The sequence below is a fragment of the Lacerta agilis genome, chromosome 2 (assembly GCF_009819535.1).
Source record: "Lacerta agilis isolate rLacAgi1 chromosome 2, rLacAgi1.pri, whole genome shotgun sequence".
NCBI lineage: Eukaryota > Metazoa > Chordata > Lepidosauria > Squamata > Lacertidae > Lacerta > Lacerta agilis.
The window spans coordinates 47850182-47911129 of NC_046313.1; the positions used below are offsets into that span (position 1 = coordinate 47850182).

The 60948-nt window shown below is 41.7% G+C and overlaps 1 protein-coding gene across 1 annotated transcript; it reads left to right on the forward strand.

Annotated features, from left to right (window-relative positions):
- The first annotated feature begins 26042 nt into the window (after positions 1-26042).
- On the forward strand, positions 26043-60137 carry UBTD2 (ubiquitin domain containing 2). The gene is made up of 3 exons (XM_033139939.1): positions 26043-26246; positions 49773-50009; positions 59735-60137. Exons 1-3 carry the CDS (start codon positions 26177-26179, stop codon positions 60130-60132), a joined length of 705 nt encoding a protein of 234 aa, XP_032995830.1. The 5' UTR covers positions 26043-26176; the 3' UTR covers positions 60133-60137.
- Positions 60138-60948: the final 811 nt, after the last annotated feature.

Here is a 60948-nt window from a genome sequence, read left to right on the forward strand (position 1 = left end):
GCTCCCTAGATTTAGAGGCTCAAGTTGCCCTGCCTTTGCATGAAGCCTTGGGTTTGCAATTTTGGGAGAGGGGAGGTTGCCTGCTGGGGAGCAGGCAGGCTGGCAAGGTCCTCTAGATTTAGAGACCCTATGCTTTAGCCTACTTAGCCTATACAATGGTACCTCGGGTTAAGAACTTAACTCATTCTGGAGGTCCAACCTGAAACTGTTCTTAACCTGAGGTACCACTTTAGCTAATGGGGCCTCCCGCTGCTGCCGCCGCGCTGCCACCACATGATTTCTGTTCTCATCCTGAAGCAAAGTTCTTAACCCGAGGTACTATTTCTGGGTTAGCGGAGTCCGTAACCTCGGTAACCTGAAGCGTCTGTAACCCGAGGTACCACTGTACATAAATCCGGCACTGCAGCTGGGGCTGATGGTAGTCTAGTGTCCAACATGTGGAGAACCACTGTTTCCCCATCTCTGTCATAAATAAAGCAGTATAGAGCTGCACCCAATAAGTACTAATAAATGTATAGACATGTGTGAAAACTTTGTCGGGTTTTCCCTTAGGGGTTCTCTGGTCTTCAGAAAACATCTAGTGAGCTTTTCCCTCAAGGAGTTTACAGCCCTTCTGAGATCTGCTTAATTAAGCAGCCTTGCTTGCCTTTTAATCCCTCAACCATCAGGCATGCAAGTAGCCCCTTCTTTTATTCAGTTAACCCTTTCCCTCTTTGCCTCACTACTAGGGTGGCTAGCCCTGAATTGGGGCCTTTTTCTTTCTTTCCACACTGTGTCCTAACGTTGTGTCAAAGCTTACTCATAGCCTATCGTTTTATTCTCTTCTTTCTCTGCTCCTTTTTCTCCTTTTTTTTTTTACTCCTTCCCTGCTCCCTCCTCCTCTAAATGTGCCACCCAATGTGCCTTTCTCCTCTGGCTGGTCGTGCATCTCTCCTCTGATGGGCCTGCCTTGCCCAGCTTCTTCCGTTCTGTTTCGCTCACTTCCATGGGTCTGACCATTGAGCTGACAACACGGGTGGGAAACTGCTGCACCAGCCACTCCTGATAATGTGAATTTGAAAAACACAACTGTGCAGTTTAGGAATGGAGCCTTTCCCTTAGCAATGCTATGGTGAGACATCTTGGGAATTGCCAGATGTAAACTTACCTCATGGATATCGCCACAAACCCATTTGGAGAGAGCTTTTAATTTATTTATTTTCTTTTGCCAAGAACCCACTCCCATTCCAAATACTTCAACCAACTTACTAGTTAGGAAGGGGAAAGAAGCTGTACAGAGAGTTCGCTCTTCCCATGCCAGGAAGTCAGGACTTCTATGTCATCACGAGGAGACACTTTCTCTCCAGGTACCATTTGCTGACACCGGAAGGAAAGGGTCACACAGGTATTTACACAGCAGATGTGGCTGTATGTAAGAGAGAGAGGGCGAGCTGCTGGAATCTATTAGTTAAACAAATAAGGAAAGGCTGATTAAAAAAAGAAAAGCAAAGTGCATCTGAGGATGCTTAATTCACTCAGCTCACAGCAAAGGTGCTGGAGGCCTTATCTAGGCTGCTGCATTTAGCTTCCTGTTGCTTCAGGGCCATGTTGGTGTGCGTCTCCCCACTTCACCTTATCTTACACAACATAATGAGCATGACAATAGCTTCTATCATCCCTGGACAGATCAAATGACAGAAGTTCAATTTTTTGCAATTATGTCAGCCTCTGGTGGCTGCAGCCTTAAGAGGAAATGCCCCCTTATATTCCAATAAGTCAACTATAAGTGACAGAAGCGTCAATCCCAAGGTGGAACTGATGTTAAGGCACAATCATAGAAGCTGTTTGCTCCCAGTGAAACTGGAAGGAATGAGGCACATACACTCCAACAGTTTCCCTGGATCCTAAGTGCGTCTCATTTTCTATCTATTGCATCTGTGTTCTATAATAATAAAAAAGGCAATGAAACGCTGTGGCAGCTTAAAGGCTGACTTCAAAGGAAGTGGGTGGCAATTGTTTTCCAAGGAAGGCCTCATGGCAGACCGAAGGCATCCAACAGGAACGTATGAAGAGGCTGGATAAAATTACAGGGTTACTTCAGCTCTGACATTCTGTACTTGGTCATAACAAAAGTTACAGCCTGCTTTTTATATTCTTTGATTTACCTGTCAAGAATATAAAAGCATAAATCCATTCAACAAAATCTTATAAAACCAAACAATGCAGAAAGCAATGCTTGGAGATGTGTAAGTCAGAAAAAAGATGCATGTGTAAGTCAGAAAAAAGGCTCCTTAAAACCAAAAAAAATTCAACCTCTTTCTGAATAGTTCTGATGTCAGGCTCTGGCAGGCTACTTTTGGGTGGCGAAGTGTTTAGCTGACAAGGCTACAGTCCCTTACTGTGCTCAGAACACATTTTGGAAGGGCAGAAAACTTAATCACTCAATTACTCGTTAAGCTTTATTGCTTTGTCTCCCCTCTTTTATTGATGCAGGCAGCAAATCACTAAGTGCTGCTCATGCAAACTAAAGTACCCTGAACTGCTCCAGGGAAATTTCCCAGTTACTCTAATCATGCAGTCAGTGCCACTTTGGAACAGCTTGAACAAAGGACCTCACAGCCCTTTAAAACATACACATTCTGGAAATCCTTTGCTCCAGCCAATGCTTGGCCATTCTATCTTGGCCAACAGTGAACAAATGTTGTTGTTGTTGTTCAGTCATTCAGTCGTGTCCAACTCTTCGTGACCCCATGGACCAGAGCACGCCAGGCACCCCTGTCCTCCACTGCCTCCCGCAGTTTGGCCAAACTCATGCCAGTCGCTTCGAGAACACTGTCCAACCATCTCATCCTCTGTCGTCCCCTTCTCCTTGTGCCCTCCATCTTTCCCAACATCAGGGTCTTTTCCAGGGAGTCTTCTCTTCTCATGAGGTGGCCAAAGTGAACAAATACATAAGCCAAATGCACAAACAAACTATACCAAAGACCTTATCCTCACAACACTGGCACAAAAACTCTACACATACACCAAACAAAAGAATGAAAGATCACAACCCCCTTCTTTCCCCCTCTTCCTGATTCTTTTTTCCCCCTCCCAACCTCACAGTGTCTATGATAGCAGTGCCTCACACCGAATGTAACTGACCTGTAGAAGGTAAATGTAAAAGGACCCCTGAGCATTAGGTCCAGTCGTGTCCGACTCTGGGGTTGCGGCGCTCATCTCTCTTTACTGGCCGAGGGGAAGGGCGTACAGCTTCCGGGTCATGTGGCCAGCATGACTAAGCCGCTTCAGGCGAACCAGAGCAGCACATGGAAATGCCGTTTACCTTCCCACCGGAGCGGTACCTATTTATCTACTTGCACTTTTGATGTGCTTTCGAACTGCTAGGTGGGCAGGAGCTGGGACCGAGCAACGGGAGCTCACCCTGTCACAGGGATTTGAACTGCCAACCTTCTGATCAGCAAGCCCTAGGCTCTGTGGTTTAACCCACAGCGCCACCCGCGTCCCGATCTGTAGAAAGCACTCCATTAATTGAAAACCAACATTCTATGTACCCTTGCTAATTATGAAAATCATTTAATAAAAACATTAAATAAAAAATACAAGCCTTAGCAATCATTTCTTTTGCAGCATTTTACGCTATGTTTACTGATTCTCCCATACAATGGACAATAAATAAATTGTATCAGTTTTTGCACCCCCATTTTATGCAAGACACTAACTAGATTGCCTTGCAGTACAGAGTATTGTGCCAAGATTAGGAACGGGAACCCAGAACTTGCAGGACAATCCTATATATGTCGACTCAGCATGTAAGTCCCACTGAATTCCATTTGGATGTTTATACGTTGCTTGTATCATGTGCAGGTAAATAGATACCAGACTGCGTTCTGAATTGTGTTTTCTCATTATGCCTACTAGGACTCTTTCTTGAGTAGATGCAGCCAGGATGTTCCCAGACAATCGTTTCCATGAGCTATGGTTAGATGAAAATTGTAAATAAGAAGATGATGATGATGATTTTTGCATGCATACCTGACCTCAGATAAGAAGAGTTTTGACTCAAGGCAACTCTCATATTTCATCATGCAGAGATGAGGAACCTGCAGCCCTTCAGATGTTCTTGCATTCCAATACAGGGTTGTCATATTTCAAGAAGTAAAAATGCGGACATGCCCAAAATTGTTGGACTTTTTTTATACAACCCCCAAAGTTACTGAGCTTTCTTTTACGGAAACGCCAAAAAATGTGATTTCTCAGTTTACTTGCCAAAGATCCAGGACAAACCTCGGACGTCATTTCTGCCTAGGAGTCACTTCCACCTTTGAAATCCTGGTAACATCTGGTAAATACCAGACGTATGACAGCCCTAAATTCCTGTCAACCCCCAAAAGGTAATTATGGGGTAGAACTACCTAAACAGTATAGAAATGTATTCATGCATGCAACTACAGTGGCAAGAATGTTATTTGCCCCAAAATGGGGGGAAAAGAAGTCCTGACGAAAGAAGAATGGATACAAAAACTCAAGGACTATGCAAAAATGGCAAAACATAACAGGAAAAAATAAGAAATCAAGACAATAAACCTTTTATAAAAGAATGGAAATTGTTTATTGAATATGTACAAATAAATTGTAAACAGATAAGGACATTGGCAGGATTATTTTAATAACCTGCAGTTTCAGAAGAGTTAACAATTCAAGTAGATGAATAAAAGAATAAGCTAAGGTAATTTAAAATATGCAGGAAATGATAAAAAAATAAATTCAAGGAACCGCAGAAAGAGAAGGAAGAAAGCCGAGTTTTGAAATGTTAAAATTACTGTAAAACTATTGAAATGTATATACCGGTAACTGAAAATCATAAATTAAAAATTAAAAATAAATTCCCATCAACCCTAGCCTGCATGGCCTATGGCCAGGGGTGATGGGAATCACAGTCCAGCAGTCTCTGGAGGGCCATAGGAAAGCCAGTCTGAGTTTACACCCATAATTGATTAGCAGAGCAATATGGGACACAGTGCTTAATGCATGGGGTAACCATTCCTTTCTTGCTAAATGTTAATATGGTATCCTCCTCATGCACAGCGTTCAATGTATTCCTTTCTTTCTTAACACATTTTGGAACTAGGGTTGTTTTCCTTTCAGCCTGCAGGCAGCCCCTCCTTTAAGACTTTTAAATGAAAATCTGAAAGTGACCTGATGTGCAGCCTGCTGGTTGCTGTTTGATCCACAGTGTTTGTCTAATCCATGGGGAAGATAATAATACTTTGATTCAAGTTCATCTCCTTGCCCTTCCAGCAGAGCGGCGGTTTGTTTGGAGTCAATGGATTCCTTTATCCCTGCCGGCCTTGTTTATTTGGTTGCACTCTGTGTTTACTCAGAGGATGCGTCCAGGGGGACTGCCTATTAGCTTTGGCAGACGATATGCCTGCTGCAGTCTTGGTGGGTACTTGGTACATTCTGCTACCCTGCAATGAGGAAGTGATGAAGTCTCCACAATTCCCAGCCACTGGAAAGAAAATCTGGTAGATCAGCCGGTGCTTTGGAAACTGATTGTCCTGATCTGATCACACTCCTTGATCTGCATGCAAATAAGGTCTCGTTATAGTTTAGTGGGTCAAAAGCATCTTTGGTGCAAGCCAGCACTGGTGGCTAATTGAGCCCATCCTTGCTCTGTGAATACATATATATTACTCTTAATGTGATTAAGCTCTCCGTTTCAGGACTGTGAGCATTTGCCGACAGGATGGGAAGTAGGCATTTATTTCCCTAGCTAAATAAAACTGCTCTGCCTTATGAATGCCAAGCAAGCAGGGAACAAATTTAAACACTGCAATGCTTCTTAAAGCACCCTTTAAAACAGTGCCTTTTTTGTTGTCGAAAAATACACTGATGGCACATTATAGCTTGAAACTGTGGCTTCACTGGGTGCTTTAGGACAAAATGTCCAATGCATTTAACGAGCAATGAATTGAGCATTAGGGTGGCTGCACCGAGAGAAAGAAAATACGTTCCCATGTGGTAATGGCTAGGCTGCTTATAGACCTTACCTAAGCAATTGCAATATCCCACACCCCTTTAATTTCACTGGCATATTAAGGGTCTCCAACAGGGATGTCCTGCTCTTCTTTAAAAGAGGGTTTTCCAGACAGAGACAGAGAAAGAATGCACTCCAGGGCTGTCCCACTAACTCTAAAGGCTTATTCAGAGGCTTATTCAGTCGAAGCATTTTTTAATATGCAGCAACTTATAAAAACTTTGTGAAGAGGAGGACAATGATAACCAGATGGATAGGTGTCTATTAGGATTCCTGTGGCAAGTCCCCCCCCCACACACACACATAGTTTGGGGGTTGGTTTTTGCATCTGAGATCAGGTTTGATCTGACCTGGGATTATATGGACCAGTTCCAAAATGGTCCCAAACCAAACCGAGGACCTTGCACAACCCTAAATGTAAACTGTAATTAAACACACTGGGGTTTTTGCGGGGGTGTGGAGGGTGTGGAGGCTCTCACCTGTGTCTCCATCTCCCCACCCACCCAGCTGCATATTTAATCAGAGTTCTAAACCCTAATTAAACACGCAGTCAGTGGTGATGGGAGGGTAAAGGCTAGGTGGGAGTGTCTGCCTGCATCTCCTTATTCTCCCCTCCTCTCCACTGACTATGTTTATTTAGGGTTTGAAACCCTGGTTAAATAATGCATTCACCTGATCACAACCACTCTTTTTGACAGCCCTGGATTGCTCCCGGTGGACGCAACCCAGGGCTAAATGGGTCTGCCTTAACCCACTCCAGGCAAATCCTAGATGAACCAGAATCTGCCCAGTTTGGTTTGGGATCTGGGATTTGTCCAAAGCCACTGCACAACCCTAGTAGCAAGTTCTGCATCTTGTTCAAGCCTAGAAACCAAGCACATCATAAAGACACCTAAGAGTTGGATTAGTCATAAGATTCTTAGACAACCTATGCTAAGTGCCACCTCTAGCAGCAAGATTCAGTGGAAACCTTACGTTCCTTCTTGACATCCGACTTATTTGTGTGTGTGTCACCGGTATATATATATCTCCTTCAGGGCAGATTAGCCTTTTGTCATATACAAACACCTGTTCTAAATGTCTGGTTTCATGCTCCTTTACTCATATTTTACAAGTCACAGATTCCCAATTAAATGTCTGTAAAATTAGCTATTCTGAAGCCTTTAAAGCAGCACAAGAATGGGATCTGTTTATTTTAGTTGCAAACAATTGGTCTTTTCCATAATTGTTGGCAAAATCTCATAAATTTCCTTTTGTAGATGGAAACTCAGAAAGTTAGCTAAAAGAGCTTGTTTGGTTTTGTTGGTGGGTGAAGTCAAACCATTAGAGAGTTACAGTGCCTGCTGTGGCTGTAGAAACTGATACGAAAGAGACATGTTTAGTTGAAGCTGGAGCAGATAGAGGCTTCTGGTTGTGCCGATGCGGGTATACCATGGCGTTCTTCTTTCTTCTTTCTGTGCTCCTCCCAGTGGTCATTCTTCCTCTGCTCACTGCTGTGGATACACGACCTGACTGTCTACCGGCACTGCGGTTGTAGGCAACGGATTCCCACACAGCGGGGTTAATGTTGGCAGCCTCCATGTCACATCTGCCTACATCTTTGTAGCACAGAGTTGGTCTGCCAGTTTGGTGTAGTGGTTAGGAGCGGCAGACTCGTAATCTGGGGAACCGGGTTCGTGTCTGCACTCCTCCACATGCAGCTGCTGGGTGATCTTGGGCTAGTCACACTTCTTTGAAGTCTCTCAGCCCCACTCACCTCACAGAGTGTTTGTTGTGGGGGAGGAAGGGAAAGGAGAATGTTAGCCGCTTTGAGACTCCTTCGGGTAGTGAAAAGCGGGATATCAAATCCAAACTCTTCTTCTTCTTCTTCTTCTGCCAATGGGCCTAGTGCTGCCTGCAGAGCATGTCCTCAGGGATCCTACCATCTTCCGTTCAGTGGACATGATCAAGCCAGTAATAAAGACATGGTGCATATTTCAAGATGCTATATCATTGTTTCAGTCTGTAACAGATATAGGCTACCCATTGCTAAGACAATTCTTAGTCATGATGCTTCAGGTTCCAGCTTTAGTTGCTAAATCATTGACAATGTATTGTATTTTACAAATCCTTTAACAACTCCTACTCCCAGTTTCTTAAAGGGTAAGATCAATTATCTGTCTAAGCTACTAGTTCAGTAGTGATGAATGCTTAACACTGGGGATATTCTTTTCCAGCTGCTCATCTCTCCCCAATGGTTGACTAGCATCCTCCCAAGAATGGCATGGCATGTGCAGCTGAAAGCAGTGCTTAAGCTTCCATTGACCCAGCAGCTCACCAGGGCTCTGCCAGTGCAGCCCCACCAGTTGTAATCACAAAATGCAGCCTCGGAGGAGTGAAATTGCTAACATCCTCCCCCATTTCAGGTAACCAATGCTGCATAGGCTAGCAATAAGTGAAGTAAACATACAGTTGTCATACACATAGTATACCCCTGTAGTACCCGTTCCACCTTTGGAACTCCCTGCAACCGGATTGGTCTCGTGTTTGACCTCCTTGCACCTCTGGTTACCTCCCTCCCATGGGACTAGAGCCCTAGCTCTGTTCCTGTCTGAGGAAACAGTGTTGGCCCTTGCGGCCTTTGGGTGCAGTTTCACGTACTTTGAGGACAAACCCTGTACCCCTTGCAAGATCTCAGGTTCTGAAACCTGTTTCGAGCTACTAGCCACAGCTACATTTACAACAGCTGATTTAGCAAACTCATGAGCATATTTGGTGGGTCTCCAACCCTTCAGTGTTCTGGTACAAACTGTTAGGAAATTCCGTTCCACCTTAAGTTGCAGACATGGAATTGTTGTGTGTCACATGTCTGTTTACACACCAGCACAGATTGCTGGGAACTTCCATTTGTGTATAGCTTTTGCTTTTGCTTTTGCCTCTCTCTCTGAGGAGACAAAGGAGAGCTGACATATTTTTCTCTGCTATGCTCAACAAGCCTCTCTCGTGCCACTTCTGTTGTGCAGTAGTTTCTGCTAATATAGCGTGCTCAGGCTTCAGATAAGTCTGAGTCGCTGATCTTATGTTGTGACAGAGACTATCGACCAGCGGTTCAGCTGGAAGGGCGTGATCCAGCTGGGGGCTAGCCAACTGGCCTTCCGACTCCCTCTGGATGCTGACACAATCCCTAGCATCTTCAGCTAAGAGCAGCAGCAGGTAGCAGGCTGCTGGGCTAGATGGACAAATAGTCAGAGCTGGTCTAAGCCAGATTTGAGTGTTTCTGTGGGTAGGCGCATCCCACAAGCCACTCAAACCACATGAGTGGGATTTTTGTAAGCCACCTTCATGAGATGGAACCAATGACAGGGGCAGTGTCTCTCGCACCTCTTGCTGTGGTTCAGCCTGTACTGAGAGAATGCTACTAGTTTCAGGGCTTCAAGTTCATGTATTCATTAATCACTGTAGTTAGTGATCAGTGGTGTGGTGTATCCAGGGTCACTGGGGGTTGAAGATCCATTACTATTTCTGCAGCAGGGTCTCTGCAGGGTCCCTGTTTCCCACATCCTAGAGCTACCCCATCAGCATGAAAGGGGAGCTTTGTAGCCACCGTGTGCTCCAAAGCTCAGCATTTAGGAACACGGAAAGTACAAGGTGCTTCAGTTTCAAGTGAATGTTGTGCTAGTTTTGTTAAATACAATGGAGCTTCTCAGAAAACACAACCTAGTCATTCCAAAAGGAGATATTGTAGCACTGCAAATCATTTTCCCATGTACAGGCACAGAAAATAGTAGGTCTAGCTGAAAGCAACACATCCTGGGGACCAACTTGAATAAAATATGGGGGAGGACAGGCAAGTCCCCGCCCTGAATAATCAATCACATGATGTGGCATGCACAGACCATTTGAATGGCAATACCCATCAACACTGGGGGGGGGGCTTGGCACCCTCAAATATTTTCTTGGGGGTGCGGCCAAAGGGACCTCCGCCCCAAGAGTTGGTTCCTACGCAAAACATGGAGATTTGCACAGATTGTTGCAATGCATCCCTCATCATCATTATTACTGTATAATGATCACGTTAATCTTAGAAGGTTGCATATTCTTAGGAGGGGTGTGGTTGTGAGGGGACATTCCATATATATATATCGGTGTGTGTATGTGTATATATATGTATATGTGTGTGTATATATATATTTGTCAGATTATATTACAAGTGCTATTCCAATCCTGCTACCATTTTTAAGTGTTTGCAATGCTCCTTCATAAATTCTACAAAATTAATCCATTATTTTTAAAATTTATTGTCCTCTTGGTGTCTAATCTTCCCGGTCTATTTCACCATTTCAGCATAATCCATCAGTTTCAAAATCCATTCTTCTTTCAATAGGGTTCTTTCTTCCTTCCATCCCTGGGCATACAACATTCTTACCGCTGTCGTCACATACATAAATAGGACCTTCTCCTTCGGTAATTCTTCTCCTATTATACCTAATAGAAAAGCCTCTGGGTTTTTAAACAAAAGTTATTTTAAACATTTTTAAAACTCATTATAAATGATTTCCCAGAAGGCTTTTGCTAATTTACAGGTCCACCACATATGATAAAATGTACCTTCATTATCCTTGCATTTCCAACATATCTTGGACATTTTCTTATACATTTTCACAAGTCTTGTAGGAGTTCAATACCATCGCTAGTGAGGGGGCATTCTTGTGACTATCATGAAAGGTCCCTGTGCTTCTGAATTTGCCGCTACACGACTGGTAGTGATACAAGCTAACATTTTTATTTTCTCTTTTCCATAGGAATTTAAGGAAGAATTCTATGGCCCTTTTCTGCTCATGAGCTCTTCCATGGTGTCCTGCTCTTCGCATGAGGAGGAGTGTTTGTTTAGCCAGCAACTCTTGCACACAAGAAACTGGCAGGCAGTTCCAAGCTGTTTCAAGAGGACTTAACTTATTTAAAAGAAAACAATAACAAAACAGCCTCTCCCTCGCCAGAAACACATGCTAAAGTATTCTCCTGTGTCAAATTGTTGACAGAACCCGTGCCATAAGGTGAGTCACTCTGCAGTGGAACTGAAATAAACAGACTTCACGGCTCTGCCCACAAAAGGATTGCAAATCACACAAAACAGCCCTGAGCCAGGTAGAAAGATGCAATTTATTGCCTCCATCTTTCCCTGCATCCTTAGAAAGGGATACGAATAAGTAGATGAGCATCTGTGTTTTTGAGCGGTCTTCTTATCATGAGAACAGTTCTGTATTTTGTGAATCCGCTTTTGTTTTCCCTCCGTACTTCCTTTCAGAGGGCAGTGGTTCACAGGAAGCCTGCATCCACTTTTAGTTGACATGGTGAATTTTTTTTTTTTTTTTTTTTGGCCACTTATTCTATCCCATGGGTAGGCAAACTAAGGCCTGGGGGCCAGATCCGGCCCAATCACCTTCTAAATCCGGCCTGCAGACAGTCCGGGAATCAGCGTGTTTTTAAATGAGTAGAATGTGTCCTTTTATTTAAAATGCATCTCTGGGTTATTTGTGGGGCCTGCCTGGTGTTTTTACAAGAGTAGAATGTGTGCTTTTATTTAAAATGCATCTCTGGGTTATTTGTGGGGCATAGGAATTCGTTCATTATTTTTTTCAAAATATAGTCCGGCCGCCCACAAGGTCTGAGGAACAGTGGACCAGCCCACAGCTGAAAAAGTTTGCTGACCCCTGTTCTGTGTCTTCTGAACTGACTGTATCATTTGTGTACCGGCAAACCATTGGCAGCTCCAGGGCCTGGGCAAAAAGATTGGCTAGGAACATAGGAAGCTGCCATATACTGAGCCAGAACATTGCCTACTAGTCTTGATGGCTATGCTCTGCCTCCACAGGCTGTAATGCTTTTGAACTGGTGTTGCTGGAAGCCACTGGAGGGGAGAGTGCTCTCAGGCTTGAACCCTGCTTTGCTGGTTTCCCACAAGCAACTCTTTGGCCACTGTGAAAACAAGGACTAGATGGGCCATTGGCCTGATCGTGAAGGCTCTTCTGATGTTCTTATTATTATTATTATTATTTAATTATTATTATTACAGTAATTGACATCCAGTATGATGAAAATGCAGTCTTCTGGTGTTCTTATGGTTCACCCAGCTTAGTACTGTCGACACTCGCTGGCAGTGTGGATTTCTCTTGGATTTCAGACAGGGACAGCCCACCCCCCATGAGACAAAAATAGGATGGGCCACCCCTGAGGCAAAATGGGAATTGCTGCCTCCTGGTCCCCTGCCGTGCACAACCCTGCCATGCTCTGGTTTGGTGGGAGCTGGGGCGCTCCTCAAAGCATTGCTGCTCACTTGGTTTCTCCTCCTGGGGGTGGAGAAGACGAGTGGTAATGCCGCACTCTGGAATGGCTCCCTCTCAGCAGTGGAAGTTGTGGAGCAGGCATTTTACCCTGCATCATGGGTGGGCCAGCTCTGGATGCGGTCTCTCTCAGGCCTACTTGGAAATAATGGGCTCTGATTTTGGGAATTCATACAAAGCAGAAACTCTGTCACTTAACCATGGCCCTTCCCCAAAGGACACACCCACCCCACAAGCACTATTACCTTTTAGGGCTGCCATACATAAACAATGCTGAAATGTCCAGGAAAATCTGGACATATGGCAACCAATGTTGAGTGTAGATACTGGCAAATTTCCTTAGAAATAGCTCAAATCTTCTCTCATATATATATATTGTCAAAGCTCAACAACTTTTGTGTCCAGATTTTCACTTTTTGAAATATGTTTAGCACAGTTTGGATCACCAATGAGAATATTCTTTAGCTCAGGCATGGCCAAACTTGGCCCTCCAGATGTTTTGGGACTACAATTCCCATCATCCCTGACCACTGGTCCTGTTAGCTAGGGATGATGGGAGTTGTAGTCCCAAAACATCTGGAGGGCCAAGTTTGGCCTTGCCTGCTTTAGCTAATGCAAGGTAATAACCTATTACATACTAGTTATCATTTTAGCAACATGCCAAGTTCTTTTCTGCCATGTTACCTACAGTTGTCCAGAGCAAGAATGACAAGGTGACATGAGCTGTTGCTGCAGCTGCTGCTGTTGATTTACTGGGGGGGGGGAATATTTGCATTAATGCAGATAGAGGAACTAGAAGGTGTCACAGCAGGCTTCATGATAAGTCAGTGTAAACACTTTTAATACAGTTTAAATACACAGGGTCAACCTGCCCCATATGGCACTATAATGAAAGTTCATAAAGAATTTCACTGAACAGGTTCACAGTTTTCCCCATATTAAATATGTACTGTTAAACCAAATGCAAGGTGAATATTTTGGAAAATCAGAACTCAGTTTATGAAATTATGCATTCCCTTAACTGTTCTATTCTTCTGGGGTGGCATACGGTATATAAATGTTTCAAACCAGGCTATAGAGTGCTGTTGACTTGGAGAGGGAATAATTGGAGCATTCTTCAAAAGCAACTGACCCACCCACCTCTGCCAAAAGAATGAGTCATCAACACTTCCATGTGATTGTTCTTCCTTTAGCTGCATATATCCTGAATTACTAACTCTTCCTATTGTCCTCGGATGAAGGTGCTGAAGTCAAGCACTTGCAAAAAAAAACAATGACAGAATCATAAATATGTACTCAACAAGACAAAAAAGTGTTTATTTGTCTTAACAATTTTTATCCTGTTCTTCAGTCAACAAGTATCAACGTACAATCGAGAAGGTGTGCTTCTAGATGGAGCTTTGTTGTGCATTCGGTGCGCTCCTACACACAAGTTTTTTGCACCGTCCACATGATGTTGCCATCTTCAAAATGCCATCCTGCACTTTTATGACATTTAATCCGGATTTCCTCTTACCACAGAAAATCTGTGGAGTAAAAATAGCCCATTATACACCCATAGTCACCACCAATGTGGTAGCTCATTAGTGCTTTGGGCGGCGGCGGCGGGGGGGGGGGTCACATGTGTGGTGATGTTTCAGTGGCTGGTCCCTAATGGCCACACCCAAATTTCCATCGCCCTGGGCACAACCTATTCATTCTGCTTCAAGAGACCAGTGAGGACAGTGTGTTTTCCTTTGATACAAGCATACCTACACCAGCTGATTGCCACATTCTGTGTGTGTGTGTTTGTAGAGCTCTTGTACAACGCCGCTTTCCAGCATTTGCATATGATTCCGAGAGAAAGAGAGAGAAAATGTCTGTGCCCAGGTACAGAATTCCCTACGTGTATGCCCCAAATTGGAAAAGGTAATGGAGGCAGTTGGGGGAGTAGTGATTGAGAGAAGCACAGCATGCAAATATTCCATCAAGGAGCACCCACTGGTGTGGACAGGAAGCAGCAGAATACCCATGAAAATATCTACGATTAAAAATAGAGCACATGTATGGTTCCATGCCAACCATGTTCACAGAGAAACTGGATCTAAATGGCAAGGGCTTGTTTGCGACACAGGCTCCATGTGGAAGTGTCCTAAGAATAACATTGGAACAGTAAATGTTTGTGTGTTGTTTAAATAGTCCGTATAAAGAAGTGATGGTGGTAACAATGACGATCAATGAAAGAGTGCTGTGTGTGTGCAGTACATATGCTCATGTACATGCAGATGCAAAGCTAAGAATAATTAATGCAATTTAAACAGAAATACCATACGTCTCACCACAGTGGCTAAGACAGGGACTGTGGATGAGCCACCCCAAGGGCCCCACTCTCCCTTCTCAAGGTTCTTTATTTTCAAATTGGACTTGAACTGGGCTTCCCTCCATGTAGAGCATGTCTTCAAGGAGAGGCCTTGCCTTCTATAACGCAGGAGTGGGGGCCACCCTGGTAACAGTTTGCCTCACTAGCTGCTCCTTTGTTCACTCAAACAGCAATTGGCTCTCCTATAACTTTCTCACTCTTTTGAGACCCTTGTGTGGTGTAGCGGTTTAGAGGTTAGGGTTAGGAATGGGTAGACCAGGTTCAAATATCTTTTCGGCCATGGTTCTCACTAGGTGACCTTGAGCTAGTTGTCATTTTTCAGCCTCACCTTTGACACAGAGTTTGCTGTGGGAAAGCTGGGATAATAAATATTTGTAAAACAATTTACAATTAAGCCATCTCTTCTTCCTTCCTTCCTTCCTTCTTGAGATATTTTAAACACTATCCTTCCAACTTTGCAGGGTGTTTTCACTTCCCGGTATATTAACTGAAATCAAATTGATACGGATTTTTAAAACTAAGTTCTTTTTTCCCCCTGCTGCTACTTGTCTGATGTTTCATTCTTTAATGCAAGTTCAGATATGCCATTTTTGCCAATGGTAAGCCAGTCTGCTGCTTTCACAACAGGAACAATTATTGTTTGCCATGAAAGGTTCCCATTCCTGCCAAGACTCATCCAATGTGTAATATAGAAAAATACAATACATTCCCTGAGCTTTAAGTTACTCCTATGAATGAGTGAGTGAGCTAATGGGTACTCTTCACATAATATATAGCTGTGATCTTCAAGTCATTTGTTCTAAAATGACCCTAAAATAGCCAGTGGCTTTACTCACTCCAGTGTATACAGATTCCATCAATCAGATTCCAGAGGGGTGGCTACAATAGCCCTGTGGCACCTTAAAAAAACTAACAAGGTGCATAACAAAATGCCATAATAAATTTGTTAGCCGTTAAGGTACTACAGCTCTCTTTTTGTTAATAAATCAAATGCATCATGTATATATCCACGGACTAGTTCTGCTGTCGCAATGAATTACAAGAAAACAGACATGAATATAGCAGGAAATCTTGACTCCTGGATAAGCTTTATCACATTCTATCAGCAATGAATTTGAACAACTGTGGCTGCAGATTTACAAGGGAATAAGGTCCCTTGAACTCCATCAAACCTACTTGTGTAGTGTAGGGAAATGATTGAATTATTTATTTACCCATTTGTTGCATTTTTATCCCACCTTTCCTCCCAAGAGCTCAAGGCAATACGCATGGTTCCTCCCCCTATATTTTATCCTTACAACAGCCCTGCAAGGTAGGTGGGGTTGGCAGGAAGCAGATGGCTCAAGGTCCGCCCAATGAGCTTCATGGCTGTGTAGGAATGTGGAATATGTATCAGCTTCCTTCTCTCAACCATAACAAAGATTTATTAGTGTACACAACCAATCCAATCTGCTGCTTTGATCAGGTGAGCTAAAATAGTTCTGCAGCAAAATCAAGCTGGGGGCAGTGGGAATGTGGGATAAGTAACCCTACATAAAACACTGGAACTGGCAAGCCTGAAACGTCCTCTTTTTTTTCCACTGACAAACTCATAAAATGTCTGTTTTTAGAAGTTTGCTGCCACCTACAGACAAGTAGCCCAAGAGATCTGCATGACATCAGTTTCAAACAAGGATATCAGCAGCCTACAGACGCTGTTGCACCATTGGTTTCAATGGCCTCTTTCCTTTTTAACCAATATGCTGCTTTGGGGGGGAAAGATAATGTGCACTGCTGGCATGTCCTTTTATAAATTAACGCAAGGTAGCATTTTAGCTTCCGGTGGCAAAGCATAGCTCCCTAATTAACAACTAGTGCAGGGCAATATGATGCCTTCCAGATGCTTCTGGACCACAACTGACCATTGGCCATGCTATCTGGGGCTGATAAGAACTGGAGTCACAACTTCTGGAGGGCACCATGTTGACTACCTCTGCATTAGAAGGCAGAATTTGTAGAGTAGAAAGGGTTCCCTGAGGGTCATTTAGTCCAACCCCCTACAATGCAGGAATCCTGCCCACAGACATCCCTGGATGGGCTCAAACCACCAACCTTCTGGTTAAGAGCCCATTGCACCACAAACTGAGAACTGTGAGATCCCAAATTCAAAGAGCACTTCAGCCATAACCTTATTATCTATAACAGAGAGATAAATCATAACTACACAGGCAATAACCTTACAGAGTTATTGCAAATATAATTGAAATTAGCATTTGCAAAGTGCTTGGAATACTTAGGGGAAACGTACATGTTTCTGAGGGGTGACGGCGGCTATCTGTTATTTCTGGAACTTCTTTTTACACTGACTTTTCCATTTAATAAATAACAGTTTGTCAACTGCTTTTGTCTATAATATCTCTTTAAAAGGTCAATAAAAATATCATTAACCTTTCTCCAAGAATATCATTAATAAATGTGGGTTTTATTCAATGGTGTCTCTCTGCTGACGGAAGGCTCTTCAATCCAGTGAAGCTCGTGTCAGCAGAACACGAAGCCTATTTTGGGAAAATCAGTTTCTTCCTCTGAAACACATACACCCCCTACACACACACACACACACACACACACACACCTGATGTCCATGTTGTTCTGCCAAGAAACACAGACTCCTATTTTCCTATGGCACCCACTTCCTGTCTTGTACTGTGTCAGACCATTGGTCCATCTAGCTCAGAAATGACCAGCATTGACTCTCCAGGGTTTCAGACTAGGGTATCTGCCAGCCCTACCTGGAGATGCCAAGGATTGTACCCAAAACCTCTGTATGCAAAGCAGATGTTCCACCACTCATACCTTGCAAGTGTCCCAGAATTAAACAGAACATCCCATTTTTTTTTATCCTGAGAGCATGGCAGCCATTTTGTTTGTTTTGATCTTGTGCAATTTCATGGCATGTTTTCCCTCCAAAGAAAGCACTTTCTTTGAAGCTGTGATCTTGCATGGTGCTCCAAAACATACGGTTTTGGGTGCCGTGCCAAAAAATAGCACTTTGGGGGATGGGGAAACAGCAGCACGAAATTACATGAGAGCATGGCAACCAAAATGCCCGCCATGCTCTCATGATAAAAACAGGAAGATGGATATGTGGTGGCCTTGTAGTAAAGTTAAAGCTTACTGGGAAATGATATATAATGAATTGAAAAGGATGTTCAAAATAACCTTTGTTATAAAAAAAAAACCACAGAAGCTTTTCTTTGGGGAATTAAAGGGACAGAACTACCTAAATTGTATAGACGTTTATTTATGTATGCTACTACAGCAGCAAGAATGCTACCCGCCGAAAAATTGAAAGAAGCAGAAGTCCCAGCAAAGGAAGAATGGATACAAAAACTTATGGAAGGTGCAGAAATGGTGAAACTCACCAGAAGAATAAGAAATCAAGATAACAAACATTTTATAAAAGAATGGAAATGGTTTATTGAATATGTACACATAAACTGAAAACAGATAAGGACATTGGAAGGATTATTGTAATAATCTGCAGTTTCATAAGAGTATATATTTAAACTACATAATTAAATGAGCAAATTTAATGAATTTGGATATACAGAAGATATTATAAAATAAATTTAAGGAACCACAGAAAGAGGGGGAAGGAAGTCAAGCTTTGAAATGTTAAAATGATTGTAAAATTAATGAAATGTATAAACCTGAAAAGTATAAATAAGTATCACATTTTGGCTTCAAAGTGTTGAGGGCTATGCTTTCTCCAATAAGATACCACCAGGAAGATCAAGGGCTTGCTTCCTGTGATCATGAACTGTGACTTTCTGTTAGATTTCGTGTAGTGTTGAGATGGGAATTGAAATATACTCAGAGTCAAGTGTGGATTTCATGCTCTTTATTCAGCTCATAGTAGCAACAAATGGCAGTTCCCCCAAAACGTCTGCTTTATATACATTATTTACACAATGGGCCCCATGTGATTGGCTAATTCCGGGATACTACTGTATGCCAATCAGGTTGCAGATTCACTTCCACCTGGAGCTGGATTGGGTGGCTCCTGCAGACCAATCAGACTGCTGCATTCTGGATCATATTGTTCTAGGACCAATCAGACTGCTGCATTCTGGATCCTATTGTTCTAGGACCAATCAGACTGCTGCATTCTGAATCCTATTGTTCTAGACAATAGGATCCTATTGTGCTGCATTTTGGATCCTATTCAACTCAGTACATAACAGGAATCTGTTGCTTGAGGAACTCCTGGATGTTTCCATGGGTACTTTGAATGAGCTCCGGAGATGAATGGTTATATAGTCTTCAGGTGGCATGCATTTGTGGTATACGGGAAATTCAAACCCCCATCACAGCTACAGGATCGCTGTGGATTAGCAGTTTGAATCATGCTGGCAATATTACAGTGAGTTCACCTGTGTGAGGGTTCTGTGGCATCTTTGCTTCTGCCAGTTTCTGCAGTGCATATGTAGGGTTGCGTGATGTCATGGAGGTGTTGAACCATCACTGTGGGTGGATGGGATGTCACCAGAGCACTGCACCATTGTTGGAGAGTGTGGGCAATGTTGCTATGGGTGCTGTGGGTCATCTGTGAATGCTGCACTACACCAATGTTATGCTGGCATAAAAAGGTAAAGGACCCCTGACAATTAAGTCCAGTCACAAACGACTCTGCGGTTGCAGCGCACATCTCACTTTACTGGCTGAGGGAGCCGACGTTTGTCCGCAGACAGTTTTTCCGGGTCATGTGGCCAGCATGACTAAGCCGCTTCTGGCGAAACCAGAGCAGCGCATGGAAACACTGTTTACCTTCCCGCCAAAGCGGTACCTATTTATCTACTTGCACTTAGACGTACTTTCGAACTGCTAGGTGGCATAAATAGCCATAAAACATTGGTGGACTACAAGAGTAGGCTGCTCAGGGCTGAAAACCTAAAGGAATGCTGAACTGGAAGCTGAGAGCAGTGTAAGGTCAAATATAGTCCTGAACTTTTTGCTTGCATTGGTTTGGCATTCTGTTGGCATTCACAGCTGCCTTCAGTCCTAGCTACTCTCTCCTGTTTTTCCCATCTCCTGACCTACAGCTGGTGCTCTCGAGGTGCTGGCCCCATGATGGCACTAAATGCTTTATCTCAGAAATTAATACCATGTCACACACCTTTCTGATTAACCTTAATGCATTGATTCCTGTTTCAGGAAATAAAACATTGAGGCCTGCTTGCAGGGTAATATAAAATGTGATATCTTAATTTTTTTAGGGTCCTGGATTTAAAATTTCAGACATTTTAAATTGTCACCAAACACTGTAAAACAAGTCATATTGCATCAAATTAAGTACCAAAAGGGAAGAAGGAAGTGTTGTATTTGCTGTACTGTACAGGAAAACACATTCACCACAAGAGGGAAGCAGAGATTCAAATTTAGACTGCCACCCTTCTCCCCCCACCCTTCCTTTTTTCTTTCAGCTGCTGGATAAGCACCTCAAGGAGATTGTGATTTGCAGAACAGCCTGGGATCTTGCAGTGCAGGAGATAGGCTCTCGTACCTTCCGACTTTTCTACGATGAAAATAGGGCCATGCTAAGGAAAAGCAGGTCAAAATCCAAAAGCAATGAACTGTGAGAGCGGGGCTTGGCAGGTTCTGCAGTGATCACCTGTCCTTGACAGGAAGCACTGGATGGGAAAGCTTGCATATAGGAATCAAGAGCCGTTGGAGCAAGATGACAGGATGCATCTGCTGGAAGAGACAAATGCCAGCAGGGCCATAAGGCTGTGGACTTGGGAAACAGCCACACCACACTGGGGAGGAATCGACCCTCCAGCAAGGTACAGAGAGAAAGGAAAGCTGGGGGATGAGAGGGCAAGAGAGTGCATTGACAGAAGGGGAAGCCAAGAGAACAGACTCAAACTCCCAGGAGTGGGGAAACCTGGAGGAGGAGAACTGAAGCAGAAGGCAGCTGGGCTTGTGCTGACAGTAACTACTGAAGAAAGGAGGGGAGGACAAGGAGAGAGCGGGACCAGAGAGGCACCACAGCCAGGAAAGTAGCCCAGTTGTATGATATAGGCAATCATTTGACCTGGGCCTTCAGGTGAATCACCAAGCCATGACTTGGGGAGAAGGGTCTGTGCATGACAGGCCTGTAAGCAAGAAACCAAATAAGGACATTTTATGCAATGTTCTAGATTGCAGTGGGCAACATGTGGCCCTCCGGATGTTGCTAGACCCCAACTCCCATCATCCTTGACCACTGGTCATGCTGGCTGGGGCTAATGAGAGATGGATGTTGTTGGCATCCATCTGTCTCAAAAGACAATGGAGTGCACTTCTGGGAGTGAAGTCAAACTGCTGCATTAGCAACATTGAAGTGCCCCCCCCCTGGGGCGCAAGCCTGGGCAGTGTGTACGGAGGTCCTGGGCTGTCCAGACAAGAAGACCTCTCTCTCGGCCTTGCTGATGTGGTCCAAAGGAAAGCAGAGCAATACATTTGGCACCAGCTTGGCTGCAGGAGTTGCCAGAAAGAGGCGTACAAGGCACCATTCAACCATCCTAGGAACTCCATTCCAGATATGTCTAGGGTCTACTTTTCTGCTCCTGAAGATACCCTGCAAGGCAGCACAGGTTCAGGATTAGACTTTTCCTTCTCCTAGATGGGCTGCCTTCCCAGGTTGATGAGTCCTTTCCCCCCCACAAAAATTTATTGGATTTTAACAATAGTAAACATACACAAAATACAAATACAAACACTACAAAAACTACAAAACAAAATACACACAAACAAAACACTTATTTATCCATCCTTATCCTCTTTATAATCCTAAATTTGGGACTTCCTCACATCCTCTCTTTTGCGTTCATTTCTAATCTTCTTTAGTAACTTTGTAACATAGTGAAATCTACTTTCTTACACCTAATCTTGATCTTACAATTATAATCAACATATCTTAAGTCTTATTCTTATCAAACAAAACATCAAATTCCACATCTCAACCTCTTTTATCCTCTCTTAACTAAACTTTGTTATACTGTAGCCTATATTTCTTCTGATTCCAATTTCAAATATTAAAAAAGAAAAAAAATCACATCTTATCAATTACCTAAATATTTCTTCCAGTCTCATAGCCGTTTTCCCTCCGGTTTCAGAGTTCCATGGTCAGCCTTTATAACATCCCCTTTAAATATTCCTCCTTTACCCCACCCTCTTCCTGTCCATCACAACCCTTCCCATTACCTTTCCCATCCCCCACAGGTCCTCCCCCCAAAATTCACCCTTTCCAGCTTCTTCTTCTTCTGTTATTTCCTTCATATTCAACTTTAATCTTGGTGTTCTTCGTTGTAGCTTCATCTCCTCCAGATTGTTGCTTTCTTCTTGATAAGTGGTTGCTCTGACATCGTCAAAAAGTATCTCTTTTCCTCTCTCAGCTACATGTTGCATTTTCCATGATTGTTGTTCTCGAGCCCTTGGACTCACACCCCAAGGGATCTTTGTACTGTCCAAGCTGTGGGCTCCCCGCCTCTCACGCAAAGGGAGCCTTTCTTGTTTTCCAACTTGTGTATCCTCCTCTTCAGAAAATTTCTCTGGAACTGCATCCTTTCCATAGCTGTCAAGTTCTCCCTTATTTTAAGGGAAATTCCATTATGCCGAATAGGCTTCCTCGTGAGAAAAGGTAAAACTTGACAGCTATGATCCTTTCCATCCTTTCCATTGAGTGGGTCTAAGAAACAGTTCTCTAAAGTAGTTCCAATCTGGGTAAACTTGTCAAAAATTCTTTGCTCAAGTAGTTGGAGTTCTAACAGTAGTCTTTGCTGAAATGGTGTCAATGTTGAGTCTAGCATTCTTTAAACTTCAAGGACACCGTGGGATTTGAGTAGGCAGGAAGTTATGAGGTCTCAGTAATTTTCCAGCTGTGCAATCCAGTCCAAAGCCGCCATTCCCTGTCTGACCCAGACTCCTTAGTCAGAGGGTTAATGGTATCTTTCCTTTAACTTTATAATCCACAGGAAGAAATAAGTCAAACTCTCAGTCTACCCCCAAACAGGGTTTTCTAAGGTATACAAAATCAGTTTTCCACTTTAAATAAACAGATCTTTCCCAGCTACAGTTTTTAGGTGTTACTTTAAACTTGCCGCTGTCAGAGAGAGACGGACTTCCTCTTTTAATCTCTCTCAGTAAGCCGAATTTCATTCTTTTAGGTTCAAATTATGCTCCGTACTTACAGAGTCCTTATTTTGAGTCCAAATTGAGGAAAAGCGGAGCACTCAAAGTCCGGCAGTGCCCGCTGCTTCGTGTCTTCGGTTAGCGATGGCTCTTCAGCGCCGCACCGGAGCCTGTCTCGCTCAAGCCTTCCTTTTACAAGGGTTGCTCGAGAGTGAGGTCGGCACAACTGGCGCCCGCTAGAACCCTAGCCCTCGGGACGCCCCTCCCGAGGTTTAACGGAGCCCGCAGCGCAGTTGTGGTCACTCCAAACCCCGAAGACACCGGAGCTATCTCGGAGCCAAGACAGCTCCCGACTGCTCGGAATGGCGCTTACACCGGAAGTCCCCCAGGTTGATGAGTCCTATCTACCTGGATACACTGGATAATAGATAAACCTTGCGGTCAATGGGTTTATGGTCTAAAATTGTGTTTATATGGTGATCCACATAGTTGCACACTGTATTAAACAGGAAATGCCTCTGAATGGATTGTTTTTTTCTGGTTCAGCATTTACCAGCACTCTGAGGATTTAATTAATAAGGTCAAGATGATTGTGGAGGGTTTGTTTTAAAAGCTGATGTTCAGAGATTTTCAAATGACAGGAACTAATAGAATGCTTGATTTTACAGCCAAGGATGTCCTAATTTATCCACCTTATTTGTCACTTTAGTGGCATGCATCTGAAAACTATCTTTTTCAGCATAGAATACTGCTGGATGTGGCCAGATCACCTGAGGACTGCTTCTCCAAATGTCAGGAAAGCAATTCCTTGAGTACTGAAACATGAATATTGCTGCAATCATTCGAAGGACCATGGACATGCCTGACTTTAGAGGATCTGTAGGCAAGGTCCACTAACAAAATAATGTGCCCACAATGTGGTTTGTGTGTTGCTTAGCACTTGCTTACACAATCAAAACTCAGGGGGCGGTTGTTTCAGGGCTGTTGGTCTATGATGGCATCCCCTGTCTGCTCAAATCTAATCAAGTACAGTCATACCTCAGTTTACGGCTGCTTCAGGTTGCGTTTTTTTTTTCATGTTAAGAACACAGTAAACCCGGAAGGTTTACTTCTGGGTTTCGCCACGCGTGCATGCGAAGCGTTATGCGCGGTTCGCACATGCGCAAAAGCACTGCTCTGGTTGTGGGCTTTTCGGGTGTGAACGGCACCCCGGAACGGATTGTGTCTGCAACCAGAGGTACCACTGTATATTGTGTCTTTTCAAAAACCATTCCTGTTTCTCTTTGCACTCAGTCCCAGAATGATATGTGATTAATTGCAGAGAAAATTGAAAACTTGGAAGGAAAGTATATCAAAAGTTCTAGGTTTCAGTACAGCGGTACCTTGGTTCTCAAACTTAATCCGTGCCAGGAATCCGTTCAACTCCAGAAACCATTCAAAACCAAGACATGACTTCCAGTTGGTTGCAGGAGCTTCCTGCACTCAAGCAGAAGCTGCGTTGGATGTTCACCTTCCGAAAAACATTCCAGCACACTTACTTCCGGGTTTGTGGTGTTTGGAAGCCGATTTTTTCAACAAGCCATTCAAGAACCAAGGTACCACTGTACTTAAGTGTTGGATTCATATCTACAAAGAAGAGCACAACACCAAAAAAAACGTAGTTCACTCACGGGCATTCACTTTAATATCAGTATGGGTTTGATGACAGTTGCTATTCAGGACATGCCAACAGCACACCTTTTACAATACATAACTACAGTACAGACTCCAGGGAACCCCCTTGGGAATCAATGTGCTGCAAACAGTACTATTTTAAGAAAAAACCTTGCCATGTGGGAGTGTGAAATAAAAATCTGCAAATTGGGCATTGCTGTTGTCACATATGGCTACAGTTGTTTACAATATTGTACACTTCTCTAGGGGTTCATGGTGACCTCTCTTGTATGCTTGCATTTTTAATGCTGTTCCAGTGTCACATAAGGAGAATATAAGAGTATTTTTTAAAAACAACCACCACCACCACAACACAAATAAATGTTTTAATGCATTTATTATGGGGGAAACCAAGAAAACTCTACTTATACATTTTGAGGAACATCCTAATTGATGAATTAATCCAGTACATGCCCGGTGTCATTCTAGTATATTGCTACACAACCAGTACTATTTTTCTTAAAAAAAAATGTTTAGGGATACAATACTCTCATTTTGCTACTCATATTGAAATACTGCCCCTCAATGAGGCCAAACTTAGATTCACAAAATGTTTAGTGGTACGCATACCCCTGCGTCCCCCCAGAAGAAAGCACTGGACACAACAGTTAACTGAAATCATGGAGGTGTCTAGTCTACATGTATGAGGACTACACACTGGTGAGAGAAAGGCACTCTAGTTGTGCTCAGAAACACTCTCCTTTCCAACCACCTGATGTGGGCAGGAGGAAGAGAGTAGCAGCTCATGCATGATGCTGGGGGCATAAGGACTCTGATGCTGGCAGCAAAGATTAACTCCAGATTGTGGGGAGGAGGAGCAGAGAGATGGAAGGGATAAAGGCCGGTTATATACTCAGGTTGTGGAGCCAGGGTCTTCTTCCAGAGACCATTCCTCTTTCCGGGGTGGTTGGCAAGTTGAGGCAATGATGTGACTGTGGAGAGGGCAAGTCCCAGGCCTTCCCCAGCGGACGGTGGCTTGGGAAGAGGGCGGAGGGATTGACAATTCAGCCCCTTAAAAATGCCACCTCGGCCCTCTTTCCCATGTCAGTAAAGGAGCCAAGCAATTGTGAAGCCCGCCTGGGGAGGAAAAGTGAGGCTCCTGCGGGTCTCCGGCTTCGACGAGACAGTCGGTGCTCGGGTGCTAACCCACCACCAGGCTCTGCGCTCCGGGAAGTGGAAAGGCTCGTATTTCCCTCGGCGCTGAAAAGAAAGAGGAGCTCCTCCCCGAGAGGCGGAGGCGGCGGCATGGCCGGGCAGCCCCACGAAAGACCCCAGGACTGCCTTTGCTGCTGCCGCTGCCGCCGCCGCCCCCTCCTCGCCGCCAGAGCTCCTTTCTCCGGCCCGGGCGCTGCTGCTATTGTGGCGGGCCTGTCTGCCTTGACAGAGGCCGCGGCGGTAGCGGCGGGATCCCCGCTCGCCAGCGCCGGGGTGGGCGCCTGAGCGCGGGAGGCGGGCGCTGAGGCGGGGCCGGGGCGAGCGCAACGAGGAGGAGGAAGGGGGCGGCGGCTCCGGAGCTAGCGCGCCTGCCCGACCGGCGGCGAGAGCGACGGGGACGGAGGAGCTCGGGCGAGGAGGAGGAGGAGGCGGGTCTCCGGGCCGGGGCGGCCGGGCCCCATGGGCGGGTGTGTGGGCTCCCACCACGACTCCTCGGGCAGCCTCAACGAGAACTCGGACGGCACCGGAGGTGAGAGGCGGAGGCGGCGACGCCGCCGCCAAGGGGCTGGGGCTTCGCTCGGCCGAGGCGGGGAAGGGGACCGCGCAGAGGCAGCTGCTGCTCCTCCACAATGGGGAGAGAAGCCGGGAGGGGCCCACACGCCCTCCCGCGGCTCCTCTGTCGACATCCCTCGCCTTCCTCGCTCTCTCTCTTCCCCCCACCCCCCAAGAGGGAGCGCCTCGCTTCCCCCTTCGCCCCTTCCCAGCGGAAGGGGGGGTCTTCCTTTCAACTTTCCTCAACTAAAAAGGATCTCCAGGCGCTCGCCTAGGCGTATTTCTGGGCCCGGGGGGCAGGGGCTAGGCGTGAGGGGCAGGGCCCTGACCTGCAGGGGGCGAGGTGGACAAGGTGGGATAGCTTCCCCCCCCCACCTCTTTCCTCTCTCGTCGCCCAGGTATAGAAAGGAATTGTTTCCCATCTGTACTCCTGTTGCCAGTCTCCCCCACCCACACTTGAGGCACCTACACCTTGAGAAAGGCAACTTAACAATTCTCTTTCTCTTCTGAATACTTTTAACTATTTTGAGCTTCGTTATTATTATTATTATTATTATTATTATTATTATTGAAAGTATATTGTTTGTTTTTATGGTACATCCTGCCATTTGGGATGTGTATTGAGAAGTTGAAAGGTGGTGTATAGAAGTCTCTTCATAAATTATGTGGGCCACCGCCTCCCTTCTCTTGACTTTGCTTATTCAAATGTACATGATGAGAAAGTGGCTTTCTTCTTGTCAGTATGGCTTTTCTTGAACCTCCCTTGCACATACTTAACAGATAAACATATATTGTGCCAGAAGATGGAACTCTTACTGGAAATAAAGTGGACTGAACTCAAAAGTTGTAGGTTTGTGTAATTCATATCTGCCTGTTATTCAACTTTGCAAAGATTTATATGTTGATCAAACTGATGGTGATGATGATGATGATGATGGAGTTTTCTCTCTGAAATGGTTCTCTTACTCTGTCACCTGAAGATCACTTACCTGCCACTTTAGGGTTTTGTACCCAGTTTTCTTCTCGTTAAATGTTGATATATCTCCCCCAATTTAAATAACTTTAAATACTACCAATTTTTCTTAACTGCACATGTATTTAAAAAGGCAAATCATGAGGCAACACCAAATTTCCATTCTACTTTATTTAACAGATGGTTATTTCAGTCACCATATCAGTATTGCTCTCTATAGCATATTCTTGCTTACGGATTTGTGTTAATATCTTGGGACTTTGTGTTGTTAGATGCATTTTTAAATGCCAGCGTGTTACGGTTCACAAACCTACTTTATATTACAATTGACATTCAGGGGTAATGTTTGTATGGGATAAATTTCTGAATTGTCAGGGTTGCATAGCATTTAGCTATAGAAATCCCATTAGAGGAGATTGGATTTCGGTACCTACATCCTCAGTAACTTGTAAAAATTGAAAAGACCTGCTTAATAAGTTATCAAAACCAAGGACAATGGGGTATAATGTAAAATTAACTAGGCTTAAAGTGGAAACTGTGATGTGGCTGAAACCATGAACCGGACCTAGATAATTCACTGTGCCTATGTAATGTCACCCATTATTAAGAAACTACCACACTGGCTAAGTATTATGAGGCAATGCAAGGTCATAGAAGATACACCTGTAAACCATGAACTTCCTGGCCTTTCAATGTTATCCTTCTGATCAGCAAAGTAGGTTGTTGTTGTTTTTCAACACAGGGTAATATAAATTTATAAGTTGAACGATTCAGTGGAATTGTGGCTGTTTCTTATCAAGATTTCCCCATTAAGGTTTTGTGAATATCTTACATACACATTATACATTGCTGTATTTTGGTGCAAAGAGCCTAATATTCATGCTACACCAGCTGGATTTTCTAGGATGCCCATCTGTGCAAATCATATACTAGAGTGCAAGGTTGAGGATCAAAGGATAAATACATTTAAAGCTATTTCACTAAAATGAGATCTAGTATGATTCCACTTCAATTATGTGGCTTCCAAGCCTGATTCTTAAATGCACGAAAGTTTCTACAATGTCTATGTGTACGTATGTTTTCTTTCCTAGAAATAAAACATATGATTGAGCCATTCTATTAAAAATTAATGTACCATAATCTACCAATCAAGATGTCAAAGTACACCTTTCTCTTGTTCTCAAAAGGTAAAACCTTTCTTAAATATGTGATTGTGGTAAGTATACAATCTGACTAAAAGTCTCTCAAGGGAAACTCTGTTTTTAAGTTCCAAGTGGATTGCTGAGAACACTAGAACACAAGTTTTGGAACAGCCTTACTGAGTTTGAGCTAGGCTTGCTAGCCCACTAGGTCACTCCTGTCTCTAATTTCACTTGCAGTGCTAGGTCACAGAATATCAATTTACAGGCTCCTGCAAATTATTACGATGAGATCTTGTGCAGTAGGAAAACATTTTAGAGGCAAATCTCAAACCAGAAGCAGATATAGCTTGTGAAATTACGCAGAGTCCAGAGGTAATAAGAACTTATTACTGTTCATAAGTCACCACTGATCAATGAAGTTCTTGTAATAATCCCTTTCTCTCTTATTACTTCCATCAAATATGCAGTATACTGTAGACTTTGAAAGACATTAAAAATTCGCTGGATGTCGTAATGCATATGTTAAGTACATGGGTGTGCATGTGATATAAAATGTCAGGATATATCTTTTCAACCACTTTGGTATAATTTTGATCTCTCTTTGCAGTTTTCCATAATATACATCAGTGCAATTAGACTTTTATAATGGGGTGGGGGAACTTGTGCCTTCCAGATGTTGGCAGACTCCCTTCTCTCATCAGCCTAAACCACTATGGTCAGTGTTCAGTGATGATGGGGGCCATAGTAAAGCCACAGTCCCCGCCTACCTGATTTATGGGGAAGTAATTTGTCCAATATAAATGAGATATGGTATTGAGGCAAAAAATTAGTATTGGGTGGCTCTTTATCGATTTTTCCATTTATGAGTTGCTTCTTAGGAATCATTTTTGTTTTTAAGGGGTTTTCTTTCTCGCTTCGGCTGCATGAGGAGGAGCCTCAACTGAAGGTAGTCTGCTGGGTAGCTGTTTCGTTAGCAAGTAGTCTGTGTTTGATATTATTATTTATTAAATTTCTATAACCTCGTCTGAGGGTTACAGGGTAGTTTGCAACATAAAAACACAAAAATACGTAAATTTACATCCCATCCATCCTAATGAAGCTAATATATACATGCGATCAGATCACTAGGCTGCATCAGATCAAACTGAACTGCTATGACATTTTGAAGTTCTCTCAGCTTTACTGAACTAGGGTTGCCGTATATTGAAGAGCAAAAAAGAGGACAGCCCAAACCACTGCCAGCCTGAGCTGGGAAAAGAGGCATGGGGGGCCAACACATTAGCGTGACTCTTTCCCCGGCTCAGGCTGGCAGCAGCTCCAGCATGCAGATCAGCCCAAGCCACTGCTAGCTCAAGCAGAGGCAGGACCCCAGCTCTTACCTGACATTCACTGCAATGGCCTCGCTTTGTTGTGGCGCTTCCTCTTCTACAGCACAGCGCTGTCCCGAGCATGCACGTGTGCCCCCCCCAGAACTCCCAAACCCGAACATTTCCTTTAAAATGTAAAAATCTGCCCAGATGGGCATGTTGGCCCCCCAAAAGCAGACATGTTCAGGTTTTCCTGGACGAATGGCAACCCTGACTGAACATCATTTGGACTAATCTTGTGCTGCAGTGGTTTAGATTATTTCATTTGTGTGCCTAATTCAGAATCAGTTCAGTTAGTCCCACATTGATTAAATACTGAAGTGGGCAGTTACAGGCTTTGCAGCTTAATTTTTCCCATTGGAGTTTTTGTTGATAAACTCTTTATTATTCAACTCACTCTGTTAAGGATGTACAGTATCTCACTAGAAATTGTGAATGTTTGTTTTCTTTTTTCAAAGTTCAGTAAGGTCTTCTGTTGCTTGTACAGAACAAAGAGAAGAGATCCATATTTGAAATATGGGCTTTGTAAGCCATTACAGATTTAAACCTGTGGTCTGCAGCTGTCTGCTGCTGTTTTTTCTGACACATGTCTTGCCTGTTCATGGTATGAAGCTCACTAACAGTTCAGCTTCATTGATTTGTTACCATCCTGTCTTCTGAAGTATCCTAAGATGACCAGTGACTACCAGTAAGAATCACATAATTGCAGACACTGGTGACATGTTAAAAAAAACCCACTACATGTAAAGCCTTAACTGTAGTGCCAATTATAGCCCTTGTACAGTACTTTTGCTAACTGTTGAAAAGAAATTCCTTACATAAATTCAGAGCAGAAGTAGGCAACGTATTCAGTAGTACAGTACTGACCATGTTTGAAATGTCTGATGAGTTGGAAAGGCAAGTTTGCATTTAAAGACTGCTTTCATTTTCTGTCTCTTCTCTCTGTATCAGATCTGTGATTGTCTTGCTGCTATTTGTCCTTGGAAGTCTATCAATTTTCTGAAAATCAGGATAGATAAACCCTGGGGTAATGATTCCACCCCCAATACTTTTTTCCCAAACTGGTTGTGTGGTTGCTTGCTCTTCCATACAAACTTGAAGCCTTGGTGGTTTTGCCTCCTGCTAAAAAAGAAGAGTGAAATCAGTCTTGTTTCTAACCTTGCTCTAAGTGTGGTATATAAATAACAGTTGTGTGTGTGTCAATATATTAAACTTCTGTAATGCCAATTCTACTGTTTCGAGGGTGGCATTAGAATGCTTGTGAGTTCTGAATTTTTTACATGACCAGTTTTAGCTCATTGCTTGTTGTTGTTCTTCCTATCAAAGTAAGAAGCCAAATTATTTGTTTAATGAAAGTCTCATGTCTTAGTTTTTCTAATCCATTTGTGAGGAGCTTCTGAACCTCTGCTAATAAGAATTTGGGATTGTGATGGGGGGTTCGTGCTCCCTCCTGCAGAAACTGGGGTGAATAGAAAAGGGGATTGCCACAGCAGCAATTCTTGTGAAGAACTCTGCCTCCACTGTGCTGTATTCTGACGCCCCATTCTCTTCCATTTATCATAGTAATTGTCCCTCCCCTATTCCCAGTAGTTTTCTTGGGCCATTTCATAGTTAAGGTAGAGGCCCACCCTTGAAATAATGGACGGAGGGAAATGCTTCCCCTCTCCCCCCCCACTGCCAATGTGGAAGAGATACAAAATGTATACCTTTTTACCATTTTGTTAGTGGGGGACTAGTCCTACAAACTTGACAAGCAAAGCTAAGCCTGGATTAAGTTAGCTTTCTAGGGTGGACTAGCAAGATCATGAGGGAGTGGGGAGTGGAAGATCAGAGCAGTATCAACACATTGTTAGAAATGCACTATAAATATAAAAATGCATTATTATTATTATTATTATTATTATTATTATTATTATTTGCTGCCCACCAGACTGAGTTGCCCCAGCCACTCTTTGAAATTCTTTTGAGATTTTATTAAGATGTACCCATGTATAAATAGAGCCAAAGCAATTTGGAACTGTGCAGGCAAACTCTCTCAACTTGAATTTAGCTTCAGGAATTGTAATGAGCAAGATTATACATGGAGTGATGGAAGTTTGACAATCATATTCCCAAGGCCTCTAAAGTTGCATTCTAATGGTGGCAGTGCGGTTGTGTAGGAAGGGGTTTAATACGATGTATGCATGAATGAGCAGTGTGCTAATCTAAGTGGAGAAGAGTTGGTGATCACTGCCCCATTGCCTGACTGGATGCAGCTCGGTTGCAATAGAAATCTCTTTAACAAAATATATTGCAACTGGATAGTGTCTAAATAACTTCATTTCTCCTAAGTTTCCATTTACAATTAGCATTGTGCATCTTTTGAATTGCCTTCTACATGTATGTATCAGAACCGCAGTTATGCATTATTTATTGTAATAGAAACTTTCCACAGTTTAACATTACATGCCAGTGTTATTTTAACTACTGGGTGCTAATTGTCCGAAAACATGGTGTCTGCTCATTCTCTCAAACTGGATAGTTTGGAAATGTTTTCAAAGGAGTGAGGTGAAAATATTTTGATTTAATAGACATAAGTTATTGACAGTTAAGATTTCATCTTCTTTCTTAGAGCTCGGTGTTTTGAATGTAGTGTGTCTTATATTGAGGTCATGAGTTTCCAACTTGATGCTAACCATTTTGCATATCTTACTGGTACAAACTATGAACAGTCAAGACCAACGTTTTCCAAAGCCTAGATTATGATTCCACTTGGTTTGATTAGTAAGGTTGCAGGTGCACAATTTGTAAGATTAAAAAGGTTTATCATTCCATAAAGTTTAGCTTTAGGTACCAGCAGCCTTCATGTTTACCCCACTTTTTAAGTGAAAAGTTTTTCAGTAATCCATCACATGAAGCAAGCAAGAATGTTAGAATAAGTTTTAAATGTTAAATTTTAACTGATGCTTACATACTTCTTGGTGCTTTTTGAGTGGTAGCTAACATTCACATTTTTCATAATCTACAGGAGCTAATGTTTTTAGTTCACTCTGTTATATCCACAGACTTGTTCCTTAAATTAATTTCAACCATAAATTATCATAAATATATCATGTGACCACCATAGAGAAATTGAGGATTCTCTGCAGTTAATTATGAATTATGAACAAGCCTTTTATTTTATTTTATTTTAGGTGGTGGAACAGTAAAATAATTACACGTTGTCTCTTCCTATGATTACTGCCATTTGTTGTAAATTCCAAAACTTTAAAGTTGCCAATATTAAAAAATGCATGTTTTAACTTGGAACGCTATACAGTTTGGGGTGGTTTACTCAACCTAGGTTTGCTCAGAGTAGACCATGCACATTAATTTAATGGGTCTATTCTGAGTTAAGCAACCTGTACAATGGTAGTATTATGCAAAAAGCACACAGTTTTATTATTTCATTGTATTGTCATGAACTTGGTGGAGTCATCAAGAAATGTGGTGGTCTCTCTCCAATTTTCTAGCATGTACCCTGAGATAGCTAGAATGGAATGAATTGCACTGCCTTTGGAACTTATTTTTCCTGTATAGATTCCCACCACAGTCTTCTTTGCCCCATTTTCTTGAAATTAGTTATCATGCTGCTGGGCAGAACCACCAATCTGCTGAGAGTGCCTAGTTATCTGCTTTGAAATGTCAATAACTACAGTGAGTATGTTTGCACAACTGAACACCACTGGATTTTAATCTCCCCTCCCCACCCGCAATTGTATTTGACTATTTTAGAGTTTCAGTTTGAATGCTTTTTGTTTTCCTCATTTCTTCTGACAAAGGTTGGTGATAAAGGCTTGAGTAAATCTTTCTTACTACAGTACAATGAACATGGGCTTTGAATGTGAAAGCTGCATCTTGCATTTTATGTTTCTTTCAGCTTCCTTGGCTTTGCTTATAATTTTGTTTCTAAATTTTTACAGGTAAGGCAGAATATATACCTCAGTATTCTAAATAATTTAGTAGGATAGCTATTGAGTCTCCTGCAATACAGGAAATTCTGAAGGTGGCAACATTATTAGTTATTCCTTTTGGGATGATGTGGGCATTTATTTGTTTACTTCTGCTACTGGATTCAGTAGTGCTTTGTGGTGTGGTAACCACCTAAATTTGCAACATGAGCTGCTAGCTGTCAATAATATCCCAGCCATATGGAACATACATTATATCTGCAACCTGACATTTCTGACTGGTTTTTGAGATGTGCTAAATTTTACCTTGCTGGATTCTGTAGGCAGACAGCTCTCCATATGGTCACAGTTACGACATGGCATTTACAGGCAACTATCTAGTGACGCGGGTGGTGCTGTGGTCTAAACCACAGAGCCTAGGGCTTGCCAATCAGAAGGTTGGCGGTTCAAATCCCTGCGACGGGGAGAACTACCGTTGCTCGGTCCCAGCTCCTGCCCGCCTAACAGTTCAAAAGCATGTCAAAGTGCAAGTAGATAAATAAGTACCGCTCCAATGGGAAGGTAAATGGCATTTCTGTGCGATGCTCTGGTTTGCCAGAAGCGGCTTAGTAATGCTGGCCGCATAACCCGGAAGCTGTCTGTGGACAAACGCCGGCTCCCTCAGCCAGTAAAGCGAGATGAGCACTGCAACCCCAGAGTCGTCCGCGACTGGACTTAACGGTCAGGGGTCCCTTTACCTTTATCTAGTGTGCAGTGGGACGTGGGTGTTGTTGTGGGTTAAACCACAGAGCCTAGGGCTTGCTCATCAGAAGGTCGGCAGTTCGAATCCCCACAACAGGGTGAGCTCCCGTTGCTCGGTCCCTGCTCCTGCCAACCTAGCATTTCGAAAGCACATCAAATGCAAGTAGATAAATAGGTACCACTCTGGCGGGAAGGTAAACGGCGTTTCCATGCGCTGCTCTGGTTCGCCAGAAGCGGCTTAGTCATGCTGGCCACATGACCCGGAAGCTGTTCACCGGCTCCCTTGGCCAGTAAGGCGACATGAGCAACCCCAGAGTCGTCCATGACTGGACCTCACTAGTGGTCAGGGGTCCCTTTACCCTTTATCTAGTTTGCAAGTAACTGCCTGACTACTGAGGCATGCCCTGCAAAATAACACATTAAAAATGTTAAATTAGCAAAACACTTTCCCCCCTTTTAAAACTCAAGAACTGATTCCAGGACATCTTTTTCCACACAGTGACAGTTAAACTTTATAATTCAGTCATTTTTGCTGAAATGATGTTGTGAGGTCTCTTAGAGTTAATTCAACATAACATACTTCGAAACATCTGTAATTTGCTGTAATTTGACCAAAAAAACTGGCTAGTATTCTTGTTAATTACATTAACCCGAACATGGTCTTTCAGGGGTGTGGTTGGATGCACAATAGAGATTTTGTAGAGATTACAAATTGCCTGTTAAACAAAAATGAATGCAACAACACAAGAAAATTCTTTGGAGTTGAGCAGACAAAGTTTTTTGAAACACATTTTGAAACTGTGACAAAGAAATGTCTTCATTTGGTGATACAGTACTGGATAGCAAGAAGAAAAATGCAGGAAACCATGTAAAGAATGTACCATTTTGAATGTATTATAACTTCTGCACTCAAAACACAATCTGCAATATGATTTGCATTTGCATTGCCAGGATTATTGTTTTATTACTAAAAAAAAAACTTAAAAGGCATCACATACATTTGTTTACACAAAATAAGACCCATTCTTATTCCTCCGTTGTGTGGTTACCATTTGTTTAGCATAGAAATTTTGTTGGCCAATTACAATTATGTTGTCCCCCCCCCCCACACATTGATTTCTATGGACTGCTCTGGGAGAAATTTAAAAGTGGCTTCTTAACGTGAACCAGGAAATGGCCTATCTAGGCAATGAGATGATTCTCATTGATATTTTCTGGTCTACCTTGTTCTCAAATTATTGGATTTCTTTCTACATTATGGATTTCCTTCAGTTTAAAATGTAGAATGGAAAGTAGTTTATCAAATATGCATGAGGAAAACATAAGATGACAGGTTCCCCCCCCCCTTTTTTAAAGCACTTCCTTTCATTGAAAGGTAGTCTTGCCAGAGGTTAAAACATTGGCATCTTACGCAGGTAACATGGAACTGTGCCACAGTATCTTAATATGCCCCAGTACTCTTTTCATTACCTCTTGGATCTACCTTCATTAACACTTAGATAGCATTCAGTGCATTGAGGTTTGCTGGCATATGTTTATACACAGCTCTCTTAACTCTCTTTTACACAGCATTTCAGTTGGGTTGAAGTCTGGATTTTGACTGGGCCATTTTTCAAACGCTGCTCTCAGACCTATCTGAAGAAGCCAGGGATTGAACCTGGAAGCTTCTGCATGCGAAGCAGATGCTCTATCACTGAGTCACAGCCCCTCCCCAGTTTGTTACCTCCCCATCTTTGTTACCTGCACGGGGTGGTAGAGCGCTTTTGCACATGCACGTGCAGCGAAACCCGGAAAAATACTTCCGGGTTTGCCGCATGCATAACCCAAAGGATACATATCCAGAGGTGCACGTAACTAGAGGTACCACTGTACTTTTAACCTACTGAAGCAGAGCAGTTTTATTATCAGCTGTCCCAGAATCAAACCCATAAAACTACTAGGTAGCAACAAAGATGCAGTTTTATGTACATACGCATCACACACACATTGTGCCTAATTTATTTTCATCAGATTGGTTTATCTTCTCAGGGGGCTGTTTATTCTGGAATTCCTAGGCTTATGGTAAAAAAGCTTTAAACTGTTTTCCCCTATGCAGAATTGCAAATGGTGAAATTAACTGGCTGTGAGGAGATTGTTGTTAATTCACTGGCAACTCAGGGGTGTCCTGTACAAAAGCTGTCTATGAGTGTATAGAGAGTAGCATGAAGGATGCCAATACTGGGTGTGTATAAAATAGAAATGGGGTCTGTTGTTGAGTCCAGGAGCATTTTGCCTCAGAGTTTGCCTGAAAGATTTTCTTTTCCTTTTTAGAGAGGTACTGTATTTTGTAAAAATCCTGTTTGTTCAGAAAGTAGAGGAGAGTCATTCATATCTACTACATATTCAGCTTGTTGAATATTCAACCCAGCCATGCAGTTGAAGAGAATCCCTCAAAATAAACCTAATTCTATTGCCATTTTCAATGTATTTTTCAATGACAAATTTAAAATTGACTAAAAAAAGAAGTAAATAATAAGAAAATTGTCCAGTAGCACCTTAGAGACCAACTAAGAAAAGCTTATACCCAGAACAAACTTAGCTGGTCTCTAAGGTGCTACTGGACAATTTTCTTACTTTTTTATTTATTTCGGCTACCTACCTGAATTTAAAATTGACTGTAATTCTTCTGCTTCATTGTTCAGTACATTCCAAATATTAAACCTTTACTATGTTGGTCAGTTGCCCACAGTGTGCTTTAAATGGAAATTTTTCTATACTTTAAAAAGCCCAGTAGAAGTAGGGAGACTTTGCAGCACCATCAAATGTATTTGATGTGTAATACAGTCAACTCAGGTATAGTATCTGGAAGCCAGTCTGTCTCCCTCTGACAAGAAAGCACCTTCAAGCTACAGAGTGAATGTACTGTAGACAGCTGCCCTAGCAGTAGAATCACTAATGCATTGTTGAAGGAGCAGGAAAGGTATACCAAAATGTGACAGTGTGTGGAAACACTAAAGTTGAACTTCATGTAACTCCAGCTGTGTGTCTAATTTTAATGCACTCTTCTCTTTGAACACATGAGATTATAGCTGAAGTGTTTTAATAAATAGGTACAGTCATACCTCGGGTTACTTCCACTTCGGGATACGTATTTTCAGGTTACGTTCTCCGGTAACCCAGAAGTGTTTTTCAGCGTGCGCGATCCGCACATGTGCAGAAGCGCTCTGCGCATGCGCAGAAGCATTCTGCACAGTTCGCGCATGCGCAAAGCGCGATTTTCGGGTTATGTACTTTTCGGGTTACGAACGGCAACCCGGAACCAATTAAGTACGGGTGGCGCTGTTGTCTAAACCACTGAGACTAGGGCTTGCCGATCAGAAGATCGGCAGTTCAAATCCCCACAACCAGGTGAGCTCTCGTTGCTCAGTCCCTGCTTCTGCCAACCTAGCAGTTTGAATCCACGCCAAAAAGTGCAGGGAAGGTAAAAAGCATTTCCGTCCACTGCTCTGGTTTCGGTGTTCTGCTGCACCAGAAAGGGCTTAGTCATGCTGGCCACATGATCCGGAAAAACTGTCTGCAGACAAACGCCGGCTCCCTCGGCCTGTAAAGCAAGATGAGCACTGCAACCCCAGAGTTGTCTGCGACTGGACTTAACTGTTGGGGTCCTTTACCTTTACTTTTATATGATTTATTAACAAAGATTGATTAACAAAGATTGATTAACAGTTAGTTAATTGTCTCTCTGTGTTAATGAATATTTTAGAAATCATACTATTTAGAGTTGGAAGAGATCTTATCAATCCAGTCCAACCTCCTACTCTGAAGCAAGACAGTGATTATATTATCTGTACATGGAAATGGTTGGAGATTGGGGAGCTGCAAGATCCACTTTAATACTCTTGAGGTCAGCTTTCCTTCCTCCCAATAACTGCAGGCTAAAGTAATTCCTGCTCAGAGCTGTTGGAAGGGCATCCATGAAAAGGGAAAATGTTTTACTGTCTCAAGAGTTAGAATGATAGTATCTATTTTTTAATAACAACAAGAAGAAGCCTGAAGACCTTTGGTCTGGTATATTGATCAAGTGAAATAAAGGATTAACTTCCAAATATTTTAACAGTATTCAGTAATTTTAAATTTTCTAACCCCAGTATGTAAAGGGCAATTATACATTCCCTACTGCATACATCAAGATTTGTGTGAGGATGCTTGGCTCCTTTCCTGGAGCAGTGGCATAAGAAACATGATCTCTTCTAATGAGACACAAATGGGAGGGAAGGCCTAATTGTAATGAAGTCTAAGGTAAGGCTTTGGGTGAATAAAATATGTTTGGACTTGTACTATATTTGGATGTGAGAAGAGGTTCAGTGTTATGAAAATATGTGCATTCTAATTTTCTGTAAACAAAGTATTTTGAGGCTGTTTATGGGATGCCTAGATCTGTACCTACGATGCATCTCCAGCAAGACATATTGTGACTATGTCCATGGTCATAGACTAAAGCAAAACACATTTCAGTAGAATATTTAGAATTTCACCCTAGTTCAGAATGATTGCTGTTGAACTCCCACAACAAAGAATGGGGGTCATAACCTTCTACTATTTTATTTTTATTTCATAAAATTCATATACTGCTTAACTGTAAATAGAACCTCCAAGTGGTTTAAATTGGCAGTTAAATATTTAACAAAGCTAAAAGACTTCTTTTCCACAAGTTGATCAATTCGTAAGTATCCTAGTTTGCTATTTCTGGTGACAAGCTCCATGGCAGTATTGTTTCTACTATAGTAGCTCTGTTCTGCTTGATCACATGAGGGCTAAATTTGTATAGGGAGCTAAGTGTGTATTCACCAATCCCAATATGTTGTGGTTACTAGATATCCTAACACCACTTCTGACTGTCATGTGTTCAGCACAAAAATCTGAAGCGGATTTCTAACCATATTCAGCGGAATGCAGTTAAAAGTCTCTACAGTACTGGGAACCCTGCATTATTGCTTAGAGGCTTCTAACTATGCCTGGCATGTAGGGGACAGTGTGGGGTGGGCAGTATGCATGTAACCTGCTTACAGAGCTTATTTAGCACTTGCATTATCATGCTGAATAGGGCTAAAGTTTCTCCTTAATAATATGCTTGTTACTTAGCAACAAAATATGGAAGTAGAACCTTCAGGATAGGGATAACCTAGAATGAAGCACAAATTTGCATCAGTTATTTCCGAAGACATAGCCCAAGAAAGGAAGGCTGCACAGATGCTCTTTTACTGCACAGTGACACTGCTGAACTTCATGTACGCTGTAATAACTGAACGAAAATTCGCTACAACTGCAGTAACACCAACACTGTATGTGCAGAGAAGTTCAGAACATGTGGCAAACATTTGTGTAGACATTCACACCACAGATGTTATTTTAAAAGTTAGCAAGTAGTCTTGCTGGCGAGCCACTCTGACCGAGAAGGAAGGGTGTTGTCACGAGAAGTGGCATGCATGTTAAGCCATTACTCCCCTTCTTCAACCTCCTTCCCCCTTAGCTGAAATAGGGCTGGCTCAAGACACTTCGTTGCTTAAGGTAAAAATAACAAGGTGGCTCCTCTCCCCATCCCATGTACAAAAGCTGCCCAGACCAGCAGTTGAATCTTGGCAATGAGATAGCCGATTGTCTTCAGGTGCAGTGAAGGATGCTATCTTAGGTGTTGCAGGACAGGTCACGCATATCTGCCCACTCCATACACACCTTCAGAATTTGCCACCTGAAGTGCCTGTCTCATGTCAGGGCCAGCCCTGACTAGGAGGTATTGTGAGAAAAAGGAGGGGGGGATGAGTGTGCAAATAAGCATATGTTCCCCCTCGGTAGTGGGGGTTGACAACTTGGGAGCCAGAATGGTCCCCCTCGGTCAGATTTAGTTCAGGGATTTATCAGTTCCCTGCTTTAGTTTACTGCAATGAATGCACAATGATAGGACATCATTTTGTGCCTGATAAAGCTTTTGACTAGCTTTTACAAACTATGCAACTACAGAGAATATTTTTTTTCTTGCAATGCAAATTCATTTGGAAGCTTGAATTGTTTGGATCAACTTCTGCCATTCCAGATGTCTCTTGCATACCATGAATTTCTTTGGCAGCCTTCCTATGCATTCTTTTTCCATCAAGGGTTTAACAAAGTAACATTGATGCAAAGATGTGTTGTTGTTATATTTAATTGCCACTGCCAGCATCTTTTGAGTAACCTATTGGCATTTATTTGTGTCAATGATGGGCTCTTGAAATTTGGCAATGTAGAGTTCTCATTAATCAAACTGACCACCTTGTAAAAGGAGCTGAGGTTGTTTCCCATCTCCACTGAAAATTAAGGTGTTTGTGATATTGTTAAATATTTTTAAATACTGTATCATCCCAGTCTACTGACATTGATAAAGTTACTTTCCTAAAGAAAGTTTTGTAAATTTAATTTACATTTGTTTACATTTTCCGTGAGATACCTTATCAGCTGTAGTTCTATTTGCAGAAAAGATGAGGCATTCAAAATCCTGGCTTGTGAATATGTTACTAACTTCAAAACATTTACTACTTAGATGAAAGAGTGTGTCCATTCTCCCCATTCAAATGATTTCATCACTATCTGATTGCTAAGTACTGCTTTGACTGGGCAGAGTAATTAATGCTTAATATTGGCAGCAGTCAAATCTGAGCTTACACATGATATTGTTGGATTCCCCCCCAATCTTTTGACTAGAGTCCTATAATAATTGTGTTTTTTATTATGCTGCTTAGAGGATTAAATAGATGGACTAAATTCTGTGGACTTTTTTTTTTTTAAAGAACACCTCATTATACTGTCAGTGCATTCTCCGATGATAGCTTCTGTAGTGACAGAATAATCTGTATTTGTTTCCCTGCCACAGAATAATCCAATATTTCCCAGTTATTTGGGACATACCTTTTTTAATGGGGAAAATATATTATCCAACTTGCATGCAGTTCTTTTGTAGTACTCTCTGAAGTGGCAGAAATCATTACCGGTATGTGGTGAGGCTTTAAAAAGTAACACTAGAGCTCTTAAAGGCACACATAAGAGCATTCCATGGTGCTTCTGAAGCTGCATTAAAAAAAAAACTTGATTTTACTCCCCTTTCATTATATAAACCACCAATGTTGTAAACTGCTCAATAGAGCAAAATATGATTTTTAAGAAGTAGTAATATCAGCAGTCTCCTTCAGTGCTGAAAGAGGCCTAGGACTCAAATTTCAAAGCTGTATTTTTCAGCAAAATGACTAGGCAACATGGTAAATGATATTCATGTATATATGCAAGTTATTTTTTCTGCTGTTTATGTAAAAAATAGATTAATGTTCAGAACCAAGCACAGGCTGTTCCTTGAGACTTACTGGTACTTATCCTCTGGTTAAAAGGGGGTACTGTGTGCTTGGTACAATTGTTTCTGTATCTCAGATCTTGAGAGGTGCTGAAGATTTAATGGTGACATAATGAGTGACCTCTGCCATATTCCTTGATGGGCATCAGCATTTAACACTTTGTTCTAGTTTAAGAAAAATATAACATTCAGATCATATGTAAAATATAGAAATTAAAATTGACCTTCCTGTGCTTAAAACCAACCATTAATAAAGATCAAATACAAAAAAACCAAACTGCAACCAGCCATTAAAATTTCACCCAAACAAATTTTATTTGATTGTTCTTTGAAAGCATTACATATTATTTTAATTAATGAAAAGAAGTAATTTTCTTCTTATCCCTCTTTCGAAACAGTCAAATTAACCTGACTTGAGCAACAGCAAGTAATTAAACCATGCCCCAACATTTCCCTGCTAAGATAGTTTTATCCCGATTTCTCTCATTTCCTTAATGTACCAGTAGTTCTTGTCATCACATTACGAGGCAGTAATGATGCACAAATGTGAGTGTAAAGTGGTATGGCCTTCTAGTCTGAGATGGATTAATTAAAGTTTCTGGCACTAATTATAATAACTACTGCTTTTTATTCTTTAAACCTTATTAAACTCTGCAATCCCTTCAGAAAACAAGGCTCAGAAATTGTGTATGCTGAAAACCTAAGCATGCCTTCTTTGAAATTTATCTCCTTCTGCTAGCCTGCCAGTGAGGTTATCATATCTGCCAAGTCTGGGAAGATAAATCTTGGCGTGACTGTCTAAACTGATGTTCTTTCTGTACCTAATAATAACACTTTCCCTCTTGTTCAAGACTGTACAACACAAATTCAGGAGTGATTTTTAAATATATATTTTAGGTTCAGCTACAAAAAAAATTGTTACACCTACCTATTGAAGTGTCGGGTGTTTTCCACTGGTTCATATGGCAGATGGATTATCAAAACATGTTACAGAATTTTTTTTTATCATAGCAGTGCAGAATATAGTCTTTAAAGGATATATTTCATATCAAAATACCATATCTCACGTAATCTGGGTAGTCAATTGTATGCAAAATCCCATGACATGTTGAGGAGGAAAACATTTTTAATGCAAAAGAAGTGTCCTGTCTCACAACATGTTACCTGTTACCATTATTTTTGCCCTCAGCTATTCTTTCCAGATTTTGCAACCCGCTTTTCAGACTTTTCTGTCCATTGTAATAATAATTGGAATAAAGCTGTCTACAAGAGTTCTGGCAATCTGGCTTGTTTCATTTTGAAGGGACTGATACTTTTCAAGTCTTTAATTCTTTACCATGTTATGTATTTATGTTTTGCCTTTCCACTTGCCAAAGTAGCCCTCAGTGCTAATTTAGAACACAGTAAAACATAAAATCAATTAAGACAATTAAAAGCCAAAAATGAGAATGGAGTCAGAATCAAGTAATATATGCCTTCTTTAAAAGAAGATGGGCACACAGAGAGAAGCTGTAAATGACTGATATTGTTTTGGTATATACCTTACCCACATTAGAGTCTATAACATAATTGGATTATGCATGATGGGTAGGATTTACTTACAAAATTATGCTGCAGTCACTGGATTTCCAGCTCATGCACCATACTACAGCAGCAACCCTAGCTGTTGCCAAAACGCTTCATGGCAAGCCATATTTTCCCTTTCCCTGGATCGGTTCTCCCACGCTCCCAGAATTCCAAAGACATATTGGGAGCTGGAACATAGTGAAATTTTTGTTGTTTGTGTTAATTACTGCATTTGCATCCCCACCCTGAGCAACTTTATTCCAGCTCTTTATAAACTTACAGGTGTAATGTCGGAAATTTCCTAAATGTCCTTGTTTCTTCATCTTGTTCTTCTCACTACTGCTGAAATTAATTAACAAGCACAAGCAGTTATTTGGGGTTTGATGGCAAGCACCTTATTTCTGACCACATATATCTGGAGGGCTGCAGGGAGAAGAGTGGGCCAGAAAGTCCCTTCTTGCATTTCTCTGGATTCAAGCCAAATACTAATCTTCCTAAGCATGTTGCGCTTCACTAATATGGAGTGGAAAACTTCCAGTGTTATACGCTTCTGCATAATTTCCATTTCTAAAAATGTATTGTGTTATAAAATGTATTAGTAATTTTGAAGGGTAACAATATAGTGAATGGATGCAATACAGTTGTGCTGTTTAAAAGTTGTAATTAAATTGCTTCAGTAAATACACATAGGCTTTTTAAAAAAAACTGTGTGTATGTAATATGGAATGGATTGATCCTGGTGCATGTCAATTTTATATGTATTGATAAGTGTTTTCATTCTCACCTTGATCTGTAATTAAAAAAATATTTTGTATTTTTAAAAAAGTTTGTATTTAAATGCATGTTTATCACAAAATACGAACATAAATACGTATTTTATCTCGTATACATTTCTAATACACGAACTAGAACAAAACACGTATGCATTTCTAATACAGTGTATTTTATTCTAGTTCATATATTTTTTACTTTTATGAGCCAAAAACTATATCTGAAGCATAATTATATCCAAATCTGTGTATTCTTCCAAAACGTGTGAAATAAGTAACTTAAAATGTGGACTGAACAAAATTCTGTTACATCATTAACTTCTCTGTATATGAGATACCCATCAAAATGTTAAGCATAAAGAGTTGGTCTTCTTTCTTATGACACCGTCGAGACAAATAAAAGCACCCCCTCACACCAAACAAACTTGGACCCAAAATGTGTGGAATATAGCACTTATAGAGCACTTAACTCACATTAGAGGGTGATCAGAGGAATAACAAAGAAAGGTGGATTTGACTTTGTATGGTCTCAATTTAGATTGTTTATTACTGTACAGTAATAAATAAATACAGTAATCTCCCTTCCATCTCAGTCACAGCAGTCACTATAAAGAAATTATTTTACATTAATCTCACATTCATAGGGTATACTTCAATCCAGAGCAGTGGTTCCCAATTAGCTAAGTACTGCGGACCCCTCATTTTTCAAAAGCCAAGCCATGGACTTCCTACATTGGAAAGTTTTTCTATTGTAGTAGTTTTTGTTATGTGAATGGTTCCATGTTGTTATGTGAATGGTTCCACGGACCCAGAGTGGGTTACACAGACCCCCTGGAGTTCATGGACCACCAATTGGGAACCACTGATCTCTAGCATTAAGATATTTTCCAAGTCTGTTTTGATGCCATGTGGATGTGGATATGTATTTGTCCTGGAAGACACTTTATCCTTGGAAATTGTTTTAAAGGTTTTCAGTAAAGTTTGTAGTAAAAAATAAAATAATAAAAAATGAGAGCATGTAAAGGAAACATGCACAGTTTGATGGTCACAGCTTTCAGTTTGGTTCTGGGTCCAATACAGAGTGCAATAGTTACCTTTTAAAGAAGAGAAGAAGAAGAGTTTGGATTTGATATCCCGCTTTTCACTACCCGAAGGAGTCTCAAAGCGGCTAACATTCTCCTTTCCCTTCCTCCCCCACAACAAACACTCTGTGAGGTGAGTGGGGCTGAGAGACTTCAGAGAAGTGTGACTAGCCCAAGGTCACCCAGCAGCTGCATGTGGAGGAGTGGAGACGCGAACCCGGTTCCCCAGATAACGAGTCTACCGCTCTTAACCACTACACCACACTGGCTTTGGAACAGGATACCTGAAGCGTATTCTCCTCCCATATTTACTAGCCTGGGCCACCTTAAGATCTTTGTTGAGTAGCATTCTCCCAGGTACTGGGAATTGATGTACCGGTACTTTAACTGTGTGTTGAATGCACTTTAAATGTATGTTGTAGATCTGCCCAAGTGACTGTTGTAGATCTGCCCAAGTGACTGATGTTCGTGAAATTTTGCCCTGCAGGAGTGGATACTTCTCCTTTATGGTAGGTCTTCAGCTGCCCTTGTTTTAGTGATAGCCCATTGACCTGAGAATGGCAAATTTTGCCTTTTAAATTACTATGCCAAGGTGAATGGGGGTGGGATGGGAATGATTTGAGAACTGAACCTCCAGCTGTTTGTAGTTGAGTGTGAGAGAAGCAGCCTGACATTTGAGGAGCCCAGAGAATGTTATCCTCTCATTATACATTCAGTATGCAGTCTTTTTGCAACTGCAGGTGGTCAGCATGGTTGCAAGCATGCAGAGTTCCTGTACTGATCTTCCAATGACAGAGGTGTTTTAAGAAATTACAGTGACATGATTCTAACCAAAATTGAAACACTATGTTGTACGTCACTAGAATTTTAAAAAATGGAGTGAGTTGTAAGTTATGTGAAGTATTCTGTTGGCAGTTTAACTGAACGTGAAATAAAATCCTGTGGAAATAGTAGCTTTTGAAATAAGGCAAAACAGTGACAGTGCTTCGCTGATAGCAATGTAGATCTCTTTAACATGACAACTTGAGTGTGTGTGTTTCCCGAGCAGCTATAAACTTAATCATTGCTAGTGAGTTTGTCAGCTAACATTTCCGCTTCAAGCTTATGCCAATCTTCTAATTAAGTGATGAGCTCAAATAGCTGAAGAGAGCTATTAATGGCATTTAGTTAATTGGCTAATGTGATCCTACCAGTAAATGTCACAGTGGGACAAACTGTTAATGTACTGTTAACTAAAACCAGTAGATCTTAGCTAAACTGGGAAGTAGCTTGTGGATCATCCCTTCTAGAGAAAGGAATAATACTTAATGATCTCTCAATCCTTCATGACTCTTATGTGATGCTACTAGCTGAGAAGATTTGTGTCTCAGTTGTGGACGCTGGGCACTCAGTTCAGCTCCAATTTAGGCTTAATGGTGGTAGACTTACAATGGATTTTCACCAGGCTTCCTGCCAGCATTGTGTGTTTGCCCAACAAACCTGGATAGAATGGTTGCATCTCATATCTTCCAAACTAGTAATATTATTATAATAATGATAATAATTTATTATTTCTACCCCGCCGATCTGGCTGGGTTTCCCCAGCCACTCTGGGCGGCTTTCAACAGAACATTAAAAACAGAATAAAACTTCAAACATTAAAAACTTCTCTAAACAGGGCTGCCTTCATTTAATTCTTATTTTACAATAATAAAATGTACTCTTAATACCAACCCTGATACCACTTCTGTCAGATCAGAGAGGGTTCAGCGTACACCAGCAGAATTCCCATTTTAGACTATATGAAAGGAATTGGAGATTTGTTGTGACTCATAGTGAATAGGCAAAATCCCCTTTATTCTTAAAGCGCTTCAGCTGTTGTGTTAGATCAGGGGTCAGCAAACATTTTCAGCAGGGGGCCGTTCCACTGTCCCTCAGACCTTGTGGGGGGCCGGACTATATTTTGAAAAAAAAAAATGAACAAATTCCTATGCCCCACAAATAACCCAGAGATGCATTTTAAATAAAAGCATACATTCTACTCATGTAAAAACACCAGGCAGGTCCCACAAATAACCCAGAGATGCATTTTAAATAAAAGGACACATTCTCATGTAAAAACACGCTGATTCCTGGACCGTCTGCAGGCCACATTTAGAAGGTGATTTGGCCGTATCCTGCCCCCGAGCCTTAGTTTGGGGACCCCTGTGTTAGATGATCTGAACTCTAAGCAATCTAATCCTTAGTCATTTGTCGCAGAGATTGTACTTTTGAAGTTCTACCTTACACTTAACCCAGTCCAAAACAATATATTCTCTCATTCACTGTAGTGAAGGAAGAGAGCATAATCAAGCTGTAAATAGAAGAGGACCTATGACAAAAATTAGTATCCTGACAGCATGCAGGGTAAGCTTCTCAGTAGGATAGATACCTGGGGAGAAGAAAAAAGGTGTTGAGAAACAGCAAGAATGTTGGCATTGCCTGTAAGCCATTTCTATAATTAATGTTTGGGGGAAGCAAAAAAAATAATCATTTGGTATATGTTTACATTCATTGTTTTTGTGTTCAAAGATGAGGGTAGCTGTTACTAAACTCAAATGCTTACTGAAGTAGACCAACTTGCTTTTTAGAATCTGATGACATAAAAATGTTCCATTTAATTGTTCTTTAAAGTGTATAAAGGTGGGGATGTGATGCAGGGAGAGAGTTTGAAAAGCTTTCATACACTTGTCCATAATAGTTTGGAGTCTGCCAGATTTGCACTCAACCTATAAATTTCCTCTAAATTCAGTGTGTGACTACAGTTCTTGTATATTTGAGGCCTGCCAACAAGCTGGTTGTTTTGTGAACAGTTAAATCTACTGTTCTGGGTTTTATAGATGGTCAGCACAAAAGGCAACTTGTTCTAGTTGCATAAAACATAAAGAAGCAGCAGATTTGCATGGTCAAGTATTTAAAGAAAAGACTATTATTACTGTGCAGTCCTACCAGCATACACAACTACCCCCGTTTTAAACATCATAATCAGTTGTAGCTTATTTTGAGATATAGTAATTGGCCCTAGGTCAGACAATAAGTTTTTTTATGACAGAGCAAGGATCTAAACCTGGGTCTCCAACCTACGTCCAACACTTAGCCATTACACCACAACATATAAGGCACACAAAATATGAATGGGACCAACTTGGCTTTTCAGATGATTCATTACTTGCATTTTCTGGCAGCACTCTCAACCTTAGATAGTTCACCTTGATTTTCCTTTGTTTTGAGACCATTATTCTGTTAAATATTTTAATGAATTCAGAGCCTGCTGAGCACTATACCGTATTGAACTGGTAAACATAAAACGTATCTTATTGGATGAATGAAGTTAAACTATATAATCTGCTAGCTGTAAACTAGGAGTGTCTGTTACTCTTTTCAAAAAGAGAGATAATTGACATTTGTGCAGCTCCTATGGAGACATATTAGTCTTTTAGAATATATCCTGTTGGATTTCCAGTAGCCGCTTAAATGCAGCCAATGTGACTTGCTTATACCAGTGTTGGAAGAGTTTCAATTTTTATTTATTTCCCCCCATTTATGTTGTTTCTAGCTCTTGCTACTCAGAAACTCAAAGTAGGTATTTGTTGTGAGACGTATTCTTCGAAGATTCCTACAGCTCACTTGAGTGCAAGTTTCATTTTAGATATTCTTTGGAGAATTTGGCATTTGTTGCAAAAAGAGTCAGATAATTGTTGCTTAGTTTTCCTAACTTCAATAATCAACTAAACATTGAAATCTTGTAACTTGCTCAACACTGAAGAACTACTGACAACTTGTATATTTCTGTTTGCACAAACATGATCAGCAAAAGATTAGGCAAATATTTGTCTTCTCTTTCAGTCACGTCTGGTGAATAAGAGTCATCTTATCCTCAAACATTCAAAATTATGAAATGGCCGCTATAGTATTGACAAGTATTTTTTTTGCATTTTATTCACTATCCTGCTTGTTGAAACTACATGAGTGTTCTGTGCAGCAAAGGTGTAAAATGTGAAGGGAATGTGTTTGGTGATAAGAACACAGTGAGGAAATGTGTGTATGTATTCCTGGTGTGAAGCACTATATGTTTAGGAATGTGCCTCTACCCTTCACACTCATGTATGTTTCAGAGATCACCAGTTTTAAAGGCCCAAAGCATACAGCAATGGGAGACAGGCTGCAGTGGAAATCCACTCCTTATATAAAACTCTTGCATTTAATGATGAACAATTCAGCGCATTTTGATCATATCTGGTAACTCAGAAATGGAAGAGTGAATTGTATTTTTGCCTTTTGTGACGAGATGCTCTTACTTAATAGTTGGCTCTTGGGGCAATGGCATTCTGAAACTTTTTTTTTTGTTACAAATGATTAATCAGACTATAACAGATGTCACAAAAAGTGAAGAAACCAAAAACACTGTGGAAGACCAGAATGGAGTACTGTTGAAAAGGCATTTGAGCTGGGGAGGGGATAACCAAAAGTTGTTTTTCTGTTTGAACAGCTCTCAACCAGAGAAAAGGAGCAAGTTGTTTCAACACAGTGCCTGATTTCTTCTCTTCTCCCCCACCCCCAGTTGCACTAGGTCGTAATCAGCCCTTGAAAAAGGAAAAACCAAAATGGAAAAGTGATTATCCGATGACAGATGGACAACTGCGCAGCAAAAGAGACGAATTTTGGGACACCGCACCTGCTTTTGAAGGCCGCAAGGAAATCTGGGATGCCTTGAAGGCTGCAGCACATGCATTTGAGAACAATGATCATGAACTTGCACAAGCAATCATTGATGGTGCAAACATAACATTACCTCATGGTAAGTATGCCCATAATGGATGGACTTTAGCAGCAGTGAGTAGAAAATAATTTCACTTAGACAACTTTCCTAAAGTCATGCTTTCCAAATGACTAGGTCCACATGTAAATGAATATAATGACTGCTTTTTGATGTTAATTATATAGAAAAGTTTAGCATTATGACAAAGGAGCCTCAGTAACCTTCAAGTTTACACATCCCCCACCTTTCGATAGAACCATGTTGGTCTGCCATAGTCAAAACAAAATAAAAAATAAAAAAATCCTTCCAGTAGCACCTTAGAGACCAACTAAGTTTGTTCTCGGTATGAGCTTTCGTGTGCATGCACACTTCTTCAGATACATGTGGTGTATCTGAAGAAGTGTGCATGCACATGGAAGCTCATACTGAGAACAAACTTAGTTGGTCTCTAAGGTGCTACTGGAAGGAATTTTTTTATTTTGTTTTATCTATACTCCACTTTCTGAAAATCTTGCTTTTATAATCTCCTTCTAGGCAGCCTCTTAGCATAACCCAGCCACCAGCTCCCTTTTTATGATCTTCACCAGCAAAGTACTGTTAACACACTGGGGGTGAATAGTTGCTTAGTCAGGTCTCAACTGTCCTCTTTCACTTCTGCTTTCTCTGTTTTTTGCCTCATACCTCAGCTGATTTTTCCCTACTGAAAGATAACTTCCGACTGACAGTTAACAAGCCCATTCATCATGGACCAGAACCACTAGGAAATCAGAATCTGTTGTTTCCCAGACCCAGTCAAGATGAATTTACCTTACCTTGGCCTTGTCTGTAAAAATCAGAAGCGCTTGTATCTCCCACCAGCTTTCAGAACCTGGTACCCAGCAGCTACAGTCAAACCTTGGTTCCTGAACGCCTCCGTTTTGGAACGTTTCCGCTCACAAACACTGAAAACCCGGAAGTAATTGCTCTGGTTTTCGATCATTTTTTGGAAGCCAAATGGGCTTCCAGAACGGATTAGAACCGAGGTTTGACTATACCTTGATATATGCTTGCAACAGAATAGGAGCACGAGACCTCAGACTTGTGACAGTTACACTCCTACATCAACAGTTCTGACATCACAAAAATCGTTTTCAAAGCACAAACCATGAATGGGCATATACATAGCATTTCTGCACACCCTTATATCTTAATAAAGTCACCATTATAGTTTAAGTTAAGATTTATATGTGTGCATTCTAGCAGCTTTTCATCCTACAAGGAATGAACTGCTCGGGGACTCGGCTTGAGGTAAAAGGAACTAAGAGCTGGTGGGAAGTATCTAAAGCAGGGGTGGAAAATCTTTTTTGGACTGACAGCTACGTTACCCAGTTGAAAGCTGTTGGGGGCTGCATTCCAGACATGGGTGGGGCCAACCCCAAATTAGCCTGGGCCTGACAGTGCACAGTCACACATCCTTAATTTACACACACACACACACACACACACCCCTTTAACACAGATGCTCTGTCTATTTCTCCACCCTTCAGTCCTGTGCACAGAGAAAACGACTCCTGTTTCTCAGTGCACAGAGAGGAAATGCTGCAAGCTGCTCTTGCTGGATAGCAGCTCCTAGCAGCTTCTCTCTGTACACATTTTTCTTCGTGCAAAAAGAGGAATCCTTTTGAGAACCCCTGGAGCATCTCCTCTCTTTATTGATGTGCAGCTGTTTTCTGAACAGTTGAACAGTGGGAGGGGGAGCTTGTAAAAAAGATAGTGCTCCGCTGTTCAGGAAAGAGCTGAGCAGTGACAAAGAAGGAGCCACTTAGTTGAGCTCCTGTTGCGTTTGCTGAGGGGTGGGACTTCAAGGAGGGGCCTTGGTGAGCTGGAACTGGTTCATGGACCAGAGGTTCTCCAGTGCTTGACTTAAAGGGACCCACAGCCAGGATCACATAATATAAATATATTTGTTATGTACGCTCTGGCCAGTGTCACCATCCAGTGAAGCAAGGAATACTGGGTCAGCTACAGCATCTCTGTCCAAGCAAAACCACTTGCAAGTAAGTTCAGCTTGGCCTCAACTGGATATATATGCCACTTTACATCTTGCATAAACACAAGAGACCTGCTGGGTCAGGTCAATGGCCAGTCTAGGCTTATTCAAGCAATGTTTCATTTTAACAAGTAGTTATTACTCCTGCTTAAAGAAGAATCCTTCCTTCAGTTCCTTTCTCGCTTTTAACTCCTTTATGAGAATTAAGAGTGGACTATTTTTCCAATGGACCAATACAGCTTTTAAATAATTTTATGGTGCCCAGGATACAAGGTGACATGGCACCAAAAGTAATTATTTTTGGCAATGTCACCAAAGTTTGTTATTACCTGGTTCAGAACACACATTTTTCAGCTCATACTATTCAGCTATATTACAAATTGAATAGCATTTTTCAACAAATGTTCACTAGCTTGAAATGTAAAACAAACTTCTCTGAGTGTGTGCTTGGTGTTCAGCATACTAAGTGCCCAAAGTCACTGCTTTATAGGTGCATGCATACAAGTTATTTTATATTAAGGTTTTAATTACTTGTGATTGTGGCAAACTTTCAAGTTCTCTTCACTAGGCAAGATGTTGCCCAGAGCAGATGTAGGAACATAGGAAGCTGCTTTATACTGAGCCAGACCATTTGTCCATCTAACTCAGTGTCATCTATACTGACTGCCAGTGGCTATCCAGGATTTCAGGAAGGAGACATTCCTAAACCGACTTGATGGTTCACTATTAGGCCATAGCAAAGTTCTGAAACCTTTTGGTCAGTTCATTAATATTTAATGGATCTCTAATATCTCTGTATTTATCTCAAAGTGTTTATATTTATTTTATTGCTGGGCAGTATTCATCAAAACGGAAGGATGTGGGTGGCGCTGTGAGTTAAGCCACAGAGCCTAGGGCTTGCTGATCAGAAGGTCGGCGGTTCGAATCCCCACGATGGGGTGAGCTCCCGTTGCTCGGTCCCAGCTCCTGCCCACCTAGCAGTTCGAAAGCACATCAAAATGCAAGTAGATAAATAGGTACCGCTCCAGCGGGAAGGTAAACGGCATTTCCGTGCGCTGCTCTGGTTCGCCAGAAGCGGCTTAGTCATGCTGGCCACATGACCTGGAAGCTGTACACTGGCTCCCTCGGCCTATATAGCAAGATGAGCACTGCATCCCCAGAGTCGGACACGACTGGACCTAATGCTCAGGGGTCCCTTTACATTTATTCATCAAAACAGGAAAAGCTAGGCTGTATTTATCAAATCCTAGGCCATGTGTAGCATCTATTATGAAAGCTAACACACGCCCTATTGATATTGTCAAATTATGCTTAATAATAGTACTGACGAAACAGGACTCTCCTTGTTTTTACCATTTACATTCCTGGAAGGTTTCCCAAAATGCTGGGAGGTCCTTCAGGAAGATAACTAGAATCCACAGTCTTTGTTGCCACCAACCAAATACCTGTCACAAAAATTATTCTTTGTGCCTTATGGGCTACATAAAAGTCGGGGTTCTGCACAACAACTTCAGTGCCTGCAAGATATTGAATGTTGACCTCTCTCTTCTGGGCTGCCTCTCACACCTGCTCAGCATAAATGAGGAACTCATTGAGTTTGTTGCAGCGCCTTCCAATGGCCCTGCAAGCTTTGAGCTTGTATAATACACTTCTTACATGAATAAGATATTCTTGGAGAGCAAAAATGCAAAGTAATGTATGAAGTGACCCTAAATTGAGATAGGGCAAAGGAGATTTGGAGGGGGAGTAGAGAAATTGTGAGTGAGCAAAAGAAAAAGAGCATGTGTGCACAACTGTACAACATACGTACAGTTATTACCTCTATTGACTTCTCATAGGTGCAAGTTCATTGTGCCTCCCTTGAAGTAGCCACTCTGAGCCCAAAACCAGACTTACTTTTTCAGCGAAAATTGTGAACAATTTTTTGTAGTGGCCCACTGAATCATTATCCTGATCTATGAAGGAATGCTCTGGTGACCAAGTTTAAAACTGCAGTTTCAAAAAATGTATTGGCACAGATTGAAAATTAACCCCAAGAGTAGTATTTGTTGTTTTCCCAATGGTATGAATAATGGTTTATGGAGTGCAAGAGGACAGGTCCTGCCTAGAGGGCTTACATTCAGCTGGTTCAACACAGGAGAGAGAAATGGAGGCAGGGTTGAAGAAGGAAATAACAATCAGTTTCAGTTTCTTGTACTTAGATTTAAATACAATAGGGTATGGTTTCCAGGGGATTGCGGCAATAACTTCATGGGAAAGAGCTTTTGAGAAGGGAATTGAGAGAACTGCAGTGGGACCATGCAGGTGATTTGAGAGGCAGTTCAAAGCATAAGAGGCAAGAAGGGTGACAGGATGAAGTCATTAGATGTTACAGGAAACCTGACTGTCTTGGTCAGGGATACAGTGGTGCCCCGCTAGATGAATGCCTCGCTAGACGAAAAACTCGCTAGACGGAAGGCATTCGCTAGCGGAAGGCTGCCCCGCAAGACGAAAAAGTCTATGGGGCTGCCTCGCAAGATGAAAAAAAAAAAAATTGCGCGAAAACCTCCGCGCTCCATTGCTGCTTCACTAGACGAAAAATTCGCTCTACGAAGACACTGGTAGAACGAATTATTTTCATCTAGCGGGGCACCACTGTACATTGGGCAGAGAAGGGGAGAAAAGTGAGGTTGAAGGCAAGGTAAGGCTTTGAAGCTGAAATGAAGAGGGGGAACAGGAAACCAGTGTAAGAATTTCAGGAGGAATTAATCAGTGGGTTGAGATAGGTGAAGAATTTTGGCAGCATAGTGCAGGATAACAGTAGCTGTGTGAATCAGGCAGGAACATGTTCCTGGCTTAAAACTAGTAATATGGGCTGCAGACAGAAAGATGACGCATCTTTGCAATACTTTGAGATTAGTTAATGCTCCTATTTAGTACTTGCTGTTTCCCCTAGCTGTCACAATTTTAAAGAAAGTTACTGTGAGAATAAAACAAATGGTAAGAATGCCCAGTTTACTGAAACAGTCAGTGATACTCATATGGGTTTTGTTTGAAGCTAGCTTAATGAGGGATGTTGCTAGTGCTTTCTTGAATTTCTGCTTGTTTACTCGTTGGTTTTGTCCTTTTAAAAATGTGCTCTAGGGTCTTCATTCTGAGTGCCACATTTGCACAAACAAACCTTAATGAGGATGGTGGTTAGAATTCAATATAATCATGTTTGTGAGCATGACAGCTAGAATGAAAAATACAGTCAGGAACTATTTAGCATACTGCAAACCTCTTTCCCTCCCCTATCTCCCTACAACATTATAGAAATCCAGCTTCAACTGCTACTAATTGAATGGGGGCAGCTTTCATTCTGTACTGTTGCACACAAACAGCAATATATGCGTGTTAAATTGCATACCTTCAACTGATTTGCTGTTTCCAGGAACTAGCTCTTAACTCAGGGATTGCCAGCATGGTGTCTGCAAGTGCCGGTATACCCACTCTCAAAAATCCACAAGACAAGGCTGCTTGCTCTTCCTACTCAGTTCCTATTTGTACTGGCTTAGCCTCTGCTATATGAAACATGTCCCCATCAACATGCCCACATTTCATTGGATATCAGGACTGAAGGCGTGCTTCCAACATTCAGCTTCATTGGATGTCCATGAGTTCTACTGTTACTCTTTATTGTTTTTGTGAAAGATTTTCTGGGGTTACAAAAGTACATACGTCATCTCTATTTTCAGATCATAAAGTCCTTTCTACGGATCAGTTATATTTGATGTGAGACTTTACTGTTGTATACAGTATAAGGTTGGGGGAGAAGAGAGGTGGGGGAAGAGAAGGGCGTAGTAAACTATCATTCTTTTACATAGTATATGTGCAAGGTTATTGTGTCATCATCACATGAGTAGGTTCTCTTTCTACTCATTTATTAGTTTCCATTTGCGTTGACAGAAGTTTAGGGGCCCAGGGCATGGTTGGTTGCCTTCAATTGACTGCAGTGAGTTTTGTTTGCATGGGGGTGGGGGTTGTTGGGTCAGGTTAGCCATATTGATTCATATGCTGTCAGAGGGTTCTTGTTGAGTTCTACTGTTACGTAAAAGGAAGAAAAAACTTTTTATCTAACTACTTTTTCCATGTCATTCATAGGAGAAAATAGGCAAAGAGCTTTTTTCTACGAGCAATGTGTCAGTGTCTGTTGACACATATTTAGGGCAGAGGAGAGGCCAGTTAAGTTGTGTAGCTCAAAACCATTGTGCTAGCATAACTGTTACGTTGAATGTTGTTGTTGTTCAGTCGTTCAGTCGTGTCCGACTCTTCGTGACCCCATGGACCAGAGCACGCCTGGCACGCCTATCCTTCACTGCCTCTCGCAGTTTGGCCAAACTCATGTTAGTAGCTTCGAGAACACTGTCCAACCATCTCATCCTCTGTCGTCCCCTTCTCCTTGTGCCCTCCATCTTTCCCAACATCAGGGTCTTTTCTAGGGAGTCTTCTCTTCTCATGAGGTGGCCAAAGTACTGGAGCCTCAACTTCAGGATCTGTCCTTCTAGTGAGCATTCAGGGCTGATTTCTTTGAGAATGGAAAGGTTTGATCTTCTTGCAGTCCATGGGACTCTCAAGAGTCTCCTCCAGCACCATAATTCAAAAGCATCAATTCTTCGGCGATCAGCCTTCTTTATGGTCCAGCTCTCACTTCCGTACATTACTACTGGGAAAACCATAGCTTTAACTATACGGACCTTTGTCGGCAAGGTGATGTCTCTGCTTTTTAAGATGCTGTCTAGGTTTGTCATTGCTTTTCTCCCAAGAAGCAGGCGTCTTCTAATTTCGTGACTGCTGTCACCATCTGCAGTGATCATGGAACCCAAGAAAGTGAAATCTCTCACTGCCTCCATTTCTTCCCCTTCTATTTGCCAGGGGGTGATGGGACCAGTGGCCATGATCTTAGTTTTTTTGATGTTGAGCTTCAGACCATATTTTGCGCTCTCCTCTTTCACCCTCATTAAAAGGTTCTTTAATTCCTCCTCACTTTCTGCCATCAAGGTAGTATCATCAGCATATCTGAGGTTGTTGATATTTTTTCCGGCAATCTTAATTCCGGTTTGGGATTCATCCAGTCCAGCCTTTCGCATGATGAATTCTGCATATAAGTTAAATAAGCAGGGGGACAATATACAGCCTTGTCGTACTCCTTTCCCAATTTTGAACCAATTAGTTGTTCCATATCCAGTTACGTTCCATATCCAGTTACGTTGTTCCATATCCAGTTACGTTGAATACTGCCCTATATTTCCTGTAATATGTTGAAGTTTGTTCTTAAATTCTCCTGAGAGTAGTTAATGTTCATTTGAATATGTAAAATTAGCCATTTTTTGTGGTCTTGTGCAGCCACACACAAGATTTACACTGTATGGGGACAACAACTTAGAAATGTCTGGAGCTAAAATGGCACAAGTAGGCATTCAAGCTGCTCCCCTTTAGGGAAAAGCCCCCAAAGTAGATGTCTGTATCAAGAGCAGTGTTAGAAACTGAGATATGAAAGCTAGGAGCTAATGGCACCTTAAACCTAGGTTGTGGGCGCCACAGTGGAGTGTCTTGGTGGGCTTTCTTTATAACAAGAATACAAAGCTGAAAATCAATGAATCGCAGCTAATGTCTTATGTTCATTTTTCGCATGGTCTAGTCCTCATCTGAAGACTGCAAAAAAACAAAGCCATACTTCCCCTGCGCCCACCCCACCCCCAATATCCTTATGAGGGTCCCTTCTTCAGTCTTCAGAGAGTGGCTGGAAGGGAGGCAGAAAAAGGTCCTCCTTTTCTTCCAGCAGTGGCAGTTTTAATCTGAAATCTTAGGCTCAGTACTGCACCCAGAGCTCAGAAACTGCTCACCTTAATGAAATTCCCCATCGCAAAACGCGCTTAGAACAATGGGAGTTTCAAACATTGCTCAAGAGGCAGATGACTGTCTCTTCCTGCTCAGTTCTCTTTTGACTGCTGCCAAAGCAGGAACATCAAAGAATGTTCTCTGCCATAGCTATGAAGAAAGTAAAGTTCTTTTTAATGGCTTTGTCATTCAGGCAAGAAGCAGGCAAAATGTGAAGTGTACCACCTCAGTTTGTGACTGCTGCTCCCCAGTATTCAAGGATTATTTTTTAAACATCATTGCAACTTCCACAACATCTCTTATCTGCTGAGCCCATTTAAAATGTGTTTCAGAACTGAATTAGAAGCAAGAAGGAGGCACACATTATCTTAGTAGGGGTTTTTTAAGTGGAACATTGCTCACAAAGCTGTGGGGTTTTTTGTTTTTTTGTCTCTCCACTTTCAGAGCTGCTCCTTGCTTCTCACTGGTAAGATCTATCCAGTATTTCCTTCCTATTCTGTCACTGACTGGTTTTTACAGCTGGTCACTTTAGCTCTTGTGCCTTCAAGCCAAGTCTTAATAATGTCTGTCCCTGTTTCTTTAAAACTAAAGTGCCCAGCTTCCACAATTCATCAAATTCTATTGCTGCTTTGCTAAGCAGCTCAGGCAGAAAATTATGTGCATTCTTAGATACTTGCTTTAAAGGGCAATATCATATGTTGACCTCCAAATGTAAATAGCAAACTGCTTCCATTGAAATTATTGAAATGCCTTTTGAGAAATGTTTGTAAGTATGGTAGATAATTTTAGAGAAATGCAAAGGTGAATAATGCAATGATACTTTGTTATCATTGTCTTGTATCCAGCTGCAATGCTTTTTTGCCCATGAAAGCTGCTCTGCTAATATATTAGAGCTCAGTCCTGGTGAATCAGAGAGTGGATAGTAATGCAGTAATGTGGTTAGGAGGATTAAAGGATGAGTACGCTTTATAGATTCTTGTGTATCAACAGCTCAGACTACTATATGCATCACTTTTCATATACTCATGCAAAGAATTGTAAGACATGAAATTAACTGGTTCAAGATACAGGTTCAAGATACTGGTTCAAGTGAGGAAATGATGCAAATATGCAGATTTGCATCATTTCCTCACTTGGCTGCCATTATTCTGCCTGTGGTGAAACTGTCCACTCTCTTCCTTGTTCCTCACACAGTGAGTGGAAGGCATGACGCAAACCCTGACCTTGTGAATGCTGAAACAGGTGTTAGGTTCCTGGCAGGGCCAGAGGATTTTACATATCTGAGCACAGAGAGGAAGAGGGTACATAGGAAGATATTTATCTGCTTGCTTTTAATCTGTCTTTACATGCTTTTACTATTGTACATAGCTATTTGCCTTTTTAGCTCTCCTCTGAACATTCTTTTAATGGCATAAACTCTCTTACATGACTCAATAAGAAAATGTAAATATCCCAAACTACCATTTTCTATGCAGGGCCTAAGATAAAATTGTAGCATAAGCCCAATTTTTTCTTGAATCCTTTATGCAGAAAAACATAGGTAAGAAAGTGAAATGTGTTGCAATTCCTTTATATTTATCACTCATAACTTGTTGGGTTGGTAAGTTACATCTACTCTGTATTTGATTTTTGACCCTTTTTTTTAAAAAAAAAATCAATATTCACAAGGAGGAAAAAGCACTCACTGTGGTTTAGCTTCTCAGTAATAATACTTAAACCTCTGGAGCTGGGGGAAGGAGGTGGTCATTACACACTGTCCAGGAGTTTAAGCATAAACTGTACAGTACTAGAATCAAATAACGTCTCAAGGAGTGTAATGTTGATTTTATTTAAACCTTTGTCACTTAACCCTGTTTCTTTTTCATCTCTTCTGAAGGTGCTCTTACCGAGTGCTATGATGAACTGGGAAACCGATACCAGCTTCCTGTCTACTGCCTGGCCCCGCCCATCAACATGATAGAAGAGAAGGGTGATTTAGAGACTCTGGATATTCCCGATCCACCACCTAACTCCGGTCATGAATGTCAGCTTCGTTTACGCCTTTCAACAGGCAAAGACCTCAAACTTGTGGTCCGCAGTATGGACACTGTCTATCACATGAAGAGAAGACTGCACACAGCAGAGGGTGTGGAGCCCAGCAGCCAGCGGTGGTTTTTTTCAGGCAGGCCCCTGGCAGACAAAATGAAACTGGAGGAGTTGAAAATACCAAGGGACTATGTGGTGCAAGTCATTGTGAGCCAGCCCTTAACAAACCCCACCCCGGTGGAGAACTGACTTTGCCTGTATGTTTCTCTTTTCCTTTTCTGCTCTTCTTACCATGTGGGAACTTTTTCACTGTTTTTGTTCTCTCCGACTAGTGGGTTGGTTCTAAACAATGACCAGCAAAAACTCCATCTGTGATGGAGCTTTAGGGGGGAAACACACACACACTCTCTCTCAAGCAAGCAAGCAAGCAAGCACACACACGATCCTAAACTGCCCCTGGAGACTTTTCCCAATTTAGGAATTCTTGACACCACAGTAAGACGTTCTTAACAAAGTAAATCTGGAACATGTGTGTGAAAGAGATCCTGAAGTTTACAGAGGATGATGCTTAAAAAGTGGTTTGAACTATAAGTGAAGTACTGATCCATGAAAGGGAAAGGCACTTTTAAAAGGATTAAACCAAACTGAAGTATTTTGTGAAATCAGCATCACTTACAGTTCAGCCAATCAGTGTAGCCACTCTGGTAAATCTAGTATGCTGTGATAATTGTAGGGATTGTGTCTATTCTAGTTTCACATTAGCTCGACAAGGCTAATATTTAAATGGGATGGTGAAGGATGATCCCAAATTAAAGTTTTTTGGTATATACTGAAATAGCAAGCAATAGTGATTTGCCATTGCTGGCTTCAGTATGTGCTAAATATTGCTCTCTGAAAAATTAGGCTATTATTGCAGTTACCCTATACATCTGTATCTAGTTAAAAAGCTTATTATTTGAGGTTCACCAGCCTGAGAAACAAAAACAAAAGATGTCACAGGACTTATTTCACTTAGTATGTTAGCCTATAATGTTTAGGCCCAATATAGTGATTTTAAACCCCCTT

What these genes read in the sequence shown, in the direction of transcription:
- UBTD2 (XM_033139939.1), top strand. Translation starts at nt 26,177, where the DNA reads ATGGGCGGGTGTGTGGGCTCCCACCACGACTCCTCGGGCAGCCTCAAC. An exon ending in GAACTCGGACGGCACCGGAG is followed by an intron (nt 26,247 to 49,772) that starts GTGAGAGGCGGA and finishes CCCCACCCCCAG; the next exon opens with TTGCACTAGGTCGTAATCAG. An exon ending in AAACATAACATTACCTCATG is followed by an intron (nt 50,010 to 59,734) that starts GTAAGTATGCCC and finishes TCTCTTCTGAAG; the next exon opens with GTGCTCTTACCGAGTGCTAT.